Here is a 72,089-nt window from a genome sequence, read left to right as displayed (position 1 = left end):
TAATCACATGAAAAAAGAGGCATCAGAACATATGTTTACTGGAACAACTGTGCTTGCAAACTGTAAAGATACACACATACATACATAATATCCAAAAGATGCAACAGAAGTTTTCTGAGAAGGATATTAAGTTATTCGTAACGTTAAAATTTCTATGTTTCTTGTTTGGTCATGCTTATTAGCATGATCAAACAAGAAACATAGAAAGGAATGGATTGATAACTACCATCCACTTGTAATTATTACTAAAACAATGACCGATTGCAAATCATAACTTATACAATCAAATGAACTCATAAAATACTAAGAGAGATTAACAATCACAGCAAAGCAATAAATTGGGTACTAAACTTCTTCATTGTTCGAAAGCATGTTTACAAAGTATTGCACTATTCTACTAATATTTTCAAAATACGAAGCTTTTATTTAGTAAACTGTTTCAGAAAAATTAACCAAATTGGAACAGAATGAAATGCATTTTTGAATACTTCACATTAACTCCTGGAATGGTTATACCCATAGTTAAAATATATTAAACAAGTACATTCATTGGAATAGAAGTGCTTTAATTTATTGATTATAGAAAACGCTAATTACGTGAAGTTTGCGAAGGCATTGTATTTTGTGAGATTGTGAAGTGATGTGAATCATTTGAATTCGAAACAACCTATTGGTTTTCTATTGGAGAGGTTTCTGAATGTAAAATAAGAAATTTTCTTTAAATTGTTTGATGGCACAGTAATAAATTCGTGTTTAAAAGCAAAATGATTTATTGCATAAGAAAGCCAGGCATCTTGAGAGATGAATCATACGGTCAGAGTAAACATGCAAGGCGTTCCTTCTAATTGGATGTGAACGTAATTATGTGGATCTCCTGATTTAGGAGGTTTCTGAACATATGCCAGCAAATGGTTTTGCAAAGTATAACACGACACTGAAACTTTCATTCTTGCTTCAAGTTCTACAAAAACTGATAGTGATCAAAATGAGTTCTTTAATATCTTCAGAACTTTTATTAATATCATTACTTTATTTTACGTCTTATGTGGTGATTTTATTTTACGTCTTATAAGGTGAACAAATTTTTCTGAGCATGAACAAAGAAATGTGTTTTCTCGTTAATCAGCTGTACAGATATCGCAAAGAATGTGCAAAGGAGACAAGAGTGAGTTTCTGAAGTGTAATTTGTTTTTGAGTTTACATAATTAAGAAAAAGTGTGCCTTTAAATTTTAGACCACGTTTCTACTCATATTGAAGTCTTATATGCAAATCCAAGTAAATCGATTTCTAAATCACAATGAAGCATTTTCTCGTTAGAAACAATTTCAGAGCAAATGAAAAAATGGTCTCTCCTGACTGTGTGTTTGAACTAATCAATATCTATATAAGGGGTTTACTCCTAAAAACAGTACAGCCCATATTTTAATGGAAAATAGATTTCCCTTAGTGTTAACCAATAAACCGCTATCCAAGTTGCATAACGTGGAATATACTTTGCCAAAAATTTCACAACAAACTGATTTCTTCAGATTCGGATTGAATAAATGACTTTACATTTGCTTAGTTTCTAAAATAGCTTGCTACAAATTTCAGAAGATAAATATTTTTAATGCCAATGAGATAAAAATATTCTCCAAAACAATTACGCATTGAAATACTTTCTCGTTAACAATCATTTCAGAAAAATGAAAAAATGGCCTTTTCATATGAAACTAATAAATCTCCCTTCCACAATTTTCAAAAAAGAATGGTTTTCTTAAGCGTGGATAAATAAATGTCTCTTCAGCTTACTTGACTGCGAAAATGCTTTTCCACAACTCTGGAAAGTGAATGGTTTTACTTGAGTATGACTTAGCAAATGGGTTTTCAGATGACTTGCTTTTTGAAAATGCCTTTCCACACCTATCACAAGAGAATAGTTTCTCTTGAGTGTGAACTAATAAATGTCGCTTCAATATACTTCGCTGTGAAAATGCCTTTCCACATCTCTCACAGGAAATCGGCTATGTTTGAGTATGAACTAGCAAATGGGTTTTCAAGTTACTTAAGTGTGAAAATGCCTTCCACAACTCCAAATAAAAAAAAGAATGGTTTTCTTCAGTATGAATTACAAAATGCATTTTCAAGTTCCTTGATAGTGAAAATGCCTTTCATAAATCCCACAAATGAATGGTTTCTCTTGAGTGTGAAGTAACAAATGGGTTTTCAATCTACTTGAGTTTGAAAATTCTTTTCCACACCTCTCACGTGAAAATGGTTTTTCTTGAGTATGAAAGTTAGAAGGGTGGGTCCGAACCTGTGGAGGCTGCAAAAATGTAGACAAGAGAAATAAGAATCTATCACTGATTATTACAATAGGCTGTTCACCTTAGCTAATAGCTTGAGAATGAGGAGCTTCTGGTGAGGAAAAGAGCCATCGTGATTGAGCAATCTTCAACCAATTCAGGTTAGGAGTAAGAGAAGAATATAAATAGACATCATATAGAACGAAGATAACTAATTTAGAAGAATACTGTCAGGTCATAAAAGAAAAAGAATAAAGTCTAGGGGATCTTCATCCCGCATCTAGTGCCAGCCAGATATACAACATTACAGAGATGTCAGGTCGAAAGAGTGAAATTAAGAAAAACGAAAATCTAGTTAATCCTGAAGAGAAAAGTAAAGACCAATGGAAGGGAGGAAAAGAGGAAAATAAAGCCACAGCAATAAATAACATAGACCACAACATATTGACTGTCGCAGAGTCTATTAACATGGAAGAACTACACTTTTTATATCAAAAAAGAGGTAGAAAGACTAGGGCAACCCTTGATAGATAAATTTGACTCCATTCTAAACTAGTTAGAGGAGTTCAAAGCAAAAACCTCCAAGAACAGCTGGGCTCTGAACAAAAGTGTACTGAAAGGGAAAACAGGAGGAAAATGCCTGTGATATAGATGCAATAAATTTATGCACATTACTAAAATTGCAATAGCAGTAGAAGAGACTCAAATAGAAGGATGCATTGGGAATCTAATGTGGTAATGAGTCACCATCATCCCACACGGAGGACTAAGGAGTGGCCAAGAAACATTAGGAATCAGTATGAAAATTCCATGAGAGTAATACGGGGGAAAATAAGAGGGATAAATTGCAGTGTTTTACTGGACACTGGTTCCCAAGTTTCAGTGATAACCGGATCTCTGTTCCGGAAGTTGCGATCCCGAGTATCCGACGGTATCACTAAGCTAAGATCACAGGACATGTTGAAGGGAATAACAAAATCCACCATTTATGCCTCGGAGAAAGTGAAAGTAAACATGTGGTTGCCGGATTTTAACTTAAACGTTTCACCAGCGTTGTTATTTCTCCCGGAATCCTCTCAAACTATGGCAAAGGTAGTCCTTGGGACTGACTTTTTAGAGAAACGTAAGTTCTCTTGTGATTTCTCTAAAAGAGAGGTTTCCATTTTGGGATTTAACCAGGTTGCCTGGCAGAGAGGTAGTGAAAGGCATCGCGCTGGTGAAAATGTTGATGAAATTAACACAGGAAACGACTATTCCAGTTAGAAAAATGGGAGGAAAGGAAAATAGAATTGTCGATAAGAAAGGCGGGGAAAATTCTTTGCCTAATCCCTCAACTGTTAGAGATAATGAACAGGTAAAATGGGAGAGACCTTACACATCTCAAATGTCAAGGTGGCGGTAAATGAGAAAAAGGAATTAATAGCCACAATAAAAAATGGAAAAAATATAATAAAATCTACACAGAAAAAAATGATAATGGAGGTCACCATCCAGGTAACGGGAGAAATAGAAAGAGAGCAAGAGGTCGGAAGGTAATTAGATGCCCAAGGGATAATGACAAACATGTCACAACGTAAGTCGGACCAAAAGGAGCCCGCAGGCCAGGCTGTCTATGTTTCCTGCTCAAATATAAATGACATACCTGAGTATTGTCCAACCCAGAGAATGCATGAGACACAACACAGAAACAGATTAAAGAAAAATAATTTACCAACGTTCATGGTTTAAAATTTTTTCATAAAGTGGTAGGCCTTTGTAAAACTCGATGTAGCTTGGAAATGCCAAAGCGCTTTACATCCAGTTTTATAGAGGTCAAGTCCCATGAGAATGTGACCAAAATAACCTTGTATGTCTCTATATAATTTATGCTAAATATTAATGTAAATAACCTTATGGGAATGGACTGTATTTACTGCTTCAAAAAATTCTAGAATGCCAAAAACAAAGGCAATGCTTTGCCACCCGAACTTTGTATAATAGCTGTATTTAAGGGCATAAGAAAGATGTTTAAGATTTAAGTGTATGAGAAAGTTGTTTGTGAGCACTGCATATAAACACCTTCAAAGAGTGTCAAAGAGATCTGCAACGTTCAGAAAAGGAGGTGCTAATTCTCGTGCCCATTCTTGTAACACATGTGCCAATAAATGCTATCTAACCCAATGGCAGTGGTAGCATTAAGGTTCTATAATATATTATGCACCTCTATTTCGTTTATCTCTAGACTTTCATCAATCAATGACACATTTGACACTGCGCTATCACAACCAAGATGATACACTTTTGTAAAATGATCACTAACAACTCAACTATTTGATTTGCTTCTGTAATTTCCCTACCATCAACACTTTTTAAAGTAATCATTCCATGGTTATTCTTCCTTTTACTTGCCACATAGCGAAAGAACTCCTTAGGGTTTGTTTTGTATTCATCAGCTAGCTTCCTCTCATAATTAGCTTTGGCTTTCTTACCATACAAGTTACTCTCTTTGCGTGTACCTTGTACTGCTCATGGGAACGCTCATCACCATTTCTTTATACTTCCTCCACAACCCTTTGTTTATCTACAACTCCTGCTTAATAATATTATTCATCCATCTTACTCCTACATGATTTCTCCTTCTGATTCTGGGAATACAGTCTGATACAGCTTTCTTTAAATATTCATTGACAATCTCCCACGCACCATCAACATTTCTCCCCTTCAAATTCTCATGCCATAGCTATGCTGAAAGTTGACTTCTCAGCTTGTCATAATCACTAGCCTTGTAATTCCACATATACCCCTTCTTAACAGAACATTCAGCACATCATACAATCTCCCAGGTCAAGACCACATGATCGCTTTCTCCAAGTGGAGACAATGTAATTAAATCTTATTGATATGTTCTCCGATGTTATGACCAAATCTAACACTCTAGAATCTCTTTTCCCTTCCATTACATGCTGTCTCAGGTAGTTATCACTTGACAACTGTATAAACTCCATTTCCTTTGTTCCTCGAGACCATTCCTTCTCCCAATCTATGTCCCCAAAGTTAAAATCCATCATAATAATTACTCGTATATTCGTACCTTCACTCATCGTGCTAATTTGCCAATACATTTAATCCACATTCTCCCTTATGCCCTTTGGATTACAGCAACAACCGATTATATATTCTCGAATGAACTGCTCTTTACATACCTGTCACCTTGAGGCACTTCTACCTTTTTTGGCTTTAACGCTTCGTCTATCATTAGTAAAACCCATCCACTCCTTCTGTCATCTCTGTACTGCCTGAAAATACTGTACCCCTTACATCCAATCCCTATATCATTCTTAGTTAACCATGTCTCATTAATTCCTATAATTTTTGGCCAAGTTGTACTAAGTAATGACAAATATTTTTCGCACTTATTCCGAATACTTCGAGCATTTAAAAAGTTCATTTAAAAATAATATAAGAGTCTTTCTTTGAAACTTGTTCCTGCATATTTATATAATTCTAAACTGAACTTAACTTATCTTCTCCGGGTGATTTCCTGTTTCTTGTTTCTTACAGGCTGATTTCTGATTCTTCTTTAGTTATTTCATTTTCATTTTCATTAAATGTTTGCCATTTATTTTTTAAAAATATTTATCTGTCCACAATTCTGTGTAGTAATTTAGAAATTCTTCTAATTTCAATTCAGTGTTTAATTTTACGTTTTCTTTAGTATCTGTACTTAAATATTTCAAAACCTTACATACATTAAGTCTTATTTTATATAAATCATGTTCAAAATTAGAATCAAATTTATTTCATCATTCTCTATTAGCCTTGGCTCTTACTCTTTTGAATCCTATTTCATCATCTAATCTTTTACAGCTTATCCATTTATGATATGCTTCTTTTTTTCGTTTTGATTATTCTTTTGATTGTATTGTTCCATATGTTCAGCTTTTTTTTTTCATTTTTTCATATATATATATATATATATATATATATATATATATATCTTCTAATGTATAGTTTATTAAGTTAAATAATATATATCTCTAGGTGGCCAAGCTGTTGCACGTGGATTCATACCGCTCCTGCCTTCTTCCACCTTTTATACGTTTATCCACAAAGAAGGACTTAGTCTTTCCTTGCGGATATTAATCACTTATCAATACGCTTACGCTTACAAGACTAGTATGAGTGGATTGATAAGTGATTTATAACAGTTTTCTTCTCCTGCTGTATGATTTCCTATATATTTTCAATTACGACGCCATAATTCCTTCTTCGCCACCAGCATTAGCTGGACTATTGGCTGTGGCTATTGTGACTACTGGACTGTGGCTATTGCTGGTGAGGAGTCCAGCAAAGCAAAGACCCCCTATGACATCAGACCTGGAAGGAAGAGCAAAGTTCACGGAAAACAGGTCAGTAAATTCCAAATCTTGTATCAAACGGAAATATCCTATCATCCCCCAAAACACTGATTTCACACACGAATGCCATATCAGTCACCTGTAAACCGATTAATGAAAAATAACTTCCACTGTGACCAACGTCATTTCCCGAGAAAATAGAATTGTTCTTTTCGCCACCAAAGAAAACATCCCATTAGAAGAGTATCTGACTGCGATCGCCAAAATTGTACCCGCACAAAACATCAGAGATGCCTCCCACGGAGCTGGTACTCTGCAAGTGTATTTCAATCACATCTCATGGGAACATACGGTACTGCAAAAAGGCGTCGATATCGGCGATTATCACTTCGAAGCAGCCCCAATAGCACTGGCCCCGACAAAAGTAACGGTATAAAATATTCCCACTGAAATTCCTCATCAAATCATCACATCCATGTTATCAAGATACGGTTCTGTCACAGGAAAAATACGCACATTGTCAGCAGCCACGAAGAAGGTCGAATTTGCTCATGTCAAAGGCTTCTGAAGACAGGCACTAATGCACCTTCCACACAACGACGCACTACATAACCTGCCAAAATTAATCAACGTGGACAAAAATGGAATCACCTACACTTTCTATTTATCTTTCTCATCACAGTGCTTCTATAATGAAGAGGGTCACATTAGGAAACAATGTCCCTATATTATCAACGCTTCATCAACAAACATCGCAGCCCAGGATAGCAAACCTGTTGAATAGAGCAGCATCACACATGAAGAACATCAAAGCATAAGAAAAAAAAAATAATTCTCTCCCTATCAAAAATTTCAGAGCAAAGAAAATCCCGAACTGGAAAAGACAAGATTCATGTTGCTCTTGAACACCTGCCGATAAATCCAAGGCTCTGATAACAAAGTATCACAGCACGCATCACTTAACAGCACAAAAACACAGATCCTCCCAACAGAGATAACCAGGATGAACTTATTAAAAGCAATCCCCCGGACACAATAACCAGAATCACCAACCCATCCTCCCACTAATTCAAAACCTCATCCGACAGAAGAAACTACTCAAAATGGCCTTTCATCCTGCATTCAGCCAAGGAGAAACAGAGTTCCCAAACGATGAGGAAACTTTACTTCCACATGACGACTTAGAAGAGGAAGAAGTTGAGGGGGAACATCCCCACACTGAGAGTCCCCTAACCATGAAGCAGCTGTCATCCTTCATACAGAAAATGCGAGGCTCCCCTCACAAATTCGCTATAGCCCTTAAATACACCACAAGAATCCTGGAACTAATATCTCAACTTCAGCACCTACACTCGAAACTGAAATGTGAAAAGAGCAGAGCAGAGCAGAATTTAACAGGAGTAAGCGAATCTGCTACCTGATTAAAATACAATACCAGAACCAATATTAGATTACACTTGCAATCAAACTTCCATAAACATAATGTTTTTGATCCTTTTTTCTCTCAATACAAGAGGATGTGCCTCTGTTTTAATCAACAGAAGAGTACTTGATGAGGTACAAAAATATCATACAGACGTAATACTTCTGCAAGAAATAAACGTCAACTCCTCATCCAACTTATTCAGAAGATGGGAGTGGCCTTATGACCTTATGATCACTGTGCAACCCAACAACATCATGGAGCAGTAGTTAGCTTAGGTGTACATCATCGTTCTCCCTACAAATTGAAAACGATGTTCAAAAATCGCAAGATCAATATCTCAAGAAAATAAAATTACAAAATTAAAAATATTTTCTATAAATAAATGTATTTATTTATGTATTCATCTATCTATAACGTATATATATCAGCATTATAGATAGACGCCTTTGCTGCGAGTTGTATATATCAAGACAACCGTGAAGTTATTTATTAAATTAAATTATTAATTTTTTTTAATTAACTAAAATTAAGATACTACAATATTCAGTACTTTGTTATTAAGTTTTTGTCAACATTAAGATCCAAAGTGCAGTTTCCATTTCATACATACATACTTATATATATAATAAAGCCTGCAGAAACTTCGAACACACCCTACGTCACTGCAGCAGGTCTCCAGAAAATGCCAAACACTAGAGTAGAAGATCAACACATATCCTCTCGGACACGGCCAGAACGATTGGGATGCTATTCAACCACCCTCACCTGCATTGGATAATTCAGATAACACCTTAGCAATCACAAACAGGACTCCACTTTTGCCATTGCTTCCACCACTAATAGCTGGTCCTGAGGAAATGAAACCAGCAACCTTGACGCCTACACATCCCTCGGAAATACTAAAAAAGAAAGACAAACAGTAATACAGAATCCGAGACTCCCACCTCTACAACAACTGAGGCTGCAGCCAAAGAACTGACAATACAATCACCGAATTCGCAAGAAGGAAGGCAGTAGAGGAAATAGAAGCAATATCCTGAGAGACTAAATACCAAACGGACCGAAGACAAGGAAGAGAAATACCAAATAAAAACGATAACCAGCAAAAGAAATATCCTCCTGCGAGGATGGGCCACCCTTCTCCTACATTGTTACATTGTCAACCGACACATGTGAAAATTCGAACAGCCCATCCACCTCCTCTGAAACAGCAAAGGAAAGCAACACCCTCATTCGGTTCCGAGTAGCATTATAGTTGCAGGGACGGACTATCAGAATCTATTTCTTCAGGAAACCAGCAGAAGAGATGGGAAGGTTTGTCTCCGCAATAGATAGGTTAAGAGAACCCTGCATGCTTAGCAGAGTTCCACCGATTCCTGTATCAACATCGAATGGTCTCTAATTTCTCCATAACTGACATACAAATAGTTTCATTAGCAGCATTTAAGAACTCTTAAAGCTATAGATATGAACCTTAACGAAGAGACCATAACAGCTCTACACATCAACAGAAATTGTGAAAGAGGGGCTTTAGCTTAATGCAGTACTAACATGAGTAACAAATTTTATTTCCGGGAAGGAGCTCGACAAGATTCGACCGCGTTTATATTTCCAGCAACTTAGAGCCACGACCTCTTACAATAAGATATATAATATAACGTTAGGTTACCGGTTCAATATCAGACTATAAACTGCTTCCACTAACCATTGAACTACGTGAGGTCCATTCAACCATTGAACCTCCTCAAATTTCCCAAAAACGTTTAAGGATTTGCAACTGCTATGCGAAAAATGGTGAAACACAAACTGGGAATGAGACGAATGGCATCACCTTTAAAATTATTTATAGTCTCTTTCTCTACGTGGTCTTAGAGAGGTAACCTTTGTTACGGTACTGGGAGGTTAACGTTCTTTATTGAAAGCTTCCCTGAATTTATAAGTCAACACTTAAGGAACTAGTTTATCTCAACCTGTCTTTTCTTTTAATAATCATATCACAACGGAAGATTCCATGTTGTATTCCTTCTACAATTGAAGACTCGATCAGTATTTATATCCTTGCGATTAATTTTTTGTCGAAATTGAATCAAATCTCTACATTTACCACTTATACCAGGACATTTCTATGCATAAAGGTATAATGTATTATTAATATTACAACGTATAATGCCGACTATAGTAAAAGATTTTGTTCTTTCCAGTTAACATAAACGCAGACTCACAGTGAAGCAGGAATTTGATAGAAGCTCACTGAATGGTTATATGTACTTCCGAAACAAATGAAGCTATGAGAGCATTTTTTCTATCTTAATGGCATGTTTCTTCCGATATAGTCAGCTGAGTTAAAAACGCATTAAATACTGAGCTGGATTCAAACCAGCTCAGCATTTAATGCGTTTTCAACTCAGCTTAACCAGTAATTACTTTCGATTTTTAAAGTGGGCCAAGAATTTAACATTTCTCGGTTAGTTTGCTAGACGGTTGTCTTTATCTTGATTTCACCCTCATTTCTGAACAAACTGGAAACAGACTTCTATAATGTTTGAATTTATATGGTATACTTGAAATTATATCAGATCACAACAAGGCAAATAAGTGTGAAAGATATTTATTAAATAAATATTCAATTCAAATTAGAATATCCCACCCACCACCCAGATCTTCAATATGCAAGTGGAAGCCTAAGTACTTTTCATCCCTTCCATCATCCCTACCGGTGTTACCCGCTGTTGTTGTGAATTGAGTGCTGCTCAGACTCACTGCCCGAACAAACCTCCTTGGCAAGCGCTACCCTCCTTCCTCCTTCCGTCATTACCAGGAATTCTCAACCTCTCCCTCCAACCATCCTCAACAACAAACTCTGCAGGTATATCCGAGATCTCCCCGTGACAGAAGTTCATCCAGCACTTAACTTACACACCCAAGCGTACTCACAAAGGCCTAGCCAAGTGAATTCGCAAGGAGAGACTGAAGAACGATTTTCACAATTGCCATTCGGCTATTTATAGGGATTACTTTCATTATGACGTCATAGCATTTATTAAAAAAATTATCCATTTGGTTTCATCTCCCTCTCGCTGACTGCATGAACAATGTTATGTATTGATTGTTATGAGTTACCATTGTTGTTGTTGTTGTTTGTTATTTTTTCTAAGTGTTCTTTTTCCGATTTCTCTCAAATTGAAATAGAATTTTATTAATAATATATTCTTCATTTTCGTAAGGAGTAAATGATTGCGTTTATTAATCAATGGATCCTACATATTAGAATTGGATATGCTACTCTGCCAGCAAAGTGATTGAATATGTGGTCCACTATATTCAGTCAGTTAGTGGGCCACATATCTTGCCAGAGAACATGCACCCTCAGCTGTACTATTTACCACTTCATTTTGCTGATAGATTGCGATATCATATATTGTTGACTTCTGGAGAATATTATTTCACACTGTTTTTTATTTGAGGAAAAGTCTCTTTTAGTGTTTTATTTTATTTTATTATTTTAATTTTCATTAGTGAATGTTTCAAATTTTTTGGTAAAATACCGGATTTGAACCTATAAAAGCAAAGAGCATCATAACAAAAATTTGGAAATAATTCGGAAAATATGCGATAACACTTAAAAAATATTTTTGGAGAAAAATTGCATTTGGTACTGATTACTTACTTTCGACCGTTTGAATTACGTGTATTGTACAAGGAATTACTTCAAGGGAATTTTATCAAAAGGTCAATGTGCGGCTGAGGTTTCCATTAATTCAAACCGATTGTACGAGAATCATTAATCAAAGTGAGATAAAAGCAATATCGTAAGATCGTTACTTTACACTTTAAAAGGAAAGTCTCTCTGTCCGTGTGCGCACGCGCCAGAATATAGTAACGAAGAAAAGTTGGGTGCTTAACGCAACCGAGGTCGCGGTTGAAAAAATTACGGCGTAGATCGCATGTATCCGAGAGATACATTCATTACTAGTATGTGTTAAAATGCGATAAAACTAAAAAAAAAAAAAAAAATTGCAAATATAATGCATGATGGTTTATTTATTTTCAGTTACAATCTAGAAATTATTGAACAAAGAAACAAAGAAAAAAAAAACATCATCAACTAAACCAATACTATATTGACATCGGAGTTCGCGGTATCTCTCAGATACAATTTACTATCAAATATTACTTTCACTTTCACTTTCGCATTCGACCTTATCATTCTCATCATCGGACTCGAGTAACAAAATTGCTGCATCTCTTCAACATCTGATGGATTATCTAATGGATATATTTTTGCAGCTATTTTGCACGGTAAATAAATGAAAGCAGCTAAACCAATACTATACTGATATAGTTCGCGGTATCTCTCATATACAATTTACAATGAAATATCAAACACCTTTACATAACACATGTTAAACCAAAACTGACTGCATGAACAGTGTGGAATATCACTCGTAATAAATGCATGCGCAGCTACTCATCACCTCCAAGCTATACACTGGATATGTGTAAGAATATTTATATTAAACAATTTGTTTGTATCTGTCAGATCAGCGCGACCTCCGGAGGGTTTGGGTACACGCGTCGTACTCCAATTCTGGATAACAAGGCAGAGGGATTATTTTATTTTTATATCGTTCCTATTCAGAAACGTTAGAAACTTATTACATTTCGCATGACAGATGGGTTATAACTTTAAGAAAGTAATCCAGAAATCCAACAATAGAAACCAAAAGTGGAAACATTATCCAGCCCATTCGAACCGCCGATAAGCAAGTTGACGGCTGTCACTGACTGAGGGACATCAACTACTATCGACGAGCATTGAAAGACATGAAACACACAGTGTACTTCGAATTTTCAGTCTTCTAGTAAGTTGAGAAGCTGATGATTCGGCCACTTAAGAGTTCATTTCTTTATTTATAACTTCCCAGCGTGAATGCATATGAGAAGCCATTAAGGTGGACACCTAAAAGTCCTTTACTAATTTAAAATTTCTCAGAAATTTTAAATTAGTAAAGCTATGAGCTGCCTATGAAAACTGAAAAAAAAACAGAGATATTAAATACTAATAACATCTCTCCGGTTTTGTAAATAAACTTGCAAAAATAAAATAAATAAATATCACAATACCTAACATTTCAGAAATCAAGAAGCCTGGACAGTCCTCAGACACCACCGAAATATGACCCCGTGGCTATTCGAAACTTTGGCGATATCGATGAAAGATAAGAGTTACATTTATGATTGCTAAGGTAAATGTGAGGAGTAGTGCAATGCATAGTAAATTCCAGTCTTGTCTTTCGGCTTCCTAGTTATTTCTTCCAACTTTCTGACACCATTTATGGAATTCATCGATTACTCTGAGAGCAGTTTTCACCAGTTACTCTTTGTGTCGATGATATGGGGCTGGCATATGTTTGCAGTGCATTTAAAGACTATAAATGGTTTGGATTTCCTCTTTTCACAGCAGCGAACTTTGTAAATTGTAAAGCTGCCCACATACCTAACCAACCAGCAAACACCCACACGAACCATTTCTATCATTTTATGGGTAGCTGAGTTTCATCCAAATGGCTATACCTTAGAATTTTTGATCATTACGTACACCAACTAAAGAATATTTACTGGTTTCCAAACCTTTGGACATTTGAAAATAAGCATGGATGTAATGTAGGAACTTTCCCTGGACATTTCTTTGAGCATAAAATCTCTCAATACAATCTGTGATTTGTATGACCTGAATCGGTAAACAGTTCACAGCTATTTACCTCCCCTCCGATTGGGTTAAGATGTAATTAAGGCACTGACAACCGAGATGACTTCAGAGACTTATTTCTAGTGATCACGGGAGTGCCGAATTCGCGGTACCTGATGCTGGACCAAGCCTCACCTCACATAAAATTCATATATTACATAATCTGTACAATGATTCCTCCTCTACTTTCTCTCGTTTTTTTTTGTTTGTTTGTTTTTCGTTTCTCCTTTCCCCAATATTAGAGTATTCAAGGGCTGGAGTGTGTCTTCCCTTTTTTTCTTAACTTTCTTCTTTATAGCTCTGAGAATCTAATTTTTCTCCAACGTATTTGCCTTACATACAAGAAAGGATTAGACTGACCAAAATTCCTTCAAGTGATGGATAATAACTAATAAGGAGACCATAGGCTGCAAGGCCACAGTGGGCATATAAAAGCACAGATGTGTCCCTTTCTCAATCATATGACAGACCAGACTTAATCTCTATTTGGAGGTCTGCTCTTCATGAAGAACTTGAGAATGGCTATACACAGATTACGAACAGCAAATCTAATAGAACTGATAAGAGAAAATTATATGTGTGTGCCCACAACTGTAGGTCGTTATTAGGAAAAATAACATCGGAAAAATGGCTATTGGACAATCGAAGATGACAGAGAGGAATGTAGAGTTATCCCTCCTCTACTTTTTCTCGTTTTCTTTTTTGTTTCACCTTCCCTCTATTAGAGTATTCGAGGACTGGGTGGTCTCTTTTCTTTATTTCTGAACTTTCTTGTTCACAGCTATGAGAGTCTGATTTTTCTCCAAGGTATTTGCCTTTCTAATTTGCTTCCTAATTAACTGCACCATAAAAGATAAAATACAAGAAATAAAATAGATCACAAACAGTTTGCAGAACTCTGTACTAAAATAAAGAACCGTTATAAATTAAGAATTATGCAAGTTTATGCACAAACTTCAGACCACACAGAGGAAGAAATAATGCATTTTATTAAACACCATGGTGTAGAACATTGCGATCTTGATAGGAGACTTCGATGGTAAAGTAGGTGTAAGAGATACACATCTAGCAGCAATTGAAAAATACGGACTACGACAGAGGAATGAAAATGGAGGAAGATTCATAAAATTTGCTGAAAGTAGAGGTCTTTTTATCATGAATACTTTCTTCAGAAAAAGGAAGATTCGGAAGTGGACATGGCGAAGTTAAAATAGATTATATTTTAACTAATAGAAAATGATTTGTCCGAGATACCGATGTACAGTAGTAAGTAGTTTCGATACAGGTAGTGATTTGTATGATCGAAAATTGTGATCAAAATGAAGACGATAAGAAAATGCAGCAAGTGGTCAAAAGTAAAACGTGCATATTAATTTAGGAAATCTGGAAAACAGCCAAAGAGCACTTCCAGAAAGAGAGAAAAGAAGAATTTCATAATATTGATATGAAGGAAGATCTGGATAAAAACTATCCAATAACTGAGATCCCACTAAATAATGGAAGAGAGACTGGTGAAAATAGCCAAAAGAAGGATTAAAGAAAATTGCTAATGAAATTCTAAACTCCTCAGAAAGAGAAGAGAAATTAAAAGAGATTTAGACAGGAGAAGTAAAGTGGAATTCTCTAAGCTATGTGAAACAATAAGAAAAAGAGTGATATAAGAAATTAGAAACTTCGGAACAAGGAGAATTAGAATTACAACAAAAAACAATCTGAGTCTAAAAGGAGGGAGAAATGAGTTGTCCGTAGGAAAAAAAAATTAATTAATCACCCTTAAAGATGAAAATAGAGTACTAATTAAAGACAAAAACACATCACGAGAATATTCAAGGAAGAATACGATCACTATAATTCCAGGATTCTTGATGATTCCCAATACTTCTACAATATGAAACAAAAATGTAATATCCCAAATGGAAGAGGAGGAAATACGCTATGGTGCTGTAAAAGAAGTTGCAAGTGGCAGCAAGTGTAATGCAAAGCTACATCCTGAAGATGCGGTACCAACAGAAATTCTGCAAGCTGGTGTGTACCACTCATTACAAAGTTAAGTAAAATTTATGCATTATGCTTAAGAAAGAACAGAATACCTAATAGTTGGAATGATACTATCCTTATTACAGTTTTTAAAAGCGAGACGGAAAATATATTAAAAATTACTCTCTTATCAGTCTCCTTTCAATAATATGCAAAATTTCTACAAATATCATTAGCAAGAAAACTCAAAACAGACCAGATGTTAGCCAACCTCCAGAACAAGAAGAATCAGAAAAAAATAAAACACCATTGATCATATTTATGAATACGGCAAAATCGATATTATATACAATATAACTAATATAATTTATATTACAAAAATTATATGTAGGTAATAAGACAAATTATTGAAAAGACAAATGAACATCAAAAATCCTTAGGTCATTGACTTTGTAAAGAAATTTGATTCAATGTCAATATTTTATTTTATAGGATTTTATTTTATTTTATTAATATACGAAGGTAGTCTGAAACGTTCGGCATAATAATGAAAAAACGAGTTTAGAATTTCAAAATTATTTTTATTTTTCAACATAATCTCCCCTTCAGACTAATAAATTATTTATTCCAGCGCCATTATCCCGTCCCTGTAGTGGTTCTCAGTAAGATCTGCAAAATACTTCTCTACAGCTGCAATTACCTCTTGATTTGAAGAAAAACGATGACCAGCGAGAAAGAGATAGATGTCAGAGGTATCTAAATCTGGGGAATAGGGCTGATATTCCAACAATTCATAGTGCAGATCCCTTAATTTTCTCATTGTTAAAACACTTTTGTGGGTAGCTGCATTGGCTTGATGATAGATGATATTTTTCATCTGCAAACCGGGTCTTCCTCACGAATGTTTTCGTTTAGTCTGGTTAAAAGATCGGAATAATATTTCCCGGTTATTGGTTTACCCTTTTCAAGATAATTAATAAACAAAATGCCTTTAGCAAACCCAACCCAAAATGCCTTTAGCAACCCAAAAGACTTTTCCTGTGATGGAACCGACTTTGTCTTCTTTGGAGCTGAACAACCGGTTTCTACCCACTGTTTTCACTGCTGTTTGGATTCTAGTGTGTTATGCTGAATCCAAGTCTCATCCATAGTAATAAATCGACGCACAAAATAAATCAGTTTTATTCTTGGTAAAACGCTCCAAGCACTGTTCAGAGATTTTCATTCGTGTGCGTTATTGATCTGCTGTGAGCAAGCGCTGCATCCATCTTGGGCAAAGATTTTTCATTTGCAATTCTTCATGGAAAATATATCCCAAACGTGCTTTTGAAATGCCTGTGGTCTCAGCAATTTCACGCACTTTGATTCCCTGGTCATCTGATACCAGATCGTACACTTGATCAATGATTTCTGGCGTTGTTACACGTTTTAGACGTCCTTGATGTGGATCATCTTCAAGGGTGATACGGCTATGTTTAAAATCGGCCCCCATTTCTTTATTGTAGAAAAAGAAGGAGAAGAATGTACCGAATAGAAAAAAAAATAGTGCCGATAGTGTGTTGCCACCTATGGTCGAGGCCGAGAAATTGTCAGACCTCCCTCGTACATAGTCTTGTATATAAATATTCACCTGCATCTTTAAAATCAGGAATAAATATGAAATTTCTTATGAAAGGGGTGAGTTACTCAGGGAGATGCCATTTCTCCTAAATAATTTGCAGCAGCCCTAGAAGAAATTTTAACAATCTGCATCGGAAAAATACAGGAAGAATTCTAAATAAGAAAATTCACCTGCGATTTGCTGATGACATTGTTCTTTTAGCAAACTCCCCGCCTACTCCCTATATATACGGGAATAAAAAGGCGTTAGCTGATTTTTTTTTTTTTTTTTGCAGAAGAACTTCAACAAGTGATTTAAAAGTGTACAAAAAAATATACTTTTAACATAAAATGTATAGGATGGTTAAAAGAGTGAGAGAGATGATGGTACGGACTATTATAAAACTTTTAATTGATTCTATAATATTGTCTTTTCGAAATAAGTTAGATTGCGGAAGAAATCTAAAATGCATATTTTGAACAAGTTTCATTGAAATCTAGCGTCATAGACGTGGAATTTATCAAACCAACTGGAATATTTCTGAAAATAGTGCCAAAAAAAAAAAAAAATATTTGAAACCTAAATTTGCATGGTCCGTACGTGTTACAAGATTCGACGCAAATGGTAAAATTAATTATTTTGCCATTTGAATTATATTAATCACCCCCCGCCCAGAGTAAGTGTATTTCATATGTAAATTTCTGGATCTATAAATGATCCAAGAAACGATAAGTGAGACAGCTGAACAAAAATTTGTCTGAACACCTGCTAAAGAATTGCGATAAAATACGATAAGCAAGAGCTCGAGCATACTGAGATCGGAGAGATAAAACCAATACAATACGCGTGAACATTTTTCGAGTAACATGCGTAATACCGTCATAATATATTTCATGTGAAAGAGTTGTACGTAATATTCATAACGCGATCTTCTGCTGCGCTTAATATTAAGTCCCCCTCTTTATTGGTTTCCTTCTAATACTTAGTGTTAGTGGTGGTCTGATTAGCTGAACTACCAAAGGTCTGCTCACGAGTGTATCTTATCTCCAAAGAAATCGAATTTTTTTCCTCATTTTCACCAATGAGTTTCTCATGACAAAGGATTGGGTTTAACGAGTTTCTCTTTCTGCTCAATTGAATTAGGATTAGCAGATTTAGTGCTTCAAAGGAATACTATTATTATTAGACATCTAAAGGGAGTCCAAAGACTCATCGAGGGAGGGCACCTACTCTACAACTCTGTCTTCACCAATTCTCCAACTACAATCATGATCTACACCAACGCCAGCTACTGCCCATCACCACTGATATTTTCACAAACGTCCATTACTATGGTGAGATTCGAACCCACAGCCTTTTGGCTGGAGAGTGGATACGCTACCCACTTGGCCAACCAGGCCGGCAAAGGTTTTTTATTCATATTTATCAAAGGTTTGGGAAAGGCACATTTCTTGCTACATCCATTTACTAGTCAGGTTCAATTTACTTGGTTGTCCGCGTATTGAGTGTATTTTTCACTAATAAAAATCTTCGACCCATTTATTTTGGAACACTTACTTTTATTATTTCTTATTTATATTTAATGGTATTTGAATTCACGAATGGCCGACTGTTATGGTTGAACTCAAGTACAGTGGGTGGATCAAAATCAGACGTTCTTAAAACAATTTTCGTTCCTTTTTTTGGAAACTTTTTTTTTATTTAAGAAAAAGGATTTATTCATAAAGATATACCTAATTAGTAATTTTTTAATATTTTTACAAATACGTTTACTATACTAATCACCCAGATTCTGTTGGTATTTGTCAAATTTTTAATCCTTTTAAGTCTTCCGAAATGCGTTGTGATGTATGTAATCTGAAAACATTTTACATTTTCTAACGAACACATTTTGGTTTTATTTGAAAAAATTTCGGATATGCCTCTAGGTTATGGATTTATTAATTTATAACTTATTATTTTAATTTATTTTATTTTGATATTTTTTATTATTTTGTTTATTTTTATTTTTTGGAAAACAATGACAGTGTTAAAACATTTATACGGTGGTATTATGACTTGGAACGAATTCATTCTACTTTCATATGCACTGACGATTTATGACTGTACGATCCTTATTGGTGAACTTAGTATGCATTCATTAAGTATCTACAAAATTCTACCTTTCTTATTTTCATTTCTTATAGAAAAATCCCTTTTGCTCTTCCCAGTTAACAAGAATTTTTACTCAAGCAGAAGTAGAACTGAGCTTCTAGCTCAGATATAAGATAACCAGCACTTTCTTTCTTTATTTGTGTCTTCCGGAATTCAATATATATATATATATCAAAAAACATGAGATAAAACTCGATGTTTTATCTCATGCAGAACAGGCAAACCAGCCAAAGAACACACGTACCTTCACTGATTTTCCTCTTCTATTCAGTTCAGCAGAAAAAGGTTTAGGTCAACCATTTGGACTGTGGAGGAACAGCAGAGGAATGTTCACTACAAAAGAGTCCTTTAAATTACCGATAGGGAAGACATAATGCAATAAAAAGTGTGTATGGGAAAGTAATTGAGTGGGGGTGGCATCTGTTAAACGCTTATATACGCATTAGAGATTATTTGTAAAATATAATCAATTAACTATTCAAATCCTCAATGGCTACCTAATTACACTGCAGGCACCTGAGGTAACGTTATATAATTTTATTAAAAATATTTCATAAAATATTAAAATATTTTTGAAACATTTGAGATATTTCAAAAAAACTCTTTCGTAAGATACTTGTTAAGTTCCAGTACTGGTTTCAGAGAACACTAATTGGTTGCTCTGAAATGGTTGTTTAATTCTTACATAGGTTTCTGTATGATGTGGCAATCATGTCCATTCTCTTTCTAGATTCTGCGATTGGGAAATAAAAAAAAAAACGATATTTTAGGATGGAAAAGTCCTCCAATTCCTATGATAAGAACATAGTTCGCTTAAGTTAAAAACATTATAATACTAGACTGGATTCGAACCAATTTCCTAGAAAATCACATCATTAATTCGTTTATAGTAATAGTTAGAAACTATTACTATAAACGAGAAATTTAACATTTCTCGGTTAGTTAGTTAGAAAGTTTACATTATCTTGATGTTTCCCCCAGTTGAGAACAAAAACTGACATAATTTAAGACATCGCAGAACTCTTAGCAGTAAAAATATCAATAGCATATTATTTCTATAATGTTTGTATTTATACGGTGTACTTGAAAACATGTTAGATCACAACAGGACAAATAAGTGTGAAAAATATTTATTTAATAAATATTGAATTCAAACACGAATATTATCCCACCCACCATCCCGATCATCATTATGCAAGCGGCTTCCGCGTACTTTCATTCCTTCCATCAACCAAGCACCGCAGCTACCACGATCCCCCTCTCCACCTACGGCACGGCATTTTCAGAAACCTCCACCAACCGCTGTTACACGCTGTCGTTGTGAATTGAGTGCTGCTCAGGCTCACAGCCCGAGCAAACATCCTTGGCAAGCACTACCCTCCTACCGTCATTACCAGGAATTCTCAACCTCGACCTCCACCGTTCCTCAACAACAAACGCTCCCAGTATTCCGAGATCGCCACGTGACAGAAGTTCATCCAGCACTTACTTGCACCCCCAAGCGTAATCACCAAGGCGTAGCCAAGTGAATTCGCAAGGATCTGACGATGATCATATTGGCATTAGACTATTTATAGGCGTTACTGTCATTATGACGTCATAGGATTTATTTAAAAGTATGCATTTGTTTTCATGTTCCTCTCACTGTCTGCATGTACAATGTTACATATTATTCATTCTTACGAATTCCCATTGTCGTTGTTTGTATTTCTTTTTTAAGTGGATTTATTCGAATGATTTTCAATTTGGAATTGAATTTTAATAATAATATGTTCTCTTCATTTTCGTGAAGAGGAAATGAATGTATTTATTAATCAATCGATCCTACATATTAGTGGATATGTTATTCTGTTCACGAATGGGCGACAATTCAGTCAATTAGATGACCACATATCTTGCCAGAGGAATTGGACACTCAGTTGAAGTATTCACCGCTTAATTTTGCTGGTAAATTGAGATATCATATATATTAAAAAATAAATACGCATACGAATTTAGAGGCTTAGTTAACTTGAAAAAGGAGAAAAAAAAACTCCATTTCTGGACTCAGCTGCCAAATCTATTGAAAATGTGTTTTCTTTTATTTTGCTGATGTAATCCGTTTCCACATTGCTTCAATGTAAATATAAAACTTTCGTTTGATTTTCATTGGAGTTCTCCTGCATCATAGATCTGTACTTCTCCTCTTCCTCCTACCTATTTCCAGGTTTGAAATCAGGCTAATTGGATTAGCCTGATAATTTTGCAGTGGATATGGGTGTGGGTCTTTGCCTGGTTTGTGAATGGGGGTTATATAAGCAGTTTTCCATGGGGAAGGGAAATATCGGAATCTAATGATCGCGTTGATTATGTTGGTAAGGAACACAATAGCTCTGTAGGGTAGTTTATTGACTTTATTGATGCCATCTGGACCAGGAGCATTTTTGTTGTTAACGTTCTTAATGATCTCGTAGATTTCTACTGGTGAAGTGGGGACGATTTGATTAGTACAGGTATCAGGAAGTTTTAGTACATGTAGATGAATTTTATACAAGTGGGTGAAATTTAAGTTTTCATAAGCAGTTCGACACGCCCTTCTAAATATTTTGCAATGGTTTCTTCCTTCTCAGCATTCGTGTGCACAAGGCCCAAGCCCGATTGTAGCGGGGGGAGGGGAAAAAGATTTGTTTTTGTTTCTGAGATTCCTCAAGAGTCCCCAAATAGAGTGATCCGCAGGTGAGAAGGAAGTCAACTTTTCTTTCTACAGCCAATCCCTCTGGGCTTTGAGTGCGTCTCTCACAGCTCAATTTAATCTCTTAAGGATTCTTTTGTCTTGTGGCGCCCGAGTATTGTGAAATCTTTTTCTAGCTTTATTTTTATTTCTGATCACGGTCATAATATCTTCCGGTAACCGATTTGTTGTGGAGTGAGTTGGTAAGAGATAACTGCCGTTATGGTTGCATTAATTTGCTGAGTAAACCGTTTTGCTTCTGTTTCAATTTCTTGCTTTGACCTTATAGGAGGAACAGGGCCAATGAACTCTACGAGTGCTTCTGCTAATTTTTCCCAGGATATGAATGAGTGTGGGGGGGGGGGACAAGTTGTGTTGCGTTTCCAGCTATAATAGCACTGGATCATGATCTGATGATAGCTCATTTAATGTTTTTAAATTATATTGAAATTTAACATTTTGCTGGATAGCTGTGCCATTCGGGCTGTCATGATTAGGTCCAGTGGGGTCTGCGACGACAGTGCAAGTGAATCCTGTGTAGTTGGCAAGGATGCGTCATTTGTTGAATGTGGTTCTACAATTCTATTCCTCATGTTTTGAGTTTAAGTTACCAGCAATAATGATGGGCTCTCTAGCATCTAGGATGACATCCAGATCCGTGTGCAGTAGTGTTTTTTGAGGTGTGTTATATGCTGCATAAATTTTCAGTCTGCCAGCCGAGTTAGTAAGAACGTCCACACCAGTAACCTCGAGGTTAGTGGTTGGGGGGTTGTTCGCTGTACGGTGTTCAATATAATTTTTAATGAAGATTGCAGTGCCATCATCTCTGTAATTTGTCCTGTGAGTTCTGTAGAGGCGATATCCCCTAATTTTGGGGCTGTCCGATGGCCTTAGCTGTGTTTCACTTATCAAATCCACGTCTGGCTGAAGTCTCTGAGTGAACTCTTGGAGCTCCATTATCTCGTATTTGAGGCCTTTGGCATTCCGCACCACAATCAGTAAAGAGTCTGGAGTTAATTTGTTCCTGTTCATCAATAAGTGCTGAGAGGATTGATGGTGTTTCATATAGGAATCTTTTTTTTTTTTAGCAGCTGGTGAAGGATTGTATTTGCTGAAATCCTGTAACATATTTGCCAGCACTATTGGCAGTTTCAGGTTTAATTGCGCTGCTGATTGATTCTAATTCTATTCCTTCGTTCACTTTGGAACGGGCCACGTCCGCATAGGTTCTTGCCTGCCGTTGGAAGTTTGTTCTCTTAGAGGCCTCAAACTGCGCCGTTTGGCCTCTGTCACATATTGTTGAACACTGTGAGACTCTGGTGCCAGAGCTGTGGGTGTTCGTGAGCTGATAGAGGCGCGATATTGTCGGATTGTTTCGGACCGTCTGTTATTCAGGTGATGAATACATCATTTATAGCTGGGGGGGGGGACCACAGTTTGGACAAATAGCTGGAGTGGTTTTTGGCTTTGTGCAGGTGTTAGTGGGGTGGCTCTTGGCACATTTCAGGCATTCATACTCTGCCTTCCAGAGTCTCTGAGCGCCAAATCTTTGACATCTGTGGCACTGTCCAGTTGAAGCTTTCTTCCTCAGAGGTTTTGAGGTGATCCAACGCCCATAGACTGATCTTAGGTCATAAATATTTTTTTATGCTTTATGGATCCACTAAAACCAGAGGAATAGGACTTTCGTCCGCTCTAGTCACCCTATTGACCTTAATAGGTGGCAGGTCTTGTATTTTATCTGTTTTTACGTTCTCTGTAACACCTCGGAGGATCATCTTCAGTTTCCTCCCCGAGCCGATAGAGAAAGTGTGGTATTGAGTATTACTTGAATCTAACTGTTTGGTCACCTATCTATAGTCCATCACGGTAGCAGGCTGGATTTTGATGCTATCATGTATGTTCTTAGCTGCGATGTGTTGTATTTGTAGGTTTATCATGGATGACCTTAAGTGTGTCCATTTTGCTTTTGCCGGAGGTTGATCAGTGGCACCCTCTCTTTGGGGGAGGGCGAGGAATCGCAACTGGAAGTGTCATCTTCCATACTGGAATCCATTGGAGGTCCTTCGTTGGTGGTTTTGCGCTTATTGCGTGCACGGACCTCTTCAAAGTCTGGGGGAGTGGAAATCACCAAATCCAGTTTCTCCTCCATCTGTGCAGTGTCTTCACCCTCCCCCAATTCTCCTGGAAAGGAGTAGAAATTAAGGATGCATGGACACTCGCGTTCGACTTTTCTTAATCTTTTTGAGGATGCTGAGCGTCCGCCCTTTGTTGAGCGATCCGATATAAGCGTCATCTTCCTTCTCGCACATGTGATGACAGCACTACAATAGTCAATAATCTGTTGTTTATATAAGCTAGCAATAGCTATTTTAATGACGGTATGTAAAGGAAGCAAAAGTTAGGCTTACTAAATCGCTTTCGTTGCAACTACAGTTTTCTGAAGTAAAGTACTTACCTAGAGTAAACAGAACTACACATCAGATAACAACACCACCTCAATCATTCTATGCGCCACACAAATTCCAAAACACTAATTCGTGATCAACAGACTGTAATCATAATCACTCACACCATGGATTGCTGCGTCTAATCTCTTTAAATCATCTTATAACGTATAACGCTACTGTCAAGATGGGTGAAGCAAAAATGCTTTTCATATTCCCCTTTGTGTGTAAAGGAAGTTATTTGGGAAAGGGAGTTTTGTGAGCTTTAGGCTCACCCTCAGAGGGCAGTTATATTAGTTATTATCAGCTGGGAGTAGAATAGCCTTTGGTTTTTTCTAGTACTCTTTCATTGTTATTGACAGCTTGTATGAACAGCAGGTTTGAATGCGAACTTGACTAAACGAAGAATTTTTCTGCGAGATCATGAAGAAGGGAGAAGATGTATGGAATGCCGGATTCTCGATAAATCAGTGAATTTCTGATAAAACATAGGGCATCTAGAATTATCCTAAGGCACTTATTTTGAATTCTTTGTAGTTTTGAAATGTTTGATAGTGAAGTGTGACTCCATGAGGTACACCAGCTAGATTTTTGTGCCTTAATGAAACAATTCCGTTAAGCTTTACTTGTATGTATCTTTCGCTAAGGTATGAGCTAGCTCAATTTTACTAGCTCAATTGGGATGTTGTTTTGAATACGTTTGAAGACACGGCCTTGATGCCAGACCTTATCAATGGTCTTGGCAATGTCCAAGAACACAGCAGCAGCAGTGTGAAGGTGCCAGTTGAATGGATGATGTGTTCTGTTAATAGGTGAATTTGTTGCACTGTGCTGTGAGCTTTTCGAAAACCAAATTGCTTATTTGGGATTATTTTATGTTTGTCCACTGCTAGATATAGCCTTTTTAGGACTTTGTTACTTTGGAGAGACAGGAAAGAAGGCTGATGAGCCTGTAGCTTTGGGGGAGTTGTGGGTTATTACCAGGCTTTTTCAGAGGAATGATGTCAGCAGTTTTAGCTGAGGGAAAGTACTGGAGTCTTAACATGGAGTTGGCTATATTAAGTAGATGAATTATGGTCTTCCTTGGGAGTAATTTTATTATTCTGTTGGTGATGCCATCGGGACCAGGAGACTTTTTATCCTTGAATTCGGATATAATGTTGATTATTTCTATTGGAGTAGTGGAGATGATTGTTTTTAATTATCTAATGTGTTTCTCATGAGAAGGAATACAAGGATTATGAGATTTCTAAGAAATGTTGATGATAAGTTCCAATTTCTTTTATAATTATATATATGTATATTTTAAATAATATTAATCTTACAAGATATTTTTATATAAATTATACTGATTTTTTAAAAACAGAATTTTAAATATCTGTTGAATAATACAGAGCTTAAACAAGCATTTAACTACTCCACTAAATATATCACACTTACTACCCAAATCCACTGAATCGTAAATTATAAGATGGTCCTTTTTAGCATGCAGAATTTTAAAAAATTACATAAAGTAATTAATAAAGAGTAATACGGCTTCATTTTGGCGAAGTAAATTATACAGAAAGAGTGAATATTAAACATCCAACGTTATTTCAATACCCAATGTTTGTAGAAATTAAGAACGTACCTATATAATTTTGACCTTAGAGCTTACGAGAATACAATCCGCGGCATCGGAGTTTCCTCATCTTGAACCACTTAAAAGAATATGACCGCTGCCCAAGCGTCTGTATACGCTTGGCAGCAGTCTTTCATAGACCAGGCTTTATGACCTTTAAGAGAGTAAAAATTCTCGTTCAATACTAATTTTTGGTCTCTTAAGGTTTCAACTTGGTCTCTGAAGTGAACCAACCACCAAATCGAAACAGCTATCATGTAGTGAAACCTTTATCGAATGCACGAATAAACGGCGAGTATAAAGATACTTCTGCAATCGTATTTGTTTAAGTAGTTCAAGATAAGAAAACTCCGCCGAGGATTGTATTCTCGTAAGCTCTCGGGGCAAATTTATGAAACTGTGATAGTTTCTACATACAGTATATTCAGTTTTAAAATAATGTTGGATTTTAGTATCCATTATTTCTGTATAACAAAGCAAATTAAAATGAAAATGAGACAGTTATCTGTTCATCTGTTTCATTTATACAAGAATTCAAAACGTGTTGTAATAAATTAAACTTTTTATTGATAACAGATCTTGAAAGACATTTAATTCTGTTAAAAAAACACATTACTAATAGCAGTGAAATCATAAATAATTTTTGATATTTTGAAAGATTAAGTTGTATAAACAACACGTATATTGTGGATAATGTATCAATGTCATATGGCTTATCCTGATTGAGTGACGGTAATATTAAACCACCAGAAACATAAGAAGATACACTTGAATTCACCACAGCTTCCATAACTTAGTCAGTATTGGTGATGTCCATTAGTTGGAAAGAAATAAGTCGTTCAAAGCTTTTTAGAATGCGAAAATGTTTGTAAGTTTTTCATTTGTAAATAAGATTCCAGTCTCATAAAGAGGTGATAGGTCTTTCACCCCTGCAACTTTGGATTTAAAAATTCATTTAGTAAAATACACAAACAATCTTAAAATACACGCAATCAATTAAGAGGCATTAATACTACTAGCCTGACAGCTTTATCTACTTCGATCGAAATTCGAAACAAATAAATTACGAGAAGTTACATCAGCCTTATTAAATTTCCACCTTCAAAGGGGATGATGTTTGAAGTTCATACAACACATTCAGGTAAATGGTGTTCTTAAGAATATCATGTTGGCTGCAGTCCAAAAAGTTTCGAAGAAAACTAAATTTCTTTAAAAATTGGAGAAATTTAGTTTACACAATGATATTAAATGCGGCTGTTACACCTTTTAACACAAATTCTCAACGAGAGATAATGGCCAGAAGATTTAATCAGTCTTGTAAATGACCTTCTAGAAGGTCATATCTTGGGCTCTGGCAACCTGTGAATTTGGGATTGCTTAGTTGTTGCTCACTACTAGCACACACATTTCTCAGATAACATTTTTTTTTATTTTAACATATAATTATTTGGAAAAATGCTTTCGTTTTAATATAATTAATAGTTTTGTATATCTGTATTTAGATAATTGAGCTGCAAAAAAGTGTGGCTAATAACTTTTCCGGGATATCAGTGCTATAGTGTGTACAAGTATGGGCAATGTTACGTTTACAAAAGAAGAAAAAAAAAGTAAGCATTGGCAAAAAAAATGGCTCAAAATTCATACGTACATATGGTTACGGTTTACAGATATTGTTCCATATTATATAATTAAGTGGTGAAGAGAGTATAAGAAATCAGCGATTATTGAAACGGAAGTTTTCCTGAAAATAAAGAATCTAGAAATCGAGGGCAGACTAGAGACTGGGGGGGGGGGGGTTCAGGAGGAGGGAGGAGAAAGCATTGATCACTTGAGTGAACGAAACTAAAATGATGTTGCAAATGTTCCTTACCCTAATCTAGTTAATCAGCAGAATTAAAAAAAATTAAGTAAATGTTATTAAGTGAAGAATTTATAATAACAAAACTATGTCTTTAAAAACATAATAAGTATTTGTTACGTGGATCTCCCAAAACTGGAGTCTGAATCTCTCATTGATTATCTTTATCATTGTCGGTGAAGAATTGCAAAATAGAAAAGCGTCTGCGAAAACTCAAACCTTCTGAGTTGAAGTCCAACGCCTTATCCATTAGGCCACCAGGACTGCTGCATTTTTTGTTTTAACAGCTTTAGTTCACAATTTATAAATTTATTCAGAACTTGGAATTTTTCCAATAGTTGTCCTAGAGTAAAGTAAATTGCTGGAAGCAAAAAGAGCAGCAAAATCTATGACATATGAATCGAACTTGCAAAGGTTTCCTACTCGAGATCGTTAATTTAAAAATGGTGAGTGAAATTATTAAAAAAAAAAAGGTTTAATTTGTTGACTGACTATTGTTTAATGAACTTCAGAAAAAAAACACAGATTCCTTTAGATAGAACGTAATAAACATATAATTCAGTTTGCCTTTAACCCTATAATATATATATTTCTTTATTTTTATTATGCTTCTTCCTAAAAAATACTTCTAGTTTTACAAAAGTGTCACTTCTGATTAAAGTATATAAACACATACGAATTTGTCTTTCGACGAACGAGTTTGTCGAAAGACAAGCTCTCAAATTTGTATTATTATAATTAATTTAATTATTATAATACGATGATACTCAAAAAGAATAGGAATACATGTAGGTAATGCTATATTCCAAAGAAATTCTTGTAAACAGCTACCCTGGAAGTATCCATTCCTTTGTTAAGGACAATCTTCATGTAATGTACTACACCATTTGTCCATAAAGAAACCGAACTTTTAGAAAATAGAAGAAACTAATGGAGCCACTTGTTTTATCTTTTTGTTGTCGAAAGCGGTAACCTTCATTAGTGTTGTGTCAACTGTTTGTGACATTTGTTTCATTAGAAGCAGAGTTATAGTGCCAAGAGTGACAGTGTGTTTTTGAGGAACGGTCTGTCGACGCGATATTCATGCCGTACGCAACGAATTTTCGCTATCAATCGCTTCGAAACTTTGAGATAAAACTCACCATTGGCGGAACGAATTCTTTGTGGATAATGTCCTTGGATTCGTAGAAACAAATCAGCATTGTCTTTACTTTTCACTTCTCCAAGGAACTTTTTTTCGGATGCCCCTCTTCTGGTGGTCTCCACTCAGCACTGGAGCTTTGTTTCGGGCTCATACTCAAAACACAACATTTTGTCACCAGTAACGATCGTTTCAAAGAAGTTTGAGTCCTTACGATTGGTTTTAATGAGGTCCTTGCAGTATTCAATTCAATAATTTTTTTTTTATTTTGGTCATCCGTCAACTTGTGGGGAACAAATCTTGAATTTAATTTACGAAAGCTCAAACAATCTCTGTCAAAATGTTGTGCACAGTTGATTTTGGAATCCCCAATTCATCTTCAATCAATCTCATGGACGATTTCGGGTTTTCGTTGAAGAAATCACGCACTTTTTGGATGTTAACTTCGCTCAGTCCTGTTTTTGGTCCGCCCGGCTTTCTTCGACCTCAAGCTCACGACCACTTTGAAATCGCTTAAACTACTCTTAAACTTCAGTACCGGATAAGCATTCATCATCGTATGCGTTTTGAAGCATTTGAATCTTTTATCAAGTTTAACACAAAAGTCAATCGGAGCTCTCTGTCAGCAAACTCATTTTCACCGTTCGTCGAAACACACTGTCACCCTTGGCACTATAACTCGGCTTCTAATGAAACAAATGTCATAAACAGTTGACACAACACTAATGAACGTTGCCGCTTTCGACAATAAAAAGATACAACAAGTGGCGTCACTAGTTTCTTCTATTTTCGAAACATTCGGTTTCTTTTTGGACAGAGGGTGTACACTACGTGAAGGCTATTTCAGCAATTGTCTTGGGTCTGAAATTAACATCGTATTCTTCCAAATGTATCGCATCGAGATAACATAACATAACAAATAATGTTCATTAATAATAATCATTAGTACACTTCTATTAATACTTCTCGCCTAATATTAATAGTTAAACTCAGTCAGTATCGACTCTGCGATTTACTTATAAAAAATAAAAACAAACAAACTTGGAAACGAAAGCGAAGAATCTTTAGAAGGAAATTTCACTTGAAGGTGACAGTCGTTGTCATATATAATGAAATATAGGGTATTTCCTTCCAAACTCGGTTTTTTCATCTTCCAAAGAAGCTGGAACAGAACACACGCAATTTACAGAGAAGCATACTTTATACACATAAGAATAATCACCTAAACCTGTCAAAATCATGGTTAGAAAATTCTACTTTGCCAGTATGTTAGATCCCATGTATCTCTTTTCTAAATAACAGACGGTTATTTAGAAAATAACCGTCTGTTATTTAGAAAATAACAGACGGTTATTTTCTTCCCTAATTCGAATGTTCGAAACAAAGATAGGGTGAGGAATTTATGGTTGCAAAGGGGAGATGTCGCTTTAGAAGCAAAGGATAATCCTTAAGACAGTTTCTATTGAAGTTCGTGGATTTCAAGAGTGATATTAATAATTGATGCATGACATAAAGTAGGCTCCAATAATAGATTCACTTGTTTTATTGGTGACACGAAAGTACAGAAAGGTCATTTGTTGTATTTGAAGAATGTACAGAAAGGTCATTTGATGCATAATAAGATACAAAGCAAGGGGGGTTCCATGCAATCTCCAATTTTATATATCATCATCTGCATGCATCCCACTGAGAAGCGAGTGGAATTAAAGCTGGTATCGAAATTTATACAGAGAAGCAATTATTTGTACAACATTGATTTATCCCATTAAATAAATCGAAGAAATAAATTTCATTAGTAAACTCTAAAAAAACGAAATGAGGAAATACGATTAATACTCTACGCCTAATTAACGATCTCTCTCTCTCTCTCAAATATCGATTTCAATTCGTCTCTCTCAGACGTTTAGTTTCTGCCTTGTGTCTCTTCTACAAATACCTTCATGGACAGTCCACCGTTGCATTGGCCACAATTAATCCCCAACTCTCCTCCAAAAGCATTAAAACTGGAACCACTGCTAACCAACACCCACCCTTTTAGAGTCAACCTTAAAACTCACCAAACCAACTTCAGTGACTGTTCTTTTATTCCATCTACTTCTGTGCTTTGTAACAGTCTCCCCCACACTACCTTCCCCAAAGATTACAACCTTCAGCTGTTCAAGCAAAATATGAATAGATTCCTCCTTTCATCTCTTTGCCCACACCCGGCACTGATGTGCTATAGGTCTTGTGTCTTTTCATGTGTGTGGATCAGATAAATAAATAAATAAATAAAAACAGCGACAAGAACTCCGATGCGGAGCAACCTCAGCAGATCACCGAAACGTGACGATTTATCGACATGTCATTGAATGAAATATACGATGATATGAAAGAAATTCTCACTCAATGGGACAAAGCATCAGCCTTTGATTCGAGGGAATGGTTAAAAACAACAGCTATTTTGTTTGGATATAATCGGTGTGTCTGTGGAGAGAGAATCTTGAAGATACAACTCCTTTGAACAAGATTCAAAATTCCATTGAAATCGTGAGCATAGCATCGAAACTTGTCTAATGATCGAGTTCTTAAGGTGAATTATAGTGTAAAGTGAAGGAACGATGAGATGAATGGCTACGTGAAAATTTGGGATCAATGCATCACCTGATCAGTCAAGAGCGTGGTCGGATAGCATAAAATTCGAGTGAAAAAAACAGTGAATAAAATTGTAACTGTTAAATTTGGTCCCTTTACTCGATGAGAAATCTTCTTTTCGGATTTATTATAGTTCTTTATAAATATTTACAATCGTCGATAAGTTTCGCCAGCTTAAGCCTGTCTGGAAGATAAAGAAATGGGACTCTTTTATAAAGACTTCTAAGAATTTCAGTGAAAGATTAAAGGTATCAACAACTGAAATATAGACATACTTGCAAGCCTAGATGTAGTGTCATTGTTAACGATCGTACCAGTTGAAGAAGTGATTAAGTCATTGACAATCTCTTTCCACACGACATTGCTCAGCTTTTTCCGCCATTATCTCAAATCGAACAACTTTAAAGTAAATAATATAATATATGAACAACTTGATGGCTTATCCATGGGCAGTCCCCTGTCACCACTTTGCGCGGATCTGTTCATGGAAAAACTAGAAGCTGACATCCTATCCAAAATAGATTCGAAACCATTAGTCTACTGAAGATACGTGGACGATGTCTTCATTATTTGGAAAGACACAGAAAATACCTTACATGAGTTTCTTCAAAAAATAAATTCTTTCCACCAAAAAATCAAGTTCACGTTAGAGTTGGAAAATAACAATCAATTATCATTTCTGGACCCACAATAATAAAAAAAAAAAAAAGAATGGACAAATCAAGCTTAAAATCTACCGCAAACATAAAGTCAGTGAACGTTATCTTCACTCTACTCACGATCACGCACAAAAACTTAGCATTATACATATGCTTAAAAATAGAGCAACAAATATCATCACAGAAGTTCATCTGCTTGATGAATTCTCACTCATATCTCAAACTCTAGTTAGAAATGGTTACCCAAAAAATATAATCAAAAAGATTCTTCATAGAAACCCTCCACAACGACAACTTCCTGTAGCGCAGTATACATCGTCCATTGTCATACCTTATGCCGGCTCAGTCTCAACAAAAATAGCAAATATCATGAGGTCTTTTAACTTCAGGGTTTGCCTTCAAACCTATTCAAACTACACGACACATGCTAATATCTCCTGAGGACAGCATCGCCTTCTACAAGTACGCAGGTGTATATAACATCCCATGTTCATGTGGACTGAATTATATAGGCCAAAGATCAAGCCTAGAAATCCGAAAAAAAGAAAATATAGGGATGTCAACAACAACAGAACAGATACTTCAAGATCAGACCAGCATTTCTCGATTTCGAACCACTCCATCGATTGGGACAACAGATCCATGCCGTACATTGAAGAAGATTTCAGATGTAGAAATTTTAAAGAAGCTGCAGTGGTACTCCGGATAGGAGACAATCTCAACAGAAATCAGGGCATAATACTAAAAGACGTTTGGAAAAGCTTCATAAAGTGACTATGTTTAGCAGAACTCAACTTTGCGGAAAACTATAAAACGCGATCAACAAAGAATGAATAAGACTCCACTCTCCATGCTCTTGATGTTACGCTTCATTTCAATTTTAATTTAACTGTTGTTACTTCATTCTTTTTTTAGCATTTAACGTTAGTGTACCCATTTCTTGTCCTGAAGAAGCCAGACAAACTTAAGCTGGCCAAACTTGTCTCACGATTGTATATATTTATAAAGAACTATGGTCCACTAATAAATCCGTTTCCGAAAAACGGAGATTATTTTTCTTTCCACGTGACATTGCCCCTGCATACTAAGCCGTAACTATCGCTTCCTTTATTGCAATAAGAAAAATATACTTTAAACAATTACCTAATCCCATTCCAGAGCGTAACGTTATTTGGAATTTAATTTTGATTAGCAACCAATGAACAATTATTACTTTTCTAAAAAGAAAAAAAAAAAAAAGAAAGAAAGAAAGCTGAATAATGTAACGCTTTGATCAATACACCTTTGTTATCGGACAATAATTTAAAAAAAGCGTTTAAAATTTTATTTTTCTCGCATAAAATTAATATTTCTGTAAGACATGGTTTGTACTGTAGCTTGCGAATAGGAAATAAATCAATAAAAAAGAAAATAAGGAAATAAAATATTTAATACATGAAAATCAAAAATGTGCGAAATATCCCAAACAATGTCAGAGCATTCATTATTCTATTATTTTTCCGAGCCCACAATATGTGAATGTACTTCCGCAATAAGAGTCTGCCTGCCTCTGCCAACAGTTGAGAGAACCGTAGCTGGCAGAGTACCAAGAAGAATCAATTCACGTTGAAGGGGAGAAAGGAATAAGAGATGTAGGAATTCATCACCGATATGCGATCTCACCTGCTTTCTTGTCTGTCTGTATTAGCTTGATTTTTGATTTTTTACATTGATTTTTTTTTCTTATTTATTTATAAGATGCATCCAGTATCGTCAACAAGTTCTGGTGTTCAACTTTTCAGTAGTGCTTGCAAAAGAATATTGCATAATGTGCTGACGTTGGGCGAAAAAGAATTATAAGAAGGCAGTCTGCTTTTTCCAACTGCTCAGTTAAGATAAGCCAAACTTTTAATCTCCTAAAAACAGCCAGAGAAAGCAAACGATCGAAAACATGGTTCTGAATGATTTAATGAAGGAAAATTCATTTCGCTTGTAAAAGGGAAACTTAAGGAAAATACTTCCTAAAATTGGATTTTCTCTCAAAAATTCACAGAATAAAAAGAAAGTTATCAAGGAACGAAGTTACATATTTTATCTGGAACGCAGTATTTGAGAAATTTGTGTAATTATTATTATTATTATATAAACCGTTCTTAAAAATAGATTTCACTTGCAATCTTATTTTAATTTTAACCTTTTTTTCAAAAAAAAATTGTTAATTCCATATTTAAAATTTTCCAACTGTTGTAGAAACAAAATAGTTAGCACTTTAAAAACTAGAAGATTTGTCAAAGAAAAGCTAATTTTCCGACGTATAATAATAAACAAACTCCAAGAGACGATTGATTACCCCATTATCGCAATGTATTCGCCTTCCTCTTTCATACACAGAAGCCTCGACGGTTCCCTCATCTTTTGTCAAACAATACGCTTGCTCTTTTGTAAATGACAAAATTAAGGTGTGACGTCATTGGTACATGCTATGTCAATTGCAATGTAACTAGAATGGTAAAATTCATTCAAAAGTAAATACATTATTATTATATCAACCACATTATTACGTCACTATTAACAAATTTCACGGAAATTCGTATAAATATTCGCGTTCTTTCTGTGTTTCCCTCGGTGAAGAATGCCGTAAAGAATTACTTTTCTGATATGGAAAAGTCTCTCTTGGTATTCGCGTTTGGAGTGGAAAGAATGCGGACTCTTTATAAGGGTCACTCATAGAGGTTTGCTGATAGTGGAGTAGGTGTCATTTTTGACACCTTCTTACAGACGGCTCTCTATAAGAGTCTCTCATACAGTTTTGGTGATACTGAAGTAGGTGTTGTTTGTGACACTTACTCGTAAACGACTGTCTTTGAGGGTCGCTCGTACAGTTTTGCTGGAACTGAGGTAGGTGTTATTTCTGACTTGCTTTCTTTGAAACATCATAATCTTCAATGCTACCCAAACTAAGCCCATGCGATGTTTGCAAACAAACTGTTTATCTTCGATGTTTCAATGAAAGGCGGGATTGTTATTATGGGGACCCGTGATTACTTTCTCGTTATTGCAAGACGGTTATGGTTCCAGGGGCAGTTAGTCCCCCGGTGATTAATGTGTCCTCGTTGTTGCAGTATAAGTTAGAATGACAGAACGGTTGTCAGTTGGTTTGCCACAGTGTGGAGAAGGGAGAATTAGGTTTTTCGAGGTCTAATAAAAAGGCCTAGTTGGAGTGTGTGTAGTGCCGGGCTATCTCTGCACTTCACCTCGGCCTTTTTCCAGTCTGTTTCAAAGATGTCGACCCTTTGGTGCAGGATGGTAATCTCGTAAACACGTAAAAATAATAGTTAAATTATTGATTGCTGAGGCAAACCGCCAGCTGTTCTTTCGGAGGTGTGGTGCGGCAGTGGCCCCTACCCAGTTTCTGTGTTCTGTGTTTCTGAAAGCATTCTAAGAATCAAAAGAAATACAATCTGTTTCCTTTGGGGTGGTGGGCTGGTGGGCTAAAAACTAAGAGTCAGAGGGAGTACAATCTATTTTCTTTGGGGTTGGGATGGTGGGCTATTAATATAAGATTATAAATTAATAAAATGTTTAATGACATCAAATCTGAGTTTCCTTTGGCTTCATAATTTCAGTTATTTTTTTTTCATTGTTTCATCTTATGAATGACTTATAATCTTAAAAATGAACGTAGAAGGATTTTTGCATTTTTGGCCTATGTTGTTGTATTATTGTTTGCTTTTTTTGCATAATGTACCGTAGAAGCCAAGCATGCCACATGTCCAAACCACCATGACATCAATGTGATACAGTGAAGGTGGCAAATGCTCTAACAGTGTTGTATCACTATCGGAACATTTGCCAGCTTTGCATCAACTCATTTCAGGAAAAAAACAGAATACCGATGTTTTGATCCATGAAAATTCCACAGCGTGTGAGTATTTAATCCACTTCGACCAGTGGAGAGATTAATAAAAAGGTATACGAACATCATCATAGCACAGAAAACATGCATTTGGGATCTTTGTTTTATATTAATGGATTACAATCATGTACGGAACAAACGAAATGAGAAGAAACTGTTTATTCTTTACACGGTGATCAGCTTTCATTTGTTCCCTACATGATTAGTAGGGAACTCTTTTTAAATTTTCCATCATGATTACAAGTCAAATTGCTGTAATATTTATCCAACTATCAGCAGAGTGTAAATTATGATTTAGTTAGAAACCCTTTATGAAACTCGTCACAAATTAGTAAACCGAGGTGAAGAATCTCTGCTCTGTAAACGAATTAGATGCCTTGTGTTCAATTCAGACCATCCCCCGGACACACAACAAGAGGGTTAAGGAAGTGAAGGTATTAGAGATGTAAGACGAGCAAGATTGGAATCTGCAAAGGTATGATCAATGGCTGTGTAATATCAGTCATCAGTAAAACTACAAAAGATCTTTTCCTTATCTCTGACCATTTAACTATTATCAGCGGATTACAGATACTGCAAATGAAGGAGATCATTCATATTTGCATTAATACTTTATAGTTGATTTGTGAGCAGTAAGTTATATCTTTTAAAAAGCAATTAACCACTCGAAGCATTTTGCATTAAAACGTAAAGAACTTCCCCAATGTAACATAAGGAAATCACCAAACACCTCTCCTCCTCCTTTCTGTGAAAATGTACTTTCAACAAATTAATCAATATTTGCATGCGTGCGTGCGTGCGTGGTGCGTGTGTGTGTGTGTGTGTGTGTGTGTGTGTGTGATATGAACACCTTCACGTGACATCTCATAGATCGAAATGATTATTCGTTTCCGTGCGGGTGACGATGCTAAAATCCGAAATTTTCCGGATTGTTATTTCCGTTCTAATCTGATTCGGATTGTTTTGGAGGTGAATCAATTAAAATATTTCCCATACACTCTAGACGTTGTGGGGAAACACTAAAGCAGGCAAAAATTGCCTTCTTATTCGTATTGGTGTATTTTAACTCCGACGCAGCCCTGAAAACATTTTCAATATAATGAATTGGCTAAGGATTAATTAAACTGAAAACCCATCCCTTTTGTCCAAACGTGTTACTTTTCCAAGCTATTTTAGATATTTTATATTAGTATATCATACGAGTGTGCTGAAAAGTAGTGATAATCCCCATGAAGGAATTGAGGTAAACCACATAGCTTGTACATTATTCTACCTATTACCGGTTGTAACAAGTGTATGACACTTGTTACAACTCTTCTACATCATTTTCAATTCTATTAGGAAAATGTCTTTCCCTTGTTGAACAAATTGGTCTTTTTTTTGTTCTAGGTGTGTTCATCAGAACTTTTGTGCCTCTTCGTATATGGTACTGGGTAAATTTACTGACCAGGTGAGTGGCTCTTCCTTATATGTGTGTTTATTTACTTCCAATTTTTATTCGCACTATCCTGTTTTTATCGACAATTTAGACATATGCATGACTCCTATCCACCGAAGGTTTTAATCTTGTAGAATATTACGACCGCAGGTGGTCCATTATCTATTTATTTTATTTTGATATATATAATCATTAAACCCTACACTAAATACTAAACACGAAACTTAAGTCAGAGCTACAACACGCGAGGCCGTAGACTCTGTCTATAGCTTTGTGATTCTCAAAATATGATCCTGTATACAACCATCAATGACAGTTACGGCATTTCATCAAGTTAACTGTACTATCACATCTTTTGGTTCGATCGCCGACATATAACCGAGCATATGTTCAATGATACAGGTTTATCAAAGACGAGTAAGCATCTTGGACAAAAGAGTTGATGGGAGAAAATGCGCCAAATGAAACAAGAACATCGTAGTGATGTTGCAAATGTTACAGACTCACTTTCTTTTCTTTCAAGTGAGAACCTTTGTATGCAATTTAAAATTGTTTTCCGCCAAATAAATTATGATTTGATACTCGTTACGTAGAAATTTTCGAAATAATATTAATGCCTTTAAAGAACAATCCCCTAGAGTAACATTTTCTCGTTTACAAAACTACTGTGCCTTTTCTCTTGGTATCAAGAACATTTGCCGAAAAAATATATCAAAAGATAATTTATCGAAACAAATTAATCTACCTTGAAGGTACCCTCCTAATAAATGACTACTAGTATGGATTCGATCGCTGCCGAACAAAAGGATATCTGCTGACATATGTCACTCATCTTTGGTCAAATGCCATTACAAAGTGCGAATCTCAAGTGGTTGTACTTGATATCTCCAAAGCGTTTGACCAGTCTGACACAAAGGCTTACTAATTAAACTATATCATTTGATCTGTCTCAGAACTTCTCTAGTTGGATTGCCAACTTTCTGTCTGGACGCTGTTGGTGATGGTGGATGGTTCTTTATCCTCTCAATTCAACTAAAGCCGGGGTTCCACGAGGTTCTGTTCTATTCTCTCACCAACCATCTTCCTTCTGTATATCAATGACTGACTTCAGTTGACCTCCAACCCAATACACAGTTTTGCAGATGAAAGCACACTGTACTCCTTTCTTTCATTTGAAAACCTTTACTCTAACCAACTCACCTCAACCTACAGAACATCAACCACCACCGCCCTCAATTCTGATCTCTGAGCTATCCTCCAATGGGTTTCAGATAATCTTGTAATTTCAATGCATAAAACCCAGTTCTGTCTTATTTCTAATAAACAAGAACCATTTTCTCCCAGTATTATTCTTGATGATACCCAAATTTCTGTACAATTTGAGATCCCTGGCATAAACCTCTGCATCCTCAGTTTCCAAAAAACTAGGATTTCTCTTTCGCTAAAGTACTCTTGAACAGCTGTTAACATTATACAAATCACAAATCAACTCAGCTATTGAATACTGCTCTCACATATGGGATGGGCCCTAATAGCTCCTTCAGAATGCTTGACTCAATACAGAATAAAGCAATTACACTTATTAATGACCCATCTCTTACGAACTCACTACCCTCACTTTCACACAGAGGTTTGTTTCCACAATATGTATATTGTACAAATATTTCCATGGGAAATATTCATCTGAAATAACTTCGTTGGAGCATGTGCAACTGCTGCTGCTCAACATCCCTTCATAGTGCACCATGAAACAAACAGAACAAGTTTCTTTTCCTCTTCCTTCATCCCTGCAGCTGCTGTATTGTGGAACAGTCTTTCCGCTGTTGTGTTTCTCAAGGAATATAAACACGTTCCTCTTTTCCCAACCGATATCGGTACTAATAGGTGGATCGACCGACCTCTCGTGTATGGACTCAACATAAAAAAAAAAATCGAATAAACCATAAATCGAAAGACAGTTCATGGAATAACAGATAACCGAAAAGCAATTAATAGAAAGGCAATTCCTCTAAAAAGTAATTCAACAATAGGTAAATAATCCAAACAGCCACCTGTCGAAAGGCAATTCATCGAAAACCAACAATTCAAAGAAACACTTAACACAATCTGGATAAGATTATGTAAAAAATCTTTATATGAACATACTTAATCTCATGCAAGCCTTACATTATTAATTAAAGGCACCTATTACTAATAATTATTATTAATAATACGTGCATTATTGTTAGTAGTAGTAGTAATAATAATAATAATGGTTATTATTATTCCCCCCTTATAATCCTCTCTCATCAACCTAATGGTTGGTGGGATAGCAATGTCCCATTGGGAATAATTACAGAACTACAATGATTCTCATTGTGTTCCTGGCACTGGTTTGTATGTTTCCCAGGGTAAACTTAGACTTAGACGAGATTCCAATCCAAGATTTCAAATAAAGCACTTCGTTTATACCGATTGAACTACCGAGACTCCATTGTTATTAATATTAGTAGTAGTAGTAGTATTAATAGTAATAGTAGTAGTACGTGACTTTCGCGCACACACATCAATTATATGAATGAATTTTACACAGATTTCGTATTTGAATTGTTTTCAAAAAATTTTTCAACTCCCCCTATTTTTCAGTTCAACTATATTCGGGATTACAAAGGGACAATGTATCGAAATTATAGATTACAATAACTCTCTGACTTAGTGGAATTCGAAGACTTCTGTAAAAGAAGTTGTCTGAGCGGTTCGGTTTTAGTTCCAACTGGATCACTTTTATTATAACATTTTCGTACAGAAGTTTCGAAATAATATTAGTAAATCCGCTCTGGCAGGATGAAATTTAATAAATTTTATAGTTGAGATCTATATTAAAATTGTCAGTTCTAGTTTCAATTTGACCATTGTTGCCGTGAAAAAATTGGGTAGAATGAGGTTGTTGTCTAGAGATAAATTACTACATAAATACAATGAAGCAGTACGTATACTTAGAGAAAAGTTGTCCTGAAATACAACAAAATAAGTATTACGTCCTACTGGCTACTTACATATGTTGTCTGTATCTTCAGTAACATTAGATACTCTTACCCAATACGTTTAAACAATAGTTCGCAAGAAAATAATTTTTCATTGAATTATCACAGAACTGATCGAAAAATTATCCGTGAATTGTTTTCGATCAATTGCATTTGCAACGAATTGTTGTGCGATGAACTGCAGTTTGACGAATTGTTTATTCGATATACTGTGTTTTCGATTAATTGCCATTCATTAAATTGTTTTTCGTTCTTATCCAATTCTATCTTCTCTATCTTCCCTAAAAATACTCAACCCTTCAATTTATATTCCTATCAGTACATTATCTGCTGTTAGCCAAGTCTCACTAATTTCTATAACTTTCAGCAAGTCTGCTCCAACTAATGCCAAAAAACTCCGCCCTGTTGTTCCTGACAGTTCTGGTATTAGTGTATAGAAAGTTCAGCATACCTTTAGGCCCGTACCCGCCTTCACTTCCTGTATAGTCAATTCTGGAAATGAAGGCGGGTTGGCGCCTATTCAATAATTTTGCTTGAGAGACTAGATTCCACACTCACTTCTCTCATTGATGCCATCACACAAACTCACTTGATTCAACCCTAATTGCTTATGTTTTCCTGAATTTGCGCTTCAGCATGCTCAGTTGAACAAAGCTCTCTCTCTCTCTCTCTCTTGATTCCTAACACCAAAACCATTTAGATTCAATCCATCAGCATTATGCAAATCATTCTTTCCGTCAAACACAGACCAAAGAAGCAAAAATGCTACACCTTTCCTTCTGCACAACCTACGTATGGATTCATTAGCTACCAAAGCCCTCCTCTCCAGTTCGCCTCTATCATAGAGTGGCAGGAGACTTGCAAACGTCACCTTCTCGCTGTTCAGTTTTGCCTCTCCTAACAACTCCTTTACATCCTCCCTCAAATTATATTTCTCGCTTCTCAAATCACTCGTGACAACAAAGACAATCATTTCCTTCGACTTAACTTTTTGGATCCGGATGGCTTGACTAACATTGGGAAATTTTTCACTAAAGAAAGCGGATTTTGTCATACTTTCATTAAGTTCTCCACTGATTCATTGAGTCTCCGTACATAATTTTCACCTCCACTTATTTTTCTTGTTTATTCGCTCCTTTATTTTTGCTTCGGACCACTTGCTTCCTTTTCTTCTCATCCTTGCTAATATCTTGCCGCTGCTACAATTTTTCAATTTCTTGCTTTATCCTGAGGACAACACTCAATGGCGCTATTTCTTTATTAATGTGCATTGCAACCTCCTGTATTTCCACAGCCACACGTTCTACATTAGTTCCGACATCTTCCATACTACTAACGTTTGCTGCGCTGTCGTCTCCTAATAGACATACACTTTTGAAAATATCTAATACACACACACACACTCTCTCTCTTCAGCTTCAATTTCCTTCAATATATCCTGTAATTTTCGCGACGAATACATTTCACACACACTGCACTGCACAAAATCCCGCAAATTGAAATCACCCGACAACGTGATCTTTGCCGGCATTGTTCTATACGCATTTCCGGCATGCTCAGGGAACAAATACAAGGTTTACTTATAAATTAAATAACGAATTCAAACATACACTAATTTCAATCAAAAACTACAATAAGTTACCCTAAATATTTTAGGATAACTATAATAGGAAAAACTACTTATTCTTCAGCAGCCCTAAATATCACTATACACAATACGCAACCTAAAAGGCTGTACTATAGTGTACTAGAAGACCATATCTCGGAGAGAAGGCAGACTCCCTCTTCGTAAGAAGAAAAGAGACAGTAAAATAGGAGATGAACATGAGATGCTTGTCTTACACTTCTGGAGAGCCAGTATATAATCAATCTTGTGTCTTCACTTTTGAATGTCAGACGTACAAGTGTATGTCCGTCTTGAATATTTCCGGAAGCAGGTATTTGTAATAAATAATCGGTTAGCTTGACGAAATTCCAACAGTCTTCCAGCACCGGTGTTACGTTTTAACACTTTCATTGCCAAGCTGAAAATTGGAATTTCGTGTGGTGGCCAATTTTTTTTTATTTTTTTATTTAGTTAGCGACGTCCACGCGATAACACGTGATCGGCCGTTTGGTGAGAACTCGCGTCGCGCGATATCGCGTGATTGGCAATGAACGTGTTAACTAAGATAAAATATTCCGCACTTTTGACTTACTCTCATATTCTTTCCCACTTTTGCATTAAAGTCCCCAACGAAGAAAAGTACATCCCTTCTTGGGAGGCAATCTAACACAGTCTCTTCGTTTTCATACAAATTCTCACTCGCTTCTTCAGGCCTAATCTGTCTTGCGTGCATGCGATGATTGAAATATAGTTAGATTGTGTCTTAGGTCCAATACAAAGTATCGTGTCATTAACGGGATTATAAACACGATTACAACCCTAGTCTATTCAAACAAAATGTGAACACACACCTCCTCCTTTCTTCTTATATTCTTGTCACCATCTTTACTTTCGAAATTATATATTCCATTCCATCTGGTCTCTGTAATTCCCAGGATATCAATTTTATACCTCTCAATCTCTTTACAGACAATATCAGGAAAACCGATCTGTAAACCACGTACATTCCGAGTGCTGATATAAAGTTCACCTCTGAGATTAAACCCATACCTTCTATATTTTTCATTCACAATAACAGTTACGTGCGCCGGAGACTGTATTACTTCCCGAACAGAACCCTCTGCCTAAGAAGTAATCGCGACAACCGATGCAGCATGTGGTGTAATAATAATAATATTATTATTATTAAGAAAGACCTCCAGAGGCTTAGAGACTCATAGTAAAGCCAGATACTACATACACCAGTTATCTCATATATTCTTGAATTCATTCATTCTATTTGCATTAACAACATCCAATGGCAATCCATTCGAAACGCACCACTCTCTGAGAGAAAAATCTAGCCCTCACCCCCCTTCATAGCAGCCTTCATTCTCAGCTTCCAACGACACCCTCTTGTCCTTTCCCCACCTTCCCTAAAATGAAAAATCATCAATTGGAATTCTGTATGACCCTTTATGAAGTTTGTAAGTCTTTATCATATCACCAATCTTTCTCCTGTTTGCTAGCGTCTGCAGTCTACAAATTCTCAATCTATCTTCATAATTAGTATTAAAAATCCTGATATCATTTTTAACACTCACCCTTTTTACTCTGTCCAATATATAGAAGCACAAAGGAAACCAGCAGACCAGACCTGCGCACAATAATCAAAGTGAGGTGTTATCAATGCCTTGTAAAGAGGTAAAATGGCATCCTTATCTATACACGTGAACGTTCGTTTCAGCATTCAATAATCTTTTGAGTTGTATTTGCAATCTTTGCCACATGGCCCCTGAGCTTCAAATTCCTATTTACTAACACTGCAAGATCCCTAGCCTCACCAGCATCTTCAAGCAATCCTACCAATATCATACCATATTGGATATCTAAACACACCAAAGTGCATGTTACATTTACTGATATTGTAATGACATCCATTTTCCCATGCCCACAATTCCAGCTTATTTAAATCATACGAATAGTACTGAATATCATCAGCACTCCTGATTACCCTACCAATCTTTGTATCATCAGCAAATAGCTGTATGTGGCTTGTCAAATCCTTCCCAATATCATTAATGCACAGATTGAATAAGAGTAGACCAAGCACTAATCCTTGTGATTTAAGATAACTACTTGTTACCTTAAATCTTGCAAACTCACATCTGCCGTTTACCAGATTTTGATATCTGTCAGTCAGCCATCCTTTTATCCCTGCTAATATTGTATAACCCAAAACCATTTTCTCCAATTTATGAATTGAATACACCAAAAGTATCATGGTGTATTCAATCCCCTTGCTTACTTCAATGGTAAAATTGTTATAGAATGTAACCGATTTGCAAAATCATGACCTTCCCTTAGAAAACCCATGTTGTTCGTTTCAAAATAGAGATTCAATGTCAACCCATTTCTGAATGCAAGCCCTAATTATAACGCGCAGTAATATTAGTTTGTGTAATGAAGTCATTGCAAGAAAATGTGAAAGGGTAGCAAAGGATCTTTCTTCAAATTTGAGTTATTTTTATCCTCTTTCATCCAATTTGACTAGATGGGGTTTGAGTTTAGCGTACTAGGCGATGCAAATACCTCGGATACAACGATGACTTCCAATTCCTAAGAAAAGAAACAGAAAAATAGGAATGACACACTCCTAGCCCTCGAGTACACTAATAGCATTGGGGAGGAACATGAAGAACAGAAAAAAAGGGTAGAGACCAATCTCCAGATAACATAGCAGTTGTATATATCATGATGTAAGGCATGGCCCACTCTTAGGTACCTCTTTTTTGATACTCCCGTTCTCACTAATATGAGCCCTTGAGGAAATCATCCATACAATACTCAACATGCAAAACAATAATTGATCCAATATTACTACGTAATAGATGAGCTGATTATTAGCTATGGCACATATTAATTTGGATATGTCTACTTCAAGAAAACATGCAGTCCCCTGTAAACAGATCTTCATTTAAAAATTATCTACATTAAGGAAGTTACTCGTTAAGTAACAACATAGAAATGAAAGTATCCGATATTTCCAGAAGTAACTGGAAGTAAAACAAGTAACAAAGAATATAATACCAAATATAAGTTTCGAATATCAGATCATGACCAAATGTTTCCGTCGCTTCAAATTTTTGGCATGCCTCGTATGCTGTTGGTATTAATATTGTTCCTAACCCTCTGCAGTCTACTTAAATGCAGACTGTAGAGGGTTAGGAACATACTTGATTAAAACAGTGGGGGAAAAGTAAAATATAAGGTTTTGGTAAAGAATATCGTATGTGTTATACTGAAAGATGTTTTTGGAATCTATTGATAATTATTCTAGCATATTTTGCAAATTATTTCAGTGAATAACGAAAAGATGGGTCATCTTTCCAAAGAAGATTATTTATTAATCACATGTAACAAGATACGTAAGAAAAGATTTACATACATATGTTAACAAAAACAACTGTCTTTGTAAACTACAAAGGTACATACGTAAAAAATAATAACCACAAGTTCCAACATTTTCTGAGAAAGATATTAACTTTTACTTAACATTAAAAGACTAATAAACAACTAAACAGGAAACATAAAAGAGTACCTGAATAACTACCATCTACTTGCAGTTATTACAAAAACAATGAACAAACTCAAATCAATACATGCATTATGTTATTAATTACAAAACTTATAAAATGCTAAGCGAGTTCAACAATTACAGCAACTAAAAATTGGGCATAAAATTCTTCATTTGATCGAAAGAATGTTTACAAAATATTTTGCTATGCTACTATTTTCAAAATATGAAGCTTTTATTTATTAAACTGTTTCAGAATTAACCAATTAAAACAGAATTAAATGTAATTTTGAATGCTTCCAATTAAGGTTGGAAAAATTATACCCACAGTTAAAATATATTATCACGAACATTCATTGGAATAGAAATGCTTTAATTTATTGGTTATAGAAAACGCTAAATGACGAGAAATGTGCGAAAGCATTGTGAAGGGAATCAATTAATTTGAATTCGAAACCACCTGTTGATTTTGTATTTGAGAGGTTTCTGAATGTAAAATAAGAAATTTTATTTAAACTGGTTGATGGAACAGTAATAAGTTCGTCTTTAAAAGCAAAATGATTTATTGCATACGAAAGTCAGGCATCTTGAGAGATGAATCATACGATCAGAGTAAACATACAAGGCTTTCATTCTAAGTGAAATTTTTCATTCTAAGAACGAGAACAAAGAAATGTGTGTAGTTATTCAGCCCTGCAAGTATTGAAACAATATGCAAAGGAGACAAGAATTTATCTGAAGTGCAAATTATGTTTTCAGTTAATGTGAGATATAATTTCCACAAATTTCAGAGTAAAATGATTTCTTCAAAGTCAGAATTAATAAATGGCTTCAAATTTCCCAGTTTCTTAAAGAGCTTCCCACAAATTTCAGAAGATAAATATTTTACAGATAATGAACTCATAAATGTCTCGAAACCGCGTACACAACGAAATAATTTCTTGTTAGAAACCATTTCAGAAAAAAATGATAAAACAGTCTTTTCTCACTACATGTTTGAACCAATAAATCTCTCTTCCAAAACTCTCCAAAGATCATGGTTTTCTTAAGTGTGAACTAATAAATGTATCTTCAGCATACTTGACTGTGAAAATGCCTTTCCACAACTCTTACAAGTGAGCGGCTTTTCCTAGGTATGAATGAGCATATGGGTTTTCAAGCGATGTGACCGTGAAAAGGCCTTTCCACAGTTCTGACAAGTGAATGGTTTTTCTTGAGTGTGAACTAATAAATGTCGCTTCATACTACTTGAGTGTGAAAATGCATTTCCACAAATCTCACAAGAGAATGTTTTTTTTTGTGTATGAACTAACATATGTGTTTTCAAACTACTTGCCCGTGAAAATTCCTTTCCACAAATGTCACAACAGAATGGTTTTTGTTTAGTATGAACTAACAAATGGGTTTTCAAGTTATTTGACTGTGAAAATGTCTTTCCACAAATATCACAAGGAAATGGTTTTTCTTGAGTATGAACTAACAAATGGGTTTTCATAATACCTGCCTGTGAAAATTCCTTTCCACAAATGTCACAACAGAATGGTTTTTGTTTAGTATGAACTAACAAACGGATTTTCAAGTTATTTGACTGTGAAAATGTCTTTCCACAAATATCACAAATAAATAATTTTTCTTGAGTATGAACTAGCAAATGGGTTTTCATACTACTTGCCTGTGAAAATGCCTTTCCACAAATCTCACAAGGGAATGGCTTTTCTTGAGTATGAACTAACAAATGGGTTTTTAAGTTACTTGACTGGGAAAATGCCTTTCCACAAATCTCACATGAGGATGGTTTTTCTTGGGTGTGAACTAATAAATGTCTCTTCAGGTTAAATGAATCTACAAATGCCTTTCCGCAACTTTTACAAGAGAAATGTTTTTGTTGCGCATGAACGAACAAATGTCTTTTCAATTTATTTGATATGGAGAAGGCTTTGCCACACGTTGCAGAGAAAGACTTCTTACTGTGAACTGATAAGTGTGTTTTAAGATTACTGGATTGTGTAAATATCTTACCACAAGTTTCACAAGAGAATGATTGTGAGTGAGTGTGAACGATTAAATGTCTTTTCAAATTACCTGATTTGAGATATATCTTCCCACAAATATTACAAGGCATCATGTTCGCTGAGCATGAACTATGTTAGGCTTTCATCATCCGCGATTTCAGAATGTCTTAGTGTAAAATTAAAAGGAGAAAGGTGTTTGTTTTGTGTTCGATGAAGGATTTTAGGTGAACCTTCAAAAACGTTTCAATGGTTTTCACTTTGATGATTTCTTGAGCATCCCTAAATAAATCTGTTTTCTGTATATTATTGCCATTTGATCTGCACGGGATATTTTTTTTTACACAATTAGTTTTGCGTAAGTTATTTCGACTAGTTCGTTAATGAATTCTGAAAATAACTAGGAGTCCTCGTTTTTTTCGTATAAAGTTTTTCACAATAAATGAACTGTTTGCAGAATAATTCGTACACTGGTGTTGAGAGAATAAGCACCTGCAGCTTTACTTCGATGCCAGCATCACCGAATTTTTAATCTATTATTTCCTACAAAAATTACAATAAACAGTTGTAAGAGACAAAATTACTTACAAATTAATTAATATACTTAATTTGTGTATAAGTAATTTCTACAAAATTAGTATAGACAAATAACCATTCCAAAAATGGACTTTGGAATATTGTTTCCTTTACACAAAGTTGAAGTACATGCTATTCTGAATATTATAATTAAACAATGCTCAGTCCATTAATTATATGACTGTTCAAACCTTTTTCAAACCCAATTCTAGTAATAAGGTTCGGTGATTAAACATCTGCGTAATTAATCTTTATTTCATTAGAGTGTTAAAGGACAAGAATCTCTAGATTTTAATGAACTCGATCTGTAATTGTGTGAATTTTCACACACCCTTCACTATAGTAAAGAATATAAATTTATAATTTAGTATAAGCTATAAATATTAAACTTTATATTTATTTGTAAAACGTTTTGTTTAAAAAAATGTAAAACATACGACTATACAAACTTTTCTGAATGAATGTATTTTTGCAAGATTCCTTTTGCAATTGAAATTATTTTTATGCTGATTTCTGGCATATTGTTATGTGCAACCCCTCCATAATCAAATCTTTGCACTGTTGGACACGTGATAGGCCAATGCTGTTCGATCTCTATCTAGTCTGAGGTAAAACGGCTTTCTCTGATACACGCCCGAGCACTCTCCAACCAGTCCCCACCAAAACGTGCTCTATTATGTAATTATTATTAACATAATGTGATATCTCGAGTCTAAGACATCAAGGCGGTAGGGAATTTCACTCTACGCACTCTCTCTTCATGCTACTTAAACCTCCAACTAACCATGAGACATTTCAACAACTGTACCATTTGCTGCCATTAATATTAATATTATTTGGCACTGGGTGCGAACCTCCCTGCATGAGGAATTTTAAAGAATATAGAAAACATACATAAATAAACGCTACTTCTCTATAAGGTTCGACAAAATCACCTTCACTTCAGAAAAACCCACTAAGCGATTCTTCACATGACAAGGAAAATCGAAAACCAATTATTTTCTACAAAAGAACGCAATATTACATGGTTCTCCCAATTGAGCTACAAAATCGATCGCATGTTATTTCGTCATTCCTGTTTATATCACCCTACGTAAAGTCTTGAATAATAATTAAACGCCTTGTGCTAAATTGTGCAAAAATACTAAAGCATTATACTGTTCCTACTTCCTTTTGAATCGATCCTCAATAACACCACATCCACCATATACTTCTGTAATGTGAAGTATGTAATTTTGATGGATGCCACTCTTCCATTTACATCTTCTCTGCATCGTATCTGAAAATCCACTATTGTTCACACCATGTCCCTCTTACTACTTCTTTTGGAAACAACTCGTACTAACGACTACAATTTCTCAAAATGAAAGTTTACTTGCGCTGAAGAAGTAGTACAAATGAATACAACAGTGATGATTACACATGACGTATATAACAATAAAAGTGACAATAACAGATAGTGAAATTAATACTAATTTCACTATCTATATAATGTCAACTTTATTTAGTGCTGTTAGGTAGGCTCTCCATCTTTTTCTTGAAGTATTCTGAAGTTACAGAATTTTCTTTGTTAACCTTCAGAACTACGTTATATAGAAACAAATTCAGCATGTACTGTACTATTATATAAATAATAGTTTCGAACTTAGATGTGCTGTTACTTAAATATGGAAAACACATCAGCGACACCAAAATGTGTTCATTTAAATTTAAAAATACGCATTTCATTTGACTGAAATATTATTTACAAGTATATTCACAGGGAATAATTGAACATATAATTACCTAGAAATGTTTCACAAGCTTTAGTTTACACTATTAACATTTTCAATGAGTTTAATAATAAAATTGTTCGTTACTCACTGTTTTTTTGGTTACTGTATATCAAAACAGCTGGTCATGCAAAAGAAACTTTGCATCCCAGACCATAGGAACAGCTCCATACATCTGATACAGTGCTAGCCTGGAAACTACAATGCCCAGTTAAAGATTCCATGTATTCCTTTGTGATCAAATATGCAAATGCAGTCTTCATATAGCATTCGTAAATGCCCCAAATTAAGAGTCTTCATCGAACTAAATAATGTCTTGAATGTCTAATTTTACCATCGGGGCAGATGTTGAAGCATTCTCAGAATTTGTTAATTCCATAGCTGTTGAAATAGACAAACTTTTTGATGAGGTTTCAATTATAAAAATAATACTGCAAGATTTAGAAGCAAAATTGAGAAAAAAAACAAGCAATCAGATTAAAAAAAAATATAGAAGCATATCAGAATGTCGCATGAAGTGTTGTTAATTTATGTTTGAGGTATTCAAAATGATTAAAACAAAATGGAAGCGAATGTCAAAACTTTTCAAAGCTGATGAAGTTCATCTAATGCTTTTCGTGATCAACAGCTGCAGGTGAAACAATTTTTTTCTCTGATGAACAATGTTTGCTCTGCTGATCGAAACAGACTTTTAACTGAAAACTCTAATCGGCACCATCAAATAAAAGTGAATTTAGATGTGAATTGCTCAGAGTTCTATAAACTGATAAAAATTACACGCTTTTTTAAAGAAAGTTAATTCTTCTGAAATTAATGAATGGTATATGAATGGAAATTAATTAATGAAATATGAATGGTACAATTAAAATGAATAAATATTTATTTGCAATAAACATGCAATTTTTTTTGGAAAATACAGTATTTTCGGAAATACTGTATTTTCCAAAATACAGTATTATACAATAAACATGCAATTTTTTTTGGAAAATACAGTGTCGATGTATTTTCTTGAAAGGAAAATACATCGACAACGATGTATTTTTCTTTCAAGAAATATGGTAACCCTACTTTCAAACACGCATTAATTTTAAATTCGCGAAAGTAGGCCCTCTATGATGAATCCAGTTGATTAATCTGTTGCAAAAATTTCGATTTCTAATTATTCATGCAAAAAATATTTACGATTGCAAATTATAAAATTTTAGTGCTATTTGTTCACACTACAGTGTGAAATTAACAGAATAGTGGTAAATTTACCACTATCTGTTAATTTGTGGTAAATTTACCAAACAAGAATATGCAAACGCGGAGTCCAATCTCGTGTTTGACTCATTTCCTTTAGTCAACTTATTAATTCATAAGATAAATATGGTAGTCCAACCTTAGGTAATCCAAGTGCCGAATTAGAAAAAAAAATTATTCGATGGCCAAATCACAATGCGTATCTAGTAATTTGGTTCGCAGCAGCGACACACCTCGAAAGTTGAACAAATAAACAACACTAGTTGTGCACTAATCGCGCGCTCACGTTCCACGTGATTGCCCGAAGCATGCTCGTTAGAACAATACAGTGTAAGAATGGTTCTTTGACAAATCTAATATTCGAAAAACACGTGGATATAAAGTGATGTAAAAACACCAAATAAAATTATCAACATCCAGATTATCGATTAGTAATAGAATTAAAATATCTAATACACATTCGATTCAAATTGTTATTTTATTTTTTCGCTAGTGAAAATCAAAACCCACAGGCGGGCTGCACAAAATCGCACCACGATCTGCATGCGTTCCACGGACAGTGCTTTGGACAGGCCTGGTCTAAAGTGTAATCTCTGAAATTTGTAACAGAGGAATTAACATGAAAATTATAGTACGTGACCTAATATTAAATTAAAATAATAATAAACAAATAACTTATTTAAATTAAGGGGATATTAAATCCCACATTATTTCAAAGCCGAATAAGAAACTCAAAGATCGGAATCAAAGAGTTTCAAGCCGAATATAGTAAACTATAAAAGTTTCGGCGGATTGTAGCGTAAGCTAAAGCACGTAGTTCAACACTAGGGCAACTCGTTGCAAAGGTGGCTAAAGTTCTGATCATTATTCTTAGTATTACCCATAACGAGTTGCCTTAGTGTTGAACTACATGCTTTAGTTTATACTACAATCCGCCGAAACTTTTATAGTTTACTATATTCGGCATGAAACTCTTTGTTTCCGATCTTTGAGTTTCTTATTCGGCTTTGAAATAATGTGGGATTTAATATCCCCTTAATTTAAATAATGTTACATTGCCGAAGTGAAGCCTATTGGCTATTTTATTTTAGTAAATAAATAATATTTATTTGTGATGGAAAATACATAACATAGATGAAGAATATAGAAAATCATATGAATACAGAATGAAAAAAAAAAAAAAAAAAAAACGAAATTTAAGAAATTACTACATTATAGATGGACGATTTCTTGATGGTGAAGTCTCAACTTTATTTTCGACAGACATTTGCATTTCAGATAGAATTATTGTAAGATATACCGTGGACAAACCACTTGTAATGTAGATTGAATTATCTGAAACAGTTAAAGAGCAGAATTCTTGGTAATTAAATACAACCACCAAATGAAATGGGACATTGGTTCTCTTACTCTGGAAAAACTAAGTGATTAGATACTAAGATCAACATGCAAATATCAAATATTGCTCACCAAACGTAGAGAAAAATCTATAATGTTATCGAAATTATTAGGCAGACCTCTTCTTAATTTAAATGATATTGGTTGTTCACAACATGAAGATAGAGGGTTTCCTTGCCCATGTTACTGGAAACATAACCACAGATTTTCGCTTATATTAATATATGTATTACTTTAAACAAAGGTGTGCATTACTTTTATTAAGTAAACATTTCCCAGATAGGCACAGAGATGAATAAGATTTGCCCCAATGATGTCACCAATTAGGACATCACATCAAATCTTATCCAGAAGCATGCAAAAATCTGCCCATGATATCATCTGCATGATTGTCACATTTTGAAGGAAATGGACAGGGTAAACACACCTCTAAGGGACAATATACTCGAGTGCATTTTTTTCAGTTTACTGCAGTTCGTTCATTTAGGTCATATCGTCTTGTGTTGTGTTGTGTGTATGTGGGGGGGGGGGGGGAAGTAATATAATGGATGAGCCACAAAAGCCATTGAAAATTTCTTTCTTCAGGAAAATTGTACGAGACAAAACACTCAACATAGCCGATAGTTATTTGGGAAGATACATTGTTATCGAGAAGCACTCGGGAAAAACTGCAGCAGCAATGGGCCGATATCCTCGGTAATCTGCAACGCAGGATAGATTAGGAAATTGACATTGGAGACTGAAATATTCTCAAATGACAAGATGGTGAACTTATCCTCGATGCAACAGGAGATGGTGTAAGCAACGTTTTCTTTATTTTGGGACATTTACAAACACTATAAGAAGACCGCTTGTGTAAATTTGGTGACAAAGGTATATGTTGAATCTTTAATCAGGCATCATGTACTTTGCAGGCTAACACTGTAACAGATGTATGGAGCTGTGCTTCCTATGGTCTCAGATGCAAAGTTTCTTTTGCATGACCAGCTGTTTTGATATACTATAACCAAAAAAAACAGTGTAATGAAAAATTTTATTATTGAACTCAATGTAAATGTAATTATTATTATTGTTCCAGGCAACTCCAAGGAGTAAACAGACTCATCGAGGGAGGCCCTAACATCATGTCAAGAACAACTATTCGACATTCACACAGTATCTATCATACCTTGCCTTGAACTCATTCATGGTCGTAGCACCCACAACAGACTCTGGAAGCTTATTCCACTCATTCACCACTCTCCAAGTAAAAAACCTAGCTCTAACACCCTTGTCAACCACGCTCTTGCCCAGCTTCCATGCATGGCCCCTAGTCCTCCAACCACCACCAGTCATATTTTCAAATATATCTTATGGATCAATCTTATAGAAACCCTTCAGTAATTTGAATGTCTCGATCATATCACCCCTCCTTCGCCTATCGACCAATTTCTGCAACCCACAAATCTTCAATGTATTCTCATAAGGTTCATTCCACAGACCTGCTATCATCTTGGTCACTCGTCTCTGGATCCTCTCCACTTCCTCCCCATCACGAAGAAACCCTGGTGCCCATAACTGGGAACATTAGTCCAGATGGGGTCTTATCAAGGCTCGATACAGAGGAACAACGACTTGTTTGTCTCTGCATGTTCAAATATTTTTCAGAAGCCAAGTGATTTGGTGAGCTGTTTTAGTCACTTTTGCAATGTGGCCCCTAAACTTCCCAAATCCCTGGCCTCATCAATCTCCTGGAGTACGGTTCCACCACTATTCTTTTCACCCCAAAGTGCATAACCTTACACTTTGGCACATTAAATTGCATCCATTTTTCCTAGCCCAGTCCTCCAAACTATCCAAATCATCCTGTAAAATTTTGACATCCTGTGCACTCATAATTGCTCTACCCAACTTTGCATCATCAGCAAACAAGTGAATACTTCCTCTCAAATCCTTTCCTATATCATTGATGAACAAATTGAAAAGCAGTGGTCCAAGAACAGAGCCCTGCGGCACTCCACTAGTCACAAGCCGTCTTTTAGACTCCACTCCTGAATAAACCACTCTCTGATATCTCTCCTTCAACCACCCTCTTATCCATTTCACCAACCCTATATCTATCCCCATCTGCTCCAGTTTACTGATTAGGGTTCCATGTGGTATCCTATCAAAAGACTTGGCAAGGTCCAGTAGTATTACTGTAAACCCATTACCCCTATCCAGTTCAGCCGTCACTGTGTTATAAAACGTGAGCAAGTTACTGAGGCATGATCTACCCTTCACAAAACCATGTTGTCCCCCATACAATATCCCATTTTCATCTATCCAATCCTGTATTCTTTTCTTGACTAATTTCTCTAAGACCTTGACAATGATTCCTGATATGCTAATCGGTCGGTAATTTACAACAGCAGTCTTGGAACCACCTTTACGCAGTGGAACTATCTTCCCCTCTTTCCACCCCCTCGGGACTAACCCAGACCCGAGACTCAAATTGAACAAAATGGTAATGGGTACTGACAATTCTTTAGCTGCTTCTCGTACAACACGAGCTGGTATACCATCCAATCCCACAGCTGTATTGACATTGAGGTTATGCAATAGACTACTCACCTCTACTTCATTCACCACAATTCCCGTATAATCTACTGGTACATTCGTTTCTGCAATGTCACCACCTGGATGATATATTCTTGCATGCTCACTCAGTAACTCAACTATATCAACTGATTCAGTTACCTCCCTACCATCGGCATTCTTTAAAATCATTCTTCCATGTACATTTTTCCTTTTACTTGCTACATATCTAAAAAACTGTTTAGGGTTCTCTTTAGCCTGCATGGCCAATGTTCTTTCGTAATCCTTTTTTGCTTTTCTTACCACACTCGTTACCCTTCTGGCTTGCGCTTTATACCGTTCGTGTGCCTGCCGGTCACCTTTCTCCTTAAATTCCCTCCATAGTTGTTTCTTTTTTTGCAGCTCAAGCTTAATGGTGTTATTCATCCATTTAACCCCTACTTGATTTATTATTCGGACTCTAGGTATACAGTCAGCCATTGCTTCATGCAAACACTTCTTAACTACCTCCCATGCACTATCAACTTCTAGTCCTTGCAGTTGTACATGCCATGGCACTGAACCAATCAAACTCCTAAGCTTGTCATACTTTCCAGCCCGATAATTCCACATGTACCCTGTCTTAATTGAAAATTCTACACCTTTAGCCACCTCCCAAGTCAAGACCCTATGATCACTCTCAGCGATTGGTGGGAATGTGGTCATATTTGTCACAGCCAAATCCTCAGATGTAATTACTAATATCAAGCACTCTCTGACCCCTAGTATTTTCCATTACATGCTGTCGCAGATAGTTATCCCTTAATAACCACATAAAATCCAATTCCTTCCTCCCGTGTGTCCTCTCCTCACTCCAATCAATGCCACCATAGTTGAAATCTCCCATAATAATCATCCTCCTTCCACTCATTTCTTCTATTTGCTAGTGCATACTGTCCCCCACCATCTTTTCCATCACCTGGTCTATAACAGCACCCAATTGTATATTTAGTTCTGCTAGCCACAATCACACACCAAATGACCTCAAATGTGCTCTTTTCTCTATCCTGCAATTCAACTTCTATTCTCCTTGGCTGAAGCTCATCAGCTATCATCAACAATACTCCTCCCCCCATTTTATTCTCCCTGTCATTCCTGAACACACTATACCCATCACATTCAATCCCACTAGCTATATCATCTACAGTTAGCCATGTTTCACTAATACCAATAACCTGTGGTCTGGAAGCGCCAACCATGGCCAAAATCTCTTCCTTCTTGTTCCTATTACTCCTAGCATTATTGTACATGAATTTAAGACCCCCATTAGCCCCAACCCTACCTTGATGCCTTATATTAACTGTCCCACTCTGACTTGTTATCCTTATTTGCTCGGGCATATTATATTCATTCTTACATTCAACTGCCTTCCTAAGGACTGTATATCTACTCCTCCCCCTTAATAAATCTAGTTTCCCTGAATTTGCACATCCACCACATTCACTTTCTCAAGTCTTCATACACCGTAACCATTCAAATGCAAGCCATCCATCTTATATAGATCCTTTCGCCCATCGAACTCACTCCACACGTCCACAAATTCCACACCACTCGTCATACATAACCCACGCATAAAGTCATTCGCAATTATGGCCCTCCTTTTAAACATTTCACTGTCATATCGTGGCCAAAGACTAATCATTCTAACTCTCTCACTCTTTTCTTTTGCTACCTCAAACAATTCATTCAGGTCTTCTATCATTTCCATTTTGTCTCCTTTCAAATCATTCGTACCTGCCACAACAATCATTTCTTTCACCCTTTCCTTTTGCTCTCTAATAGACTCAGTTACATCCTTTATGGTCACACCAGGTTGGTACGATTTTGTCAAATCCTCTACTGTCATACCGCATACTAACGAGTCTTCATACAGCACTCTATCCTTCATTTTGTTCATGTTCACACTCATACGTCTATTTTTCCTGTCATACTTTTTATTATTGGCTGGTTCATTCAGTCGACTTTTGCTCATACGCTCAAGCTGATGTTTTTCCCTTTGTATCGCACCATTCAACAACGCGATCTCACTCATTGCATCTATCTCATCTTTTTTATTCTCAGTAAAACCATTAATACTATCATTCACACTTTCTACATTCACACTCTCACAATTCTCTGGTACAACCTCGCCGTTTCTTGTCATATCCCTATTTTCTTCATTCTGAAGTTTGACAAAAATATCATACTCACGATCCGAAATACTCTTCAATTTCTCATTCTCCCTACATTTTCTACACACATTCACTCCTTTATTATCATCTAACCACACACCGACCGCACTCCGCAAGAGTACATTTCGCAGCTAGTACACTGAATCATCTCTTTTATACTACCATTCTTTGATAAAGATGGCGAACCATCATTACTGGCCGCCATTTTCCTTCGTTCTGGAGCCATACTTACTTGCAATGTATTTTATCAAATTATAAATTATAACACACCAAAAACACACAAAAAGATGCACTAAGAGACGCAAGGCAAACAAAACTACGGAATATTAAATAAATTTATCAACGATAACTGAAAATAATACTTATCTTATCCGGAGCTTTCACGAACACTACACACTACGAATCCCTCTAGCGGTGACAGCCCCAATAAAATATGTTATAAAGACACACAAAATACTCTAAAAACACGAAAATCGTTCTAATATACTATAAAACCAATTTCCTAAGAAAAACACACACAAAAAAACCAAAAATCATCAATTTTACACGAGCGCTAAATTACACCGACCACTCACCATATGTTAATAGTGTAAACTAAAGCTTGTGAAACATTTCTAGGTAATTACATGTTCAATTATTCCCTGTGAATATACTTGTAAATAATATTTCAGTCAAATAAAATGTGTATTTTTAAACTGAAATGAACAAATTTTGGAGTCGTTGATGTGTCCTCCATATTTCGGTACATCTAAGTTTGAAGTCAGAGCGAATACATGCACAATTTTTTTGCTCAGTCATTCTGCTTAGAATTTGTAAAAAAATAACATTTAATTAGAACACAGAGTAATGAATTTTTAAGATCTCAAAAATGACAGAAGCACTAGTTGATTATAGAAAAATCAAAATATTTGGATGAGTTATATATATATATATATAAGATTATTGGAAACATACAGACTTCTGCTTAATTATGCATACATAAAATATCTACATTTCAAAAATCAAATCATAGTGCCAATGTGTTATCACTACTGTGAAATTAATGTAGGAACAAAAAGAAAAAACTGGGGAAACAATGATATCTGTTAATTATTTTAGAAAAATGTGTACTGCTACGTATTGACAAGGAAACGTGAATGTAAAAAAATCACTGGTGGCATCTTCTCTTGACTCTAAACTAAAAATTCCCATAGTCAAAATTAGGAATGAAATATCACATGCTTAAATTATTGGAAAATCGTGCTGCCTACAGGCAAATATTCTCCCCATAATTGCACACTCGAGCCAAAGACATGAACACGTGACCAAATATCCTCAGCCCCAATTCCACACTCTAACCATTGCCCATAATGCCATACTCGAACCAAAAGCACGTGACATCATTGACAGATGGCATCACCAGGGTACATCCCAGGATTCCACACTCTAATCCAGTGGTTTTTAACCTTTTCGAAGTCACAGTACACTTTTAATTATACGAAAAATTTGGGAACACCAAAAGCATTAGGGTCATAAAACTAACAATAAAAATATGTATGGATTTGCTTTTTACAAAAATGGAACTTGTTTTGATGCAATACTTGACCTTGACTTTTGACTAGGCTTTTGACATTTCAGCAATATCAGGTCTAACATGTGATATAGCTATTTGATATAATATTTGGGCTCATTTTCTTTGCAAGGGTAACAAATCCTTTAATAGAGCCTAGCATTCATGGAGCACCATCCGTACAAATTCCTACACACAGTTCCCATGAAATTTTAAAATAATCTAAATATGACGTAATAGTCAAAAATATCTGGTTCTGTTGTACGTTCGGTAAGTTCCCTGCAGCATAAAAATTGATTTGTTTTCAAACGAACGAATCCTAGTTAATTAGCTTTACCGCCTAATATCAGTGGACTCGTCAATTTGTAAAGCAAAATATTGATTGGAAAGTTTATTGGTAACTGTTTTATCAATATTTTCTGATATATCTTTAATTTTATTTTTATTCTATCGTCCTAATGAGGAATTTTCATAATTTCCTGTTTTGCTTTGTTCCAAAATATAACGTTTACTATTTCACAAGATGCTGGTAAAATAAGAGACTCTGATATAGTATGTGGTTTTAATTTTACAGCAATTAATACAGCTACCTTATATGATGCAAGTTGTGCCTTATCCGAAATTTTAACAATCTTTTCAAAATATTTTACTTGTTTAACTTGCATGTCCAACAATCTCTTGAAATAGTCTTTAGTTTTTAAAGCAAGGTTGGCGTGCTTCATAGTAAAGTGGCGTTTGAACTAAGCAGGAACCATTTCGTTATTGGATAGTTTTTCCTCTCATACAAGACACTGGGATCCTAACAACTGAAGACATAGCAGTCTTCAGTTGTTAGGATCAGAGTAGTCAATTACACTCACAATTGTGTCATGTGGCATCTTTCACCGGTGGAACACTTGTGACCAGTTCGTGGAACATAGGTGTTCCAGGGAACACCGGTTATGAACCACTGCTCTAACCATTACCTAGAATGCTATGCTCGAATTGAAAGACACAATGTAACGTCACTGACAACATGGTTCACCAGACTTCCCGGAATTCCACAATCAATCCATTACCCAGAATTCCATAATCGAACCATTGCCCATAATGCATCATTCCTCAGTACAATGACATCATTAATCGACATCTGATAAATTATGTCATTTATCTCTAACCATTACCCACAATTCTCCCACTCAAACCAAACCCACCACGTGACGTCAATGACAACTGCCATCACCAGGATATAACCCAGAATTCCAAATTCTAACCATTATCCAAAATTCCACACTCGAAGCAAAGCCACAATGTGACATCATACACAGCTGGGTCCCTCAGGGCAAATCCCAGGATTCCATATTCGAGTTATTATCCATAATGCAACACTCCAATCAAACAAAAAGAGGGGCGTTCACAGAACTCACGCATCCAGGATAAAGATGCCTTTACCGATGGCAACTACAATGACGTCACAAAACTACATTTGATAAATGACGTCACACATCTCAATCTGATAACAACCGACAGTGACGTTACATCTCCCCAATTTACCCAACCTCTATTCACTATATTGGTTCATAGTGACTGGACATCTCATTACTGTATGGTAGAAAATTCAGCAGTACAGCATAGAGTGATGGTCTGTTATATTGTTAGATAGGCTGCAATGTGATACTTAATAGGACAATTCATTTCTTATAAATATGTGATCAATACAACTTGCTGTATTGCTTGCTATGTATTACTTTATGTTTATGCAAAATTCCATGGGAATATAATATACAGTACTTAATATTCTTCCATTTTGCTATTATTGTTATTTGAATGCAAATTTATATCACTCAGTGGTATAATATTCTTATGTTTGTATGTCTTTAGCACATTATTTCACTCAGGCAAAATAAATTAACTGTGCCATCGTTTGTCCGTTAAATAGCAAATACGAGCATATGTATTACTGTCATAAATGATAACAGATTCAACATGCGAAGAATTTGAAGTAATAAAAAAAAAGGATTTTTTTACATTGGTTAGATTATAGAATTTTTTACAGTTGACAGTCGCACACCTTGATCCAAGTTATTGAAATGCTGGGTCCTATTCATTTGTGGATACGACACAACTTGTTCCAGTTGTGCACAGTTAGATGGCATTCATATTTAGGTTACTGATTTCTTTTATTTTGTTCCTTGAGCTCGTCTGGTGCTTTATTCCATATTAGGATTGAGTATTGACCTTCCTCATGCAAAATTTACTATCTCTTATCATTAGTATAATTGGATAACAATTATATCGGATTCTAGTTTCGAGGGAAACTTGTGCCATAATTTTATCAAAAATTATTTACACGTGAACACAAGAAGTAATATTTAATACATATACTGCCAAGTATTTCAGTTTGAAAATAACAAACAATTATCAGTGGCCTGAACAACAATTTTTAAAAAGGTAGAATGCAAACAATTGATTTATTCAAAGTTAGTACGAGCCGCGTGATGTTAATTTGCTAATAGCATTATGCTTCACTGAAGAAAAGTTTAATTATACAAGTAATTAAAAAATAATTATAATTTTTATTACCTTCCCCAAAAAAATAAAGCTATAAAAATAAAAATAAAATAATAATAATAAAATAAAATATTTTAATTTAATTTATAATATCATACTAAATAAATTCTTACATAGATGTAGTATCCAGTCGTTTCTTAGGGTCTATGTTTGTAAATATCACCATTGGACTTAACGAAACAAAAACAAACAAACAAACAATAACAAAAAAAAAAAATTAATGTGTCGTTCGGATCAAACTTTCCCATATTTTTAACAAGGAAAGGCAGTCATTCCAATTCAAGTTAGGGCAGTGAAGTAAGGCCTCGTCACTTTCTTTGAATAGGCGGTCGTTTTTTTTTTTTTTTTTTTTTTTTTTTTTTTTTTTTTTTTTAAGCCAATAGTGATATTTACAAAGATAGATCCTAAACAGTCACTGGATACTACATTTATCTAATGATTTGTTTTGCATGATATTATAAATTATTTGTTTTATTTATTTATTCTGAAATCTTCGGCAGTATATTTATTAAACGTTACTTCTTGTGTTCACGTGTAAATAATTTAAGATAATATATACCGGAGATATACTACCATTGATATCGCACGCTGCAACCGCTTGGAAAGATGCACTAAAATATAATAAAAAAATATAATAAATAATGTGTAAAGCTGTCTTTCTGAAATTGCAAGAATTTTGTCTTATATATGAGGTCACTTCCGGAAGATACAACGGAAAAGCCAACATAGATCTAAGCCGCTAGGAACTTCCGTTTCGCTACGATAAGTGACCTCACCCAGCTAAGAACATGTGTATTTAGGACAAGGAAATCTCCGATAACAGCAGAATTTGAGTTAGTGATGACTGATACTGAAGGTAAAAATCAACGTTTTACTATTTCTATCTTCATTATGTCTACTTAAGAATATATTTGCTTATTAATTGAAGGCAAAATTGCTCGGTTTCGTTTAATTTTATTTATTCTGAAAAAGATCTCAGCAACAACAACAAAATATCAAAAGCTGAATTTTTTTTTTTTTTTTAAACGTCAGCAATGCTGTTTACCAATCTCTGAAACTTTTTGGAAAAGTTGAGTTGATTATTTTGAAAGTAAGCGTTCTACTAATGCGGTGACGAATTGGAAATCTTATATCTGTGTCGACATATAGTTCTAATAAATCACATTAATATGCTTGTCCAGCCAGTTGAGAATTTTAAACCCACAGCTCGAACTGTTTGCATGCGAATAAGATATTTCATGTGATATTTATTTCACATTGCTTCCATCAATGCGCTTGCAATAAGCTGAAAAAGCTAATGTTAATGATGACAGCAAAGCAAATTGCCTGCAAGTTTTCCATAACACTCTCCTTCTTTATATATCACGTTAAATGAACAGCTTCAACATCTTGCATAATGTGTTTAACAATAAAATAGTAATAATAATCTTATAGGTTATAGAATCCATTTAAAATTGGCATTACATGTGCTTAACTTCATCGAGTTATGCGCACTTTAAAAATACATACATTCTGTAATTAATATCCAATCTACTTACGTCTTAGATTTCGCTGTAATTCACCAAGATAAATTGCAGAAACCCAAGTTACTTCTTTAAGGAACCCTTTCCAACAGTTGACACATCGCTGCCCTTGAAACAAATACGAAACCATTAGTAGATAAATTAGAAATTGCAGTGCGCCACCTGCTCAGGTAAAACTAAAGAAAACATTTATTAAAAATAACAAAATGAGAAAGGGCAGAAACCGGTACGTATATAATTATTTAATAAATAAATCACAATAGTTTAAGTCACAATTGTCTATCAAACTCTTTAGATTACATGTTTTCAATCTACTCTGTCCTTCGCATCTAATATTTCAAATTGCCGGAATATAGAATTTGTAAAGTTGGTCAAAGTCAAAATCCAGGAAGTGGTGGATAACAATATGATACTCTATTCGGAAGTAGGGGGCGGGTGCTACATGGTTTTGTTTAAGGTGAGTCTTGAGTTTGTAATTTATTAACATTTACTTTAGTGTCCAAAACCTAAGGACGAAATCTATTTCTGAAGACAAAGCGCAAATTCGGAGGAATCAAATTACTGCAATTTGTGTAACTGATGATTTTTAGTAGAAAGCGGGTACACATTCAAATATTCGAATCGCATCAAAGATGTCACGTGGAGCATTCAACAGGATAAAAGGCAAAAAAATTCCGCTAAAGGAATTGTGTTTGAAGGAAGTTCTTTTCGTGAAGGAATAAACTTGCAAACTTGGATGTGTTGTACTGTATCACTGATTGCACACTGTGATGAATTATTGGAAGGGCTCAGAATTACTTATAGTGCCAGACAGTCTGGAATCTCACATAACATTGTATCCATGTTCTGGCCAGCGTTTGAAACCAATGAAATGTGTTTCAGACTTTTGCTAAGAAGTCACCCTCTGTCTAATATCGAACATGAAGACATTTTTTTTTGTTATAACACCAAAACTTAATCGATGCACCACACCAGGTCAACTTGCAAATCATCTTCATTCAAGCACAGGTACGCAGATATCTCGAAAGACAGTGGCAAGTTTCAAATAGGACTTTACGCGCGATATCATGTTTTCCTAACAATTTTATGCCCAGCTCACTGTTCAGCACTTTTTCGGTGGTGTATCCATAAAAGTGGACAAGACGCCAATAGCCTAACCTACTTTTAACAGTTTTAGTTTCCACCAATTCTAGACGCAACTTGATCTGGAGTGAAAGTTGTACTGCTCACCATAGTGAGAATGTTCTTTTAAGGTCGAATGTGTGGTCATGGTGTGGGAAGTATTATCCTTAATTAGCGTCCCGAGCTACAAGTGCTGGAAAAAGGGATTATGATTGGTGAACGATATTGCAACGAAGTTCTTCAAAGTTATGTTCGATTGTTTCGCGGTGCTGTAAGCGAATAATTCATTTTTATGGATGGCAATTCTACCCCAGATTGTACAATAGGAGTGGAGATGCTACTGGAGACAGAGGACATTAATTGAATCTAGTGGCCAAATCGTTGCCCAGATCTCAACCGCGACACATTTGGGAAGAAATGCACTGATGCTCGAAATTCTCCTCCAGAAAATAAACAAGACGTTATCATTGTTTTGAAGGAAAAGTCGGCCAGTTTGCCTCAAGAACTCTTGAATCACTTGTTGCTAAGAATAGTTCAACGTTCTAAGAACTGCATCGCAGTTCGAGGACATTATTCCATACTCAAATGTCTCGACGCATAGTTTTGTCTAAGGACTGTACGTTAAAGCCTTGACTGGATCATTAGTAAATTTATATCCTTTGCCAAAAACGTATTACAATTTGATTTGTACGAAACATCTATAATCCGTTTTTTGTGTGTAACGTAATTTATTAGTATGCTGCCAATAAATTTATGTTTGCATTTGCTGCAGTCAAGAAAATGTCTTCATATATATATACGAAAGAATCAGGTTTCTCCTTAGATTCTGGACACTAGTGTAAAATATCGTGAGAGATCATTTAGACAGGGCAATGGTTACACAGTGAAACGGCTGAAGTTTGCTAAGGCTTTTGAAAGGATACCAAAAAGTCTACTCTTACACAATTAGATCAATGTGGATCCGAAAATGGTTCAAGGACCGCTACCAAAAAGTGGTGTATGAAAAAGTAGAATCCAGGATGAAACATGTGACCCGTGGTGTGCTACAACGCTCTCTGATTGGACTATTATTGTTTAATTTGAATATAAATCTCACAGAAAATAAACTGAAGGGAGATATTCAGTTGTTTTCTGATAATGTAACGTTGGTTAGCGCAGTAATTAATCATGCGGATCAAGCAGGCTTGCGGACTGATTAAAAATTGTTGGCAGTATTGGCAAAAAATAACGGATATCAGTTCAATGTGGAAAATTGTAAAGTGAATTTTGGAATTAAAAGATTACAAGCTCTGTACCACATTGATGGAACTGTACTCCAAGAGATTGATGAGGCTAGGGAATTGGGGGTGTTAGTAGATAGCGAGCTGAAGTTCAGAGGACACATTCGTAAGGTTTCTAATATAGCTCATAGGATTAATTTGTTATTTTAGAACACACTAAAATGCAGAGATAAAGAAGTTACTATTCCTCTTTCTAAGGCGTTGACGTCCACATCTGGATTACTGTGCATAGATATGGTCACCTGGATTCGTTGCAGATGAGGAAGTTTTATAAAAGATTCAGAGGTGAGTGGCCAAATTGGTAAGTGGAGTAAGGATGCTCCTTACATTGATACATCGAGAGTTTATGGGCTACAGAAGTTGGTTGATAGGCGAAGAAGAAGGGACACGATAGAAACATTTAAGTGACTAAAATATTTTTTATAGGATTCACTCAGCGGAAATATTTGATCAGTGGGTGGAAGAACAAGACGTTATCCCTGGAAGTTAAGTATGAGTATGGTTAACAAAGGTGTGAGGACTAGATTTTTCGCTTAGCGAGTGGTGAATGAATGGAATGCGTTGTATGATTCATTTGTGAGTGGTTCGTCTGTGAATGAAGTCAAGAAGAGATTGTAGATGAATGGGTCTTCCGCGATGAGTCTACTGAATCCATGGAGATGCCCATATATTAAAAATGGACACCTCGAAGGAGTCCAAAAACCCATTGCGGGAGGATACTCTACTTTACTCCGCTGCACAGTGTTCTCCTAATACTGAATTCCCCCACTACACACAACTACAATCACCGCCATCTATGGGCAATCACCACCACCACTTACATTATTTATTATAATTATAATAATTATTGGTATGCGGGTTAAAAAAAAACCTGAGTTTCCGGGAGAAAAAACCCTGCTACATCAGTAAGAGATCGGCTATCTAACCTTGAATTGAAGGGAGGGGGGGGGAACATATAAAGGATGTCGTCACTAAGAGAATCGAACTTAGCCTTTTTCCAGTAGAAGGGGGATAAATACCATTGTTCTTCCAATCGCTTCGCAGAGGAATAATAAACATCGTTTTGATTAATGATATCATACGGAATCAGAACACTAAGTGGACATGTTTATTTATAAATTACCAAGATCCAATCAGAAACTGACTTTTCTTGATTGGATTTGTACGCACGTGCGCCCGCCCGCGCGCGCCCACCCACACACACAAACACACATGGCAAAAAATCCTGCATATTGAAGAAAGAAACATACGTTGCTTCCATTTTTTAAAGTTATAGAACTTCACCAATTTTTGATTGGAGTGCAATAAATTATCTTCCTGACGTCTGATTTTCTTAAGAAATAGCAGACTGCTTTCCTTCTATGAATCCTACGACTTCTTTCTATGAATCCTACGACTTCTAAATAATAATTTAGAAGAGATACACAGAATTAATAATGACAACAGAAATAGTCATCACAGAATAAATTTTCTCAATTATAAAATAGTCCTCTCGTTGTGACGAGAGGAATCATTATATGCGCAATATGAGGATGAGTTAACCGATCTAATACGGACGTGACAGGGTTTTTTCTGCCGGAAAGCTGGGATTTTCATTCTGCATGCAGTCAAATTATTATTATTATTATTATTATTATTATTATTATTATTATTATTATTATTATTATTATTATTATTGGACAGGAAAGAGCAGTGCACAACTGCTCAGATTAGCACAAGAGCGCAGTTTGTTCGCCAAGATGGTCGCTGACCTTCGATAGAAGATAGCACAATAAGAAGAAGAAGATTATTATTATTATTATTATTATTATTATTATTATTATTATTATTATTATTATTATAAATAGAGATTGCGGTAGTGGAATTTTCGGTTGCATTGGTTGTTGTGGTGTGTAGTGGAAGAATTAAGTAGTAGGGAAGACTGTTTTTTATCACTCGAATACACAAATCAGCATTTAGAACACATGCAATTTACTAACAATAAATACTGCTAGTGGTAATGATGGGCGGTAGATGGCAGTTCTGTGTATTGCGGGAGACGGTGAAATGTGTTTAGCGAAGTAGAGTAGAGTGTCTTCCCACGAGAAGTATTTATGCTCCTTGAAGATGTAACGTAATAATAATATCATTCTTGAGTTTCCTTAATTTTAACTTCGTTGTCATCACTAATTATTATTGTTTTTTTTTTCACAAAATTGTTTAACTATTAAACTATTTCTTTAAATCCTAACTATTTAAATCAGCTATTAGCTATTTATTTAAATCCAGCCATTTGTATAAATAAAAATTGATATCATTTTGACTTTATTTTCATAATTAAAAATTAGGTTTATGATGAATAAAATATTAATTTTACATATTCTTGTACACTGCGCAATATTATATTACACTGAAGATTAAAGTTTATTTTTGACAAATTATTTTCCTAAACTGTAAAAATACAATATCCTAGACCAGTGCTTACCAAACTTCTGGATGTCAGGGCCCACTTTGCGAAAATTAAAATATTTCACGCCCCCCCCCTAGAAAAAAAATCGTAATAGAGAGATATATTATTATAATATTTATTGTATTTATATTCAATACAAAACATACACAGCGAATATTGCAAAAATCAAATGCATATATTACATTTTTTGCTTCTTACCGTTTGGTTCTGAAGACGATGTGGGCTGTTCTGGTAAAATATGACATACTGTCCTTTTTTTTTTTAGTCTGTTTCTGCTTCTTCTGATTGTTCGCGGGAATTTTTTTTTATTTTTTTATCAGCCACTTATCCATCTCAGGGTTAAATTTTTTAACGTAGAATAGATCAAATAATATCACCATTTACCGATACTGGCACACCACACACTGATAACATGAAATTAGTAAATATTACCTGAATAAGGGAATCCCCGGACCAGGAACATTTTTCTCTTTGGTGACTTTTCTCCCTTTAAGGTAATTAAGCCTAACGCGAAACAGACAGCAAAGGCAGATTATTAAAACGTGCATATGATTGGTGCGGTATTAACAAAAGATCGCGCAACCGAAAGATAAAAGCATAGCTGACAATTGAGTTGAAATACTAACTCTCTTGAAATATATATATATATATATATATATATATATATATATATATATATATATATATATATATATATATATATATATATATATATATATATATATATATATATATATATATATATATATATATTACTTAGTTTTAACACTTTTACGAATTTAACACGTTCGGTTGAATTTTATTGCTGCCTTGGGAAATCGAACTCACACACATCTAATTAATAACAATAGTTTTTAGTTAGATACTGTGTTTTCCCATGCAACATATGGTTTTGTTTCAGTCTATACAGCATAGTTTCTGTATGAGGGGACATGTGAATCATTAATTAGTGTGTTTTTATCCCAGTTGTCTCTAATTGCACTATTTGTTGAGAAATATATTACACAGACTCTTCATACCTTATTCACTGGCATAATAAAGGTACTTGTTTTTATTGCCTCTGCAGTATAGTTGGCTGTTAGGAAGGGCGTGTTGTTTACCGCTGCAAGCAAGTTACTATCTCCCCCCATGAACTTGTTTAAGCTTTTTTTCATGTGCGAAACTTTTATTGGTAACAGAAAACTAGCTCGGATGACAGTGATAATATAAAACGAGTGTTGATATGTATATAAAGTCAATATCAACAGTCCCTGATTACGAACGCAACCCGTGATGAAAGGGACAGGAAGATTTGGAGCTTCCCTGGAGAGCATTCGAAGTAAATACAATTAACCACTGCTTTGAAATGAAACATACGAATAAGCAATATTTACTAATATTCATTAAGCGCCGAAATACGCAGGAAGCAAAGTTTGTGAACCAACACCAATGTGTGAATTTTTTCATTAAAATATAAAAAATAACAAAAAAGAAATAATAAATAATAAAAGATAAATACGTTTCTTTTAAAATAAAAAAAAATCTACTTACTCTTAAAACATTTTAAATTTGTTTTTATTATTTCACGCCCCCCCCCCCTCAACAAAACCTACGGCTCCCAAGGGGGCCGTGGACCACAGTTTGGGAAGCGCTGTTATATATGACAAAATAAAATCTTCACTTCCTAAAATAGACAACGGAAAAGCCGACATATATCCAAGCCGCTTCGAACTTCCGCTTCGCTACGATTAAGTGACCTCACCCAGCTAATAACACATGAATTTAGGACAAGGAAATCTCCGAAAGCTGATAAAACACTATATATACTCTGACATAAGTAAAACAGAAGGAAACAACGGCTATTCTTTCATATTGTATTACACACAGTCACCTTATACAAGAACTGTTTCATGCAGCATCTCCTGTGTTCAAACAAACAAGCAGATCAACTTGATATAGTTTATTCAATTACATATCCCCGGCAATATCTAAAGAAAAAACAAAATTAATGGCATTCCAAGAAGAAACCTTCAAATAGTTTGGATGTGATATACCATACGAAGAAAAAGACATAGACAAAAATATCAAACTTTGTCAAATTATATGGCATAATAAATAATATATTCAAGTCAATCTTTGTACAAAACCACACTAGAATCAGACTATAATGTCTTGTCAAAACCAACTCTGCAATACGTAAGCAAAACATGGACCATAAAAAGAAAAGCTGAAAAACGAATTCAAACAGCAGAAATGTAGTTCCTCGGAAAAACAGCTGGATATACCAAGTGGGACCATAAAATAAATTAAGACATTTTACAAACCCTGAATATAAAACCAATTAATTAATACGTAAGACAGTATAAACAAAAATGGATAGAACATTTAAATCCAATGGCAACAGCAGACTATCAAAATATTATACAGATATAAAATATGGAAAAAGAAGAATCCGAAGACCATGTTGGCGATGGCATGAGACCGTAACAGGCCACCAAGTCTAAAATCCATGTTACGAAGAAGAAGAAGATATATCCCCAGTAATTACAACTCAGCACCTTTCATCGCAAGACCACAACAATCTACAGTGATAGTAAAAACACTGTATACAGCATTAAAAACCGAAATAAAACCAATATAACATATATTGTTTTTTCGCGACCCATATTCCATATTTCTATAACGTGGCACTTTGCAATGCTAATGTATCTAGAAAAGCGTTCTATACATGATAATTTGCCCTGAATGATAACAGATGAATTGTAGTTCGTGATGACTGCTGGAAAAATCAACGTTTTATTATTTTTATTACGTCTACTTGAGAATACAGTCACTTATTAATTGAAGACAAAACTGCTCAGTTTCTCCCAATTTTATTTTTTTAAAAAGATCTCAACAACAACAAAATCTGAAAAGCTGATTTTTTTTTTTTAAAGTCAGCAATGCTTTTACCAATCTCTGAAACTTTTTGGAAAAGGCTAGTTGATTATTTTTAAAGTTAGAGTTCTACTAATTGGAAATCTTATATTTGTTTCGTCATATAGTTCTAATAAATCATATTAATATGCTTGTCCATCCAGTTGAGAATTTTAAAACCCACAGCTTGAACTGTTTGCATGCAAATAAGATATTTCATGTGACATTTATTTCACATTGCTTCCATCAATGTGCTTGTCATAAGCAGAGAAGCTAATGTTAATGACGATGATAGCAAAGCAAATTTCCTGTAATTTTTCTATAACACTTGCTTTCATTATATGTTTCATTATAAATTGACATCTTCAGCATCTTGCATAATGTGTTGAACAACGATATAATACCAATAATAATCTTATAGGTTATAGAATCCAAGCATTTAAAATCGGGATTACATGCGCTTAACTTCATCGAATTATGCGCACTTTAAAAATACATATATTCTGTAATTAATATCCAATTTACTTACGTCTTAGATTTCACCAAAATAAATTGCAGAAATCCAAATTACGTCTTTAAAGAACCCTTTCCAAAGGTTGGAAACCTTTCCATCGCATCGCTGCACTTCAAACAAACACGACACCATTACTAGATAAATTAGAAATTGCACTGCGCCACCTGCTGAGGTAAAATTTAAGAAAATATTTATTAAAAATAACAAAATGAGAAAGGGCAGAAACCGGTACATATATATTACGTAACTGAATTTATAAAATGACCATACACAGTTTTCGTTTGTTACATGCATTACAATATTATAATTAGATACTACTGTATTATT

At 35.3% G+C, this 72,089-nt stretch overlaps 1 protein-coding gene across 2 annotated transcripts; it reads right to left on the bottom strand.

Moving 5' to 3' along the window:
- Window positions 1–45,921: 45,921 nt before the first annotated feature.
- Window positions 45,922–71,884, bottom strand: LOC150097237 (uncharacterized). 2 transcript variants are annotated; one of them, XM_090407264.1, is made up of 3 exons: window positions 71,778–71,884; window positions 63,518–63,610; window positions 45,922–48,669 (listed from the first exon to the last, which is right to left on the bottom strand). In XM_090407264.1, the coding sequence occupies exon 3, from the start codon at window positions 48,240–48,242 to the stop codon at window positions 47,247–47,249; it is 996 nt and encodes a 331-aa protein (XP_090263390.1). In that variant the 5' UTR covers window positions 48,243–48,669; window positions 63,518–63,610; window positions 71,778–71,884; the 3' UTR covers window positions 45,922–47,246. The 2 variants fall into 2 exon arrangements, with proteins under 2 accessions (XP_090263390.1, XP_090263391.1); XM_090407265.1 differs by having other exon boundaries at window positions 63,518–63,605; window positions 71,778–71,857.
- Between the last annotated feature and the right edge of the window lie 205 nt (window positions 71,885–72,089).

Source organism: Typopeltis vanoorti, chromosome 17, assembly GCF_054136105.1.
Source record: "Typopeltis vanoorti isolate ZY-2024b chromosome 17, IOZ_Tvanoo_1.0, whole genome shotgun sequence".
Classification (NCBI taxonomy): Eukaryota; Metazoa; Arthropoda; class Arachnida; order Uropygi; family Thelyphonidae; genus Typopeltis; species Typopeltis vanoorti.
Note: the sequence above shows the minus strand (reverse complement) of the source record. Positions and strands in the feature narration are given on the sequence as shown.

What these genes read in the sequence shown, in the direction of transcription:
- LOC150097237 (XM_090407264.1), bottom strand. Translation starts at nt 48,242, where the DNA reads ATGATGCCTTGTAATATTTGTGGGAAGATATATCTCAAATCAGGTAAT.